Raw genomic sequence first — 72,089 nt, 5'->3', positions numbered from 1 at the left:
GTAGTATCCAGTGTTTGGAGGTTCCCAATGTCTTTGCTTATGAGTTCCATGATGATACGCTCCATAGCTTTGCAGACCAGTCTAGTTAGGCTTATAGGGCAATAGTTTCCAGGGTCCGTTGTGGCACCACCTTTATGGAGTGGGACCACTGCTGCTGTACGCCATTCTTTGGGTACATATCCTGTTGTAAGGCTGAGACTGAACAGTGATTTTAAGTGAGGGTTTGGTTCTTCTTGGAGCTCATGTAAAACGCAGCCCAGGACACCGTCTGGTCCCATTGATGCTGTGTTTTTTTGCTTTGGAGAGGGCAGCTCTCACCTGTGCATCTGTGATGTCAGGGAGGCTACACTCTGTTGGGATAGTCATTTGCTCATTTGAGGGGGGGAGAAGTTTGCACTGAACCTGTCTGCCAGGATGTTGGCAATGTCTGTGGGTTCAGTGTATTTTTTGTCATTTTGCACTAACTCAGAGCATATCTGGGAGTTCCCAGCCAGGTTTCTGACATAACTAAAGAAAGCCTTGTGATTATCTTTAGCGTCTTGTGCAATTTTTCTTTCGAAGCTAGCCTTAGATGATTTTATGAGGGATCGTAGTTTCTTGCTAGTACTGATCAGAGTTGCCTTCCCTTTCAGGGATTTTGCTCTATCATGTAGTAGCTTCCTCCTTCTGTTGTACAGCTTATTTATGGCTGGGGTCCACCAGACAGGTCTCCTGCCTTTGGAGGAGTGTGTCTTGGTTTTATTTGGGATAGCACGATACATGCATTCCTGTAGGTATCCATAGAATGCGTTTGTAAAGGATTCTGTGGTTTGGGCCGTATTTTCCACTGGCCCTGGGGCTTTGAAGGATTCCACATCGGTTTTGAGAAGTGGGAAGTTTGCTTTCGAGAAGTTTTTGACCGTGGTTTCCTTTGCTGGGGGTGGGGACGGGATATGGATGTCCATAGTGATTAATTTATGGTCAGATCTTACCAATGATGGGTATACCTCTGATATGGAACATAGAGTCCCCATGTTGGTGATGATCAGGTCCAATATGTTTTCCCCTCTTGTGGGAGTGGTGACCAGTTGTTCCATAGCATTTGAATTTATAAATTCTAGGAACCATTGGGCTAGGGTGTTGGGGCTTGAGTAGTGCTCCCAGTCTATGTTTGGGTAGTTAAAGTCACCCAATATAATGGTGTTTGGAGAGACCTTCATATTCTCCAGTGTCTTCAGGAAAGCCGAGTGGGGTTCTTGAGTTTATGAGGGTGGTCTGTAGCAGGATACAAACTGGAAGGCAGTTTTGCCCACTGTTAGTTGCACATGGATGGTCTCAGATGCTTCATGCAGTGCCACTAGCCTGGAGGTATGGGTATCTTTGATGAATATGGATACTCCCCCTCTTCTTGTGGTTCGGTCTGAGTTTTGGAGCCGAAAAGCATGGTATGAGGTATAGCCTGGTAATGCTGGGGTGCTCTCGGGAGCCTTGAACCAGGTTTCTCTTACTGCACAGATATCGATATTCTCCATACTGAGGAGAGCCTCGAGTGCGTACATCCTGAGGTTTAGACTTCTGGCATTGAGCAGCATTACCCTTAGTTTCTTTTTCCTTGTGTTGTCTAAGGAGGTGGGTTTGTCTTTTGAGCCTTGCCTAAAAAAGGCACTATGGGGGTGGCAAGAGCCTTGGCCAGTATTCGAAAACCCAGGGATGACAGGTGCAAGCCATCCCTAGTGAAGCAAAGTGGCTTGTCAAGCATGTCATCCCAGGCTGACAGACACTGGATCCCCTTTGAGTGGCACCAATACTTTAGCCAATTGTTGAAATTGATCATTTTGTCTTTATACTGTGGTATCATTCTCGGTGAGGGTAAGATGTGACTCAAGGTCAGGGTCATACCGGCCTGGGCCACATGATCAGAGAGCTCCTCTATGTCTCTTTTCATGTAATCCAGGGAGGTATGTCTCAGGTCATTCACACCAGCATGGACAATGACGGAGTCATATTTGTACTTGCTTTGGAGTGACCTGAGTGCTTGTGTTATGTGGCGGATCCTGGCACCCGACAGGCAGCTTACAGTGACCTTCACCTTATTCAGCCTGGTGAGAATGACGTCAGTGTGTCTGACAATAGAGTCACCTATTACAAGTGTATTAGGTGTGTTGTTTAGCCTTAAGGGCTGTGACTGTGTGGCACACTGTCTTTGTGAACTATGTGATACGTGGGTATTGTTGCGGGGTAGCAGTTGCTTGGATGTCTGCTTTGGAGGTCTCTGTTGCTTGGGCAGATTTTTATTTAGAGCCTCCGAGTATGTTTTTGTGTGTTTATGTGTCTGGTTTGCTGTTGCGATAGGTCTATGTGAGACTGGATTTGTGGTGTGTGTGATTACCTTCTCCTCCAGACTGACCATGCCAGTACTATGTTGAGAGAGCTCAGCCTCCAGTTTGGCTATATAGTTGCACCTCTCACATATATTTGAACTTGTTGGGAAGAGGAGAGGGTGGTCTGTGTACATAAGGCAGTTGTAACATTGCCTCAAGATTCCCATATTCACCAGCTGGACTGAAGAGTAAACCTGAAATTGACTTTTGGACATGCCAGAATAGTATAAGGAATTACTTTCTGACTTGATCAAAAAGGACCAATAGGGAGCCAAGTACTTAAAGGGAGTATAAGAGGGTATAGTGCTTTAGTTTATTAGTGCTTACTTATAAGTCACTTATCCTAGCTACTGCTGGGTTTTAGAAGGAAAATAGAGTGCTTACTTTGAGATTTGGAACAGTTCTAAGGGAAAAAGTGAAGAGCAGACTTTGTGGAGCTGGGAATAGTTTAAACCTGATTAAGCGGCGCTGCCCGATGCTGCGCTATGCGCAAAAACGCGCAAAAGAGGGTTTTAAGAGAGGGGGATCAAGGAGTTTGGAATTGACCCAAAATGGCCAATAAAACTAAAGTTTCTAGGCAGTAACCACTCCCACAGGGGCAGGCAGGCTGTTCAGTGTTTACCACTGCCACTGATGAACACAGAGACTTCCCTTTAGCCCAAGCAAGCAATGGCCTCCAAGAAACTTACAAACAGTTCAGAACAGCAAATCTGTAACTGAACTTTTTTAAATTTCAGAAAGTGGGAAAAAAGCAAGATTTTTTTGTTTTTGTTTTGTTTAAAGATAGCAGAGATACACAAGTAGCAACAAGTTAGAACAGTGCAATAAATGACCCCACACTTGAGTGTTAGGCCAGAGACAGGTAAAATGCAAGTTTTAAGAAAAAAATGATTTTAAAATAAGTGCAACGCAGGAAATGCAGTAAACAGGCTCTAGATGTGTTCTAAATACAGTTCCTAATACAGATATCAAGTTTAGCAAGCTGGAAAACGCCAAAAAGTAGGCGGCAATGCAGAAATCTTAACAAATAATCTGAAGAAAAATACTTAAAATCTCAAAAGTGGCTCCTTTCTTCTCTCAGCATTTTCTCCCCTTGGTGGGTGCTTCGCCAACAGCCAACAAGTCTGAAAAGATGCCAAAACCAGTAAGAAGTTCAAAATGGCAGTCCCTGTGATGATGCAGGTGTGCATGTCATCACCAGTGGAGGGTTAGGGCCATAGTGCATTTGCTTTCATTGCAGAATTCTATTGAGAGCACAAGTCTTGCCAATATCTACCTAGATTATGTCCTGGCAAATCTAAGAATGGTCCATCCTCTCCACCAGGGAATACATGTATCTGTGTGACACTCGGGAGACTCACAAAGGTTGCTGGGTGGAGGGGAGCATAAAGATAAAGAAAAAGAGAGATGAAAGCATACCTCTCAACCTCTTACAAGAAATCTGGACAAAGACAAACATAATGGTGGGAAAGGCCTAAAATCAGTGACAGACTTTAAACAGTGTTCTTGCTAACTTAGAAATTTGCTAGAATAACATGTTTGTGGATTAATATGCATTTTCTGAAGGATATGAAGTCTAAACTCATCTAGGCAGGTAAAAGATATGAGTGAAGGAAGTGATAAGCAATGACAACGTCAGGTAATCTTTTACACATGAAGTTTCTATGTTACAGCTAAGGCAACAAACAGCTGATGCCAAAACATGAGTCTTTAACAACCCTCACAATGCTGAGCTGTAGTGGTGACTCAGGGGTGTGTGTGTGTGTGTGTGTGTGTGTGTGTGTGTGTGTGTGTGTGTGTGTGTGTGTGTGTGTGTGTGTGTGTGTGTCTGTCTGTCACCAAAAAAGTTGGATCAAGGCAATAGAGTGAACATAATCCACAGCAACAAAGTAACAAATCCAAATAAAACACTGGACTCAGAAACACCCATAAATTTAATAACCAGACAAAGCTTTCAGGATAATTCCCTTCATCAGTGTTAAATTTATTGGCATTTCTGAGTCTGGTGTTTTATTTGGATGTGCGTATGTCTCCACACCATCTGCTTTCTTTTCCCATATTCCAAGAAAAGCATATAAAATAGGATGATAGAAAGATTAGCCTATAAAGTTGAATAATATTTTATTTGTTCATTGTATATTTGTATTTATTTTTTGTTTGCCTGTTTGTTTGCTTGTTTGTTGTTTTGTTTACAGAGATAGTCCAAATGGGGATATCCCATTTTTAGTGGAGAGCCAGACAGTAAATCTCAAGGAATACTGGCAAAGTTGTACAATTGTGCAATACTTATCCAGGTATATATATATATATATATATATATATATATATATATATATATATATATATATATACAGACATATATTTGATAATATATGTATAGTATATAATTTCTACAAAGCACAATAATGGTTCATGTCAATCAAGCTTCTTCATTAAAAGAAATTTTCTGTAACAGCCACACTATCATTGACAATAAACTAGAACATTATTTGAATTATCATACTATTTTACAGTTAATGGTACTTTCACGCTAGACAAGATGAGTGTAACTTTTTTAAAGTAATTAGCATAGTAATGATGGGAAAGAAACACAAAAAAGAATTAAGAATAAGGTAAGAAACAAAATAGGCAGAATGTGATAGGCAATGTAAAAGTACTGTGTAGCAAATGGTTATTAGATGAAGTGAGCTGTCCAGATAAGAAGCTGTTACTCTGATATGAATGTCTAACAAGAGAGTTGGGATGCTATAAAGGGTACTGTTAGGAAGCCTTCGATAAGATATCAAAGATCTTGTCTAAAAGGTGGTGAGCCGATGCGAGTAGTGAGAGGTACAAACTGAAAACTATTTTAAATAAGTCGACCTAAAAAGCAGCGGTAGGAAGAAGCAGGGCTGTAAGGACTTAGGCAGACATGATGCCATGATATACACTATATCTAGCGCAATCAGATATAGTAATGAATAATTTAAGTCTACAGTTACTGCTTCTTTAGGACTTTAGATGTTTAATTTATTTAGTAGCTCTGAGAATACTTTACACCACAGTCAGTACTTTGTACTATACTCGGTTTACTACTGTTTCTGAAAGTTGACTGAATGTTTCCATTGACTGACGACTGAATGCAATAATGGCTTCTAAAATGTATAATTATTACATAAAAGTAAATTGAAACTCTTGTTCTAAACATTTGAATGTACTGAATGATTGCTTGTTGTGTCTCCTTCTTTTTCTTCTGGACTGCAACTGAAATAAGTTATCTTATCTAGCATCTAAGGGTATCATCCATTACTCATGATGCCATACAATGAAATAAAATCAAGTAATGTTCACAATGCCCCGGGAAAGTAAAAGTGCAGTTGTGAGCAGGTAGGTGGTGAAGGCAGCAGTTTGAGAATAACAAAGATGGGAGGTTGGTAGGCTGGTATAGAGACTACAGTCCTGAAGAAGCAGTAGGCAGTAGTAGACCAGAAGTAACACAGGTAACAATGACTATACATACTGTTCAGCTCTGTAAAAGATCTCAAGAAAATAATGGATTTGACTCATTAAGTTTTGTCTGTAGACATTGAATTTTAACACCAATATCTTTGACTGTGGAAAAGCTTGTATGACAGACCAGTCAGAAGACTTCACTTGACTAAGGGATCTATGACATTTTCAGCCTTGGAGTAAACAAAACGCATATAGTGTTGGACACTGAACAGAATAAAAGGTACACTGAATTTTGCACTGAAGGCTTGATAAACATTTTGAGTAGCATTAAGCTATGGAATTATTACTGATACAACATTTTTGAAAAGAAGGGTGGCAAACGGAGTGCATATTACTAAAAAAATATTGGCAATGGGAGTGGACTGGTTACTGACCTTGGAGGTACTCTGTGGAGCTGAGCACTGACTCTTGGGATACTCTGCATAGAATTGGCTGAGGACAAAGTTTTAACATTTAACACACTGGTATCTATATATTACATAGCTGGACAATCAGTCTTTGTCCACAGATAGAGATGATTGTCCCTAAGAACAAACTGTTTAACATCGTTTAAAGCTTTAACAACTAAAGGACTAAAACAACAGCTGTTTTGTTGTTTTTCACAACTATATTTCACTATAGAGTAAGGAGAGTAAGACACTATGTACTACATTATAGAGGCAAAAGCTGTGGCAATGGTGGCTAGAAGGTTATTTTCTAGCAAGCAGACATAAGACATTTGTTAGTTCTCCCTCTCTCCTTCTGTCTTTCTCATTCTCTCTTTCCCCCTTTTTTCAGTCTCGTCTCTGTGACCCACAAGGTCCTGTCCTTTATTAGCACATTATTTCTCCTAATCCCTGCCATCCTAAGATACTAGAAGAGGGAATCACAATGATGATAATGGTTTTCTATGCTCCTAACACCCTCATTGCTGGCCAGAAACCACAGTACAATACCCACTATGCTGAACCCAATGAGGGCATGCTTCCACATAATATCCATTTCAGTTAAAGGGAATATGCACTCATTAGCAGGGATGTGATCCCAAGAGTCCCCCCTTCTTACAAGTGCTGCAATCCCAGACCTTCTCCAGATGGAAATATTATGGTGGAACACTGTCAATACATTTCCTGCTCGGTAGGTAAACCAGTGTTAACTGCTGATTCTTATCCCTCCTTATGGATCCTCCAGTGTCTACAGCAGTGATCCTTAATCATCTGGGGAGTAGTCATAGTTAAAAAACTCTATGTCGTACAATCACCATGGATGTTTAGTTCCAACAGTTTAGGTAACAGGGAAAAGGATAGCTACAGCTCTATAAAACTGGATATGGAATAATCTGGGGATAATGATTGTATGCTTCCACATTAAAGGAAAGTAACTTTCCTTGATAATGTGCCTGAAGACAATGGAAATTGGGAAATGGATGTGGCTACAAGGGGGAGAAGCTTTAGGCATATTCCAACCACTGTGGATACTTCATAAGGTTTTGTTTTTTCAACAGGAGGTAAACAGCTGAGCCAGTAAGAAGCCTGTAGGGAAAATGGAATGAGTACTGATTTGATAGTATAGTTATCATATTTGTTAAGTTTGAAGTGCTTAGCATCATGTCCTTAATGTAGGTGAAGAATTGCTTTATGATGTCATCTGGGGTCTTAATCATGAGCCACTGTGCTGTACTTATTATCATTTTACCATTTATTCCAATTAGACATCTTCATAGATTTGTAATGAAGGGAAGATTTTTAATGACAGCACTTTACCACAGACAGTCGCATGCAGACATTGTTTTCTTACTTATGACATGAGCCAAGTGAATGAATGAGTTTACAATGCCTATAGAAATTTGTTGAAGTAGCTCATGGCATGCATTTATTTTATTTTATTTTTTTATTTATTTATATCTGTTAAATGAAATAGAGCACTGAGCCAAGAGGACTTATTTGTGGCTCAGATTAGATGTGAGAAAATACAAACACACAAAGTTAGACAAAATAAGTATTACTAAAAGCTTGGGAGTACCAAATATTCTAGAGTGTAAGTTAACCTTTCTAAACAAAAAAGCCATTAACACAAGAATGTTATTTGCAAACTGTGTAGAGAAAATGGCTCAAAACTACAAGTCCATGCTAGAAAACTTACAGTCTAATATAGAATTTAGTTGTAATTGCAAGTAGGAAGATGAGGAAGACTGCAGGGAACAACAAATGAAAAGGAGAGGTTATGAATGGGAGGATGTTGGAGTAATATGAAGGAGTGTGGTTGGGAGGATGTTGGAGTGATATGAGGACATGTGGTTGGGAGGATGTTAGAGTGATATGAGGTAGTGTGGTTGAGAGGATGTTGGAATGATATAAGGGAGTGTGGTTGGGAATATGGAGTGGTATGAGGGAAAGCGGTATGGAAGATGTTGGATTGACATGAAGGAGTGTGTTTTGGAGATGTTGAGGTAATATGAGGGAGTGTGGTTGGGGGATATTGGAGTGATATCAAGGAGTGTTGCAGGTAGCATGAAGGACTGATATGAGGGAGTGTAGTTGGGAGGATGTCAGTGTGATATGAGGGAGTGTGGTTGGGAGCTTGTTGGAGTGACATGAGGGCATGTGGTTTGGAGGATGTTGACTGATATGAGGGACTGTGGTTGGGAGGATTTTGGAGTGATATTAGGGACTGTGGTTCAGAGGACATTGAGGTGATATGAGGGAGTGTGGTTCTGAAGATGGAGTGGTATGAGGGAGTGTAGACTAGAAGATGGAGTGGTATGAGGACTTGTGGTTGATAGGATGGGGAGATATGAGGGAGTGTTGTTGGGAAGATGTTGGAGTGATATGAGAGAGTGTGAGTGGAAGGAATTTGGAGTAATATGAGGGAGTGTGATTTGAAGGATGCTGGAGTGATATGAGTGATTGTGGTTGCGAGGATGTTGGAGTGATACCAGGGATGTGGTTGGGAGGACAATGGAGTGATATAAGGGAGTGTGGTTGGGAGGATTTTAGAGAGATATCAGGGACTGGAGTCAGGAGGACATTGGAGTGATATGAAGGAGAGTGGTTGGAAGGATGTTGGAGTGATATGAGTATGTGTGGTTGGCAAGATGCTGGAGTGATAAGAGGGAGTGTGGCTGGAAGGATGGAAGGATGTTGGAGTGATATGAGGGTGTGTGGTTGGGAGGATGTTGGAGTGATATGAGAGAGTGTGGTTAGGAGGATGTTCAAGTGATATGAGGGCATGTGGGTGTTAGGATGTTGGACTGATATGAGGCAGTGAGGTTGGGAAGATGCTGGAGTGTTATGAGGGGAGTGTGGTTAGGAGGATGTTGAAGCTATACTAGGGATTGTGTTCGGAAGAATGTTGGAGAGATATGAGGGAGTGTGGTTTGGAGGATGTTGGAGTTATATGAGGGAATCTAGCTGGGAGGATGTTGCAGTGATATGAAGGAGTAAGGCTGGAAGGATCTTGGAATGATATGAGGGAGTGTGGTTGGGAGGATGCTGGAGTGATATGAGGGATTGTGGTTCGGAGGATATTGGAGAGATATGAGGGAGCGTGGTTGGGAAGACATTGGAGAGATATGAGAGACTGTGGCTGGAAGGATGTTGGAGTGTTATGAGGGAGTGTGGTTGGGAGGATGTTGGACTTATATCAGGGAATGTGGTTCAGAGGACGATGGAGTGATATGAGGGACTATGGTTAGAAAGATGCTGAAATAGTATAAGAGAGTGTAGATGGGAAGATGCAGTGGTATGAGGGTGAGTAGTTGAGAGGATGGAGTGATATGACAGAGTGTGGTAGGGAGGATGTTGAAGTGTTATCAGGAAGTGTGGCTGGGAGAATGTTGGAGTGATATGAGGGAGTGTGGCTGGGAAGATGTTGGTGTGATATGAGGGAGCGTGGCTGTGAGGATGTTGGAGTGACATGAGGGAGTGTGATTGGCACGATGTAGGAGTGACGTTAGGGAGTGTGGTTGGGAAGATGGAGTGATATCAGCGAGTGTGTTTGGGAGGATGTGGAGTGATATGAGCCAGTGAATTTGGGAGGATGTTGGAGTGTTATAAGGGAGTGTGGTTGGAAGGATGTTGGAGTTATATGAGGCAGTGATTTTTGGAGGATGTCGGAGTGATATGTAGGAGTGTTGTTTGGAAGATGTTGGAGTGATATTACATATTGTGGTTGGGAGGATGTTGAAGTGATATGAAGCAGTGAGGTTGGGAGGATGTTGGAGTGATATGAAGGAGTGTGGTTTGGAGGATGTTGGAGTTATATGAGGGTGTGTGGTTGGGAGGATGCTGGAGTGATATTAGGGAATGTGTTTGGGAGGATGTTGCACTGATATGAGGCAGTGAGGTTGGGAGGATGTTGGACTGTTATGAGAGAATGTGGTTGAAGGATGGAGTGATACCAAGAACTGTGGTTGGGAACAGGGAGTGATATGAGGGAGTGTGGATGTGAGGATGTTGGAGTGATACGAGGGATTGTGTTTGTAAGATGTTGGAGTGATATGAGGGAGTGTGTTTGGGAGGATGTTAGAGTGATATGAGGGAGTGTGGTTGCGAGGATGTTGGAGTGACATGAGGGAGTGTGGCTGGGAGGATGTTGGCATGATATGAGGGAATGTGGTCGATATGATGGAATGGTATTATGGAGTGCTGTTGGGAGGATGTTGGAAGGATATCAGGGAGTCTGTTTGGGGGGACGTTGCACTGATGTTAGGGAGTGTGGTTGGGAGGATGTTCGAGTGATATGATGCAGTGAGTTTGGGGGGATGTTGGAGTGTTATGAGGGAGTGTGGTTGGGAGGATGTTAGAGTGATATGAGGGATTCTGTTTGAAAGAATGTTGGAGTGATACTGAGTTGTTGGCAGGATGGTGGACTGATATGAGGAAGTGTGGTTGGGAGGATGGAGTGATGTGAGGGAGTGTGGTTGGCATGATGCTGGAGTGACAGTTGGGAGTGTGGTTGGGAGGATGTTGGAGTGATGTGAGGGAGTGTGGTTGGCACGATGTTGGAGTGATAGTAGGGAGTGTGTTTGTGAGGATATTGGAGTGATATCAGGCAGTGAGGTTGAGAGGACATTGGAGTGACATGAGGGAGTGTGGTCTGCATCATGTAGTGAAAGTGAGCAGTATGATTGGGAGGATGTTGGAGTGATACGAGTGACTGTGGTCGGGAGGATGTTGAAGTGATATGAGAGAATGTGGTTGGGATGATGTTGGAGTGGTATTAGGGAGTGTTGTTTGGCGGATGCAAGAGTGATATGAGGGGTTGTGTTTGATGGGATGATGGAGTAATTTCAGGGAGTGTGGTTCAGACAACTTTGGAGTGATATGAGGGAGTGTGGTTGAAAGATGTTGGAATGGTATGAGGAAGTGTGGATAGGAGTATGTTGGAGTGATAAGAGAACATGTGGTTGAGAGGATGTTGGAGTGAAATGAGGGATTGGGGTTGGGAACAAGGAGTGATATGAGGAGTGTGGCTGGGATGATGTTGGAATGGTAATAGGGGATGTGGTTGGGTGGATGTTGGAGTGATATGAGGACGTGTGGTTGGGAGGCTGTTGATATCAAGGAGTGTGATTCAGAGGATGTTGGAGTTATATTTTTTTTATTTTTATTTATTTTATTTTATTTTACATTTGTTGACTGGGCTAGTCTGGCTGGATACATGTCCATTTTCAGCAGAGGCCCGAGGAGAAAAGCTTCACTATATACTAGTGACTTACAATAAACAAAAATATACAAACATATAAGCAAATAAAGAAATATTCTCATGTAGTATAGTAACAATGCAGAAGCACTTTAACAAAAACTAAACAATAGCAAGGAATCATTATCCCATAATATTTGCAAGAGTAGGACTGCTATAAAATGAAAAAGAGAGAAAATAGTAACACGTAAAGAGTCTATAAATATTTACACTATTAACAAATTAGGATAAACATTTTGTGCCAGGGCACTAGTTTTAAGCTAGAGATTTGCACAGTAGGGATCAGGATCTAGGTTTAAATAAAAGGAGAGATGACAGTGTGCAATAATATATCAAGTATAAGGAGAAAAGATTGTATAGGAAAATTAATAAGCAGGTGGGACGCTAGGTGCACTACACTGGAGGGGTAGAAGTAGTGATAGAGGCAAGTAGAAGTGAATGGAGAGGACTGCAGAGAGGGATTGTTTGCTGAGCTCAGTCAGGATTAGAGCAGGGGCATAGCCAGTGGGATTTAAAATAGTTTCTTAGTTGTTTTTTGAAAAGGTGAGATGAGCCTAAAGTGGTCAGTTCTATGGGAAGTTTATTCCAGTATGAGCCAACAGCATTAGTAAATAAGGAGTCACCTGCTTTATTATGAGATTTGAGAGTGGCTACTAGAAGTTTGCTGGCTGAGCGAAGGGGAGTAAGATTCTTGTATGGGGCAATGAGGTTATTAAGTATGGGTGTATTAGAGGGGTAATGGAGAATTTTATATATGATGACTAATTGATGTAGGAGAATTAGATTTTGAAGTTCAAGCCAGTTAAGGTTTTTGAGATTAACACAATGGTGAGTACGAAATGGGGAGCCTGTGGCAAACCTGGCAATACTATGGTAGGCTGTGGCAAGTTTCTGAAGGTTAGCTTTTGAAATGTTGATAAAAGATGGAGAGGCATACAATAGTGTAGAGATGAGATGAGTTTGGGCAAGAGACACTCTGGTGGTTGCAGTAAGAAAGGTCTTAAGTCTATAGAGGGCACCTATCTTTTTATTAACAGCCTTGATGGTTAGATCAATGTGGCAGTCAAAGTTTAGTTGATTGTCTATTGTAACGCCTAGTAGTTTAGTGGAACAATCAGGTTTAATGATAGTGCCATTGTCAGACACAATGGAAAAGGAGATAGGGGCAGATTTAAGGGTTGGGGTGAAAAGTAGTAATTTGTTTTGTTTTTTTGGGATTAGGGGGGAGACAGATATGTTGGAACCATTTTTCTGCTGCCATAAAGACTTTTTGGGTGGAAGAGTGAAGTTCTTCTGGAGATAAAGCAGAACAGATGAAAGTTGAATCATCAGCATACTGAATGCAAGTGGATGTTGGGATTGAAGTAGACAGGTTATTTATAAATATGGAGAAGAGAAGGGGACCTAAGATGGATCCTTGAGGGACACCGATAGTGACTGGGAGCTGAGAGGATATATGGCTGTCCCAGAGGACTGCTTGTTTTCTATCTTTCAAATAAGAGTCAAACCAGTGTAATGCTAAAGAGTCAAGTGAGAGAGATTTCAGAGTGTCTAGGAGAAGTTGATGGTTGACCATATCAAAGGCTTTTGAGAGGTCCAGGAATAAAGCAGAGGAGAAAAGGTTGTTATTGAGATTTTTGTTGATCATGTCTGTGAAGGAGAGAAGGGCAGTGGAAGTGCTATGGTAGGGCCTAAAACCATGTTGGGAGTCTACGAGTAGGCTATTTTGCAAAAGATGATGTAAGAGTTGATAGTGTATATAACGTTCCATAATTTTAGATAGTGGAGATAGTAGGGCTATAGGCCAGAAATTAGAAAGTTCATTAGTGTTACCTCCTTTATGCAGAGGAATGATATGGGACACTTTCCAGCAGGATGGAATAGTAGATTCAGTTATTGTTCTGTTAATTAAGATGGAGACTGGGTAAGCTAGTTCTGCTGCTGCTAGTTGCAGATATTCAGCTGGTAGTTTGTCAGCTGAAGGGGTGCATGGTTTAAGTTTTGAGAGTAACTTACGTATGTGGGTTATGGAGACTGTACTAAATTTTAGAGTGGGGGTGTTATTTTGAGGAGAGGTCTTTTGAAGGGAAGGGAGGGGAGTCATGGTGTTTGCTAGAGAGGTGACTGTTTCAGAGAAGAAGTTGTTGAATGTATTGGCTATTATATTGGGTGGGGTCTGAGCTAAGTTAGCTGGTGTAGGTGTTTTGGTATTCCCTGGATGGAGCAGTTTATTGATTCCTTACCAGAATTTTTTGGGGTTGTGATTTTGGTTTTGTTGATATTGAAGGTAATAATGTTTTTTATCAAGATAGGTGAGTTTTTTTGTAGTATTTCTAAGGTATTTGAAGTTTTGATGGTCAGTTGGATTTTTAGTGGTTCTCCATTTTGTCCATAGTTTATTCCTTAATAGCATTGTTTGTTTGTTTTTTTTAGAAAGCCAAGGGGCAGCTTTGGATCCTATTCTAATTAAGCGAGAGGGGGCATGACGCTCGAGAATTTGTAGGAAAGTGTTGTTGAAATGGGTAACTGCTTCATCAAGTGGGAGGTGTTTTATAGCTGACCAGTTACATTCTTTGAGTTCATTAAGGAAAGTAGGAAGGTTAAAGTTTTTTTTGTTACGTACAGTACGATAACTAGCCTGTTTGAGATTGTTATTTTTTTGTTTAGTGATGTAGGTGAGGAGATGGTCGCTGATATTGTCTGGAAGTATTCCAGTTTTATATGAGAGGGGATTATTGTTGATCAATATCCAGTCCAGGATGGCTTGTTTATTGGTTGATTTGTGAATTCTAGTAGAGGAGTTTATGGTTTGTTGAAAGTTAAAGAGATTGAGGTGAAAGGTGGGTTTGGGAGATATGCAGGAGTTCCAATCAATATTAAAGTCTCCTAAGATTATGGTTTCTTGAGGAAAGCTACAGGAGACCCAGCTAAGAATATTTTCAAGTGTGTTTAAGTTATTACCTGGAGGGATATAGGAACATATTATATAAATGGCTTTGCTCTTATTTACTTGGAATTTGCTACAGAGTATTTCAGCATTGGCTGGGGAGGGAGGCAGGGAGACAATTAAGGCCACCTGCAGTTGCGATTTGTAAAGTAAGGCCACTCCCCCACCCTTTTTGTTAAGACAATCTTGCCTTAAAGTGCTATAGCCAGTAGGAGTGATTTTGTTGTCTCTGATACCTGGTTTAAGCCAGGTTTCAGTGAGACAGAGGATATCAAATGCATAGAGGTCAATTAAAGCATGGAGCTGTGTGATTTTATTGTTGATGCTACAAATATTTAGGTGTGCTATAGAAAGGGAGTTGGAAGAGAAAGGTGAACTGAAGTTGTTAGCAGTTTGGTTTGAAAGGGTGTGGATGAGGGGATTATTGGGGCCAGGGTTGGGGTGGATGTCCCCGTGTAACAGTAAGAGTGTTTGTGGGACTGGAGATATTTTTGAGTTTTTGGAGGGTATTAGGTAAAACTTTCTAGTGGTTTGAAACCTGTTATGGAGAAATTTGTGAAAGAGAGGGGGAAGGTAGGGACAGGATGATAGGATATTAGTTGTTAAATAAAAAATCAGAATTCAATACACAGGAGGTTCAGATTCAAAAGTTTACTAGTGTACACCAGGAGGCAAAAAAACATACAAGTACAGAATTTTGTCTGACATGAAGCAGGAAGCACACAATTTTATATAGGTTTGACATTTAGCTATGCCCACCTTACTGACGTATGTCACAAGGCATCTACATCACTTTAGCTTACAAGCCTCTATTCTTTTAATCTGCTGATGCAGTATGTTTTAAAAAAAACTTTTCCTCTAGATACAATACGGCCTTGCTATCCAGCTGGTCAGCCATAATGTCTTTCTGTAAAGTTACTTATTCAAGGTTTCATATCAGTTCGAATACAATGGCAGCTTCAGTCTTTTAATGCATGTCTTTGTTCTGTTACACTTTCTCACACAGCTGCGTGATATCTAAGTAACACATATACAAGGCCATCTCATTCTAACAGGAAGAGCAGAAGATTATTATTTCACACATTTAATTTCCTGGCCCAGCAGATAATCACTTGTGAAAAGCATAAACATTAAAACTTGCTAAGCTAGCATTCTGCCAGGGATCAGCTTTTGCTTCAAGCCACACTGCAGTTTCAAAACTACTTCACATTTAGACATGAATTAATTTTACTACTATATGATTAATAGAATAAAATGCATTATATACTACTTTGCTTTTAAACTAGCATTTCTCATGTATTCAAATACACATTTTTCTAACATTAGTATAGGTTTGTTCAGCTAGAGGAAGGATAGAGGTTGTGTGTTTAGCTAAATTAGGAGATCTGCTAAGGGTATGATACTCGTAGGAAGTAAGAGTATAGTATAAAAGAAGAATGTTAAGGAGTAGCAGTAAATAAAATAGTTTAAGGCTTAAAGGCATATTTTAGTGAGGTGAGGTTAGCAAGGTTGGAAATTGGAGGAGTAGGATGGTGGAGAGTGGGGTGTGGCAGTTAGATAGGAGTGTGGAGAGTGGGGTGTTGCAGTAAGACAGGAGTATGGAGCTAACAAGTGTGAGTGAGGCAGGAAATGAGATAGGATGTGAGTAAATTGGAGGTGTGGCAGAGGAAGTATAAGGTTCGGGTCCCTGGGGGTGGGTGGGAATTGGGGGTAGGGAGGAGAGAGGAGTGAGCCCTCAGGGCGAACGGAGCGGGAAGAACCAGCGAGGGGACCAGTGGCAGTAAAACAATCAGAGAAGAAGAGAGAAGCACTGGGTACAGTGCAAGGTAAGAGTGAACTATAGGGTAAAGTACAGAGAGGAGTATGGTGGGTTTGGAAAAATAATTGTATGGTAGCTAAGTGAGGTAGCAGAGTTGGGTGCAGTAGATGAATATAAAGGGGTTAAGACTAGGGGGATAACAGGAAGCAAAGCTCTACTGTGAGGATAAGGGAAATAAATAGTTTTCTAGTAAACAGGGTGCCACCTAGTGGCCATGTCCAGGAATAATGAGAGACAGAGCAAGCAGAGAGCTCACCAATGTGATATGGCTAGGTAGAGGTGAGAGTTGCCTCAAGGACAGAGATGAAGAAGGAGGGTAAGAGAGGGTCACTTAACTGCTACTGGAGGGGGGGGGTAGGCTGCTGGTTAACTTGGGAGGGAAGTCAAATAACCTGGAGAATAAAGTTAAAAATACAATAGTAGGACATACTTTCTAAAAAGGACTGTTCAGGGTAGAAAGTCTTAGTGGGGAGGATGTATAAATCCTATTCAGGACTCTGTTCCTTAATTTGGATTCCATGGGGCCTCTTAAGAATGGGTAAAGTCAGGAACTCAGGTGCACACGGCTGGTAAAATATAAGGAAGAGAGAGAAGACAAAATAAGTACATTCAGCAGTCAAAGGATGTAGATAACAGACAACCAAAGATAGTACCTGAGATTCTAAATCAAGGTCAGAACAGTGATATGAGGGAGTGTGGTAAGGAAGATGCTGGAATGGTATAAGGGAGTGCAGATGGGAAGATGGAGTGGTATGAGGGTGTGTGGTTGAGAGGATGGAGTGATGACAAAGTATGGTAGAGAGGCCGTTGAAGTGATATGAGGGAGTGTGACTGAGAGGATGTTGGAGTGATATTAGGGAGTGTGGTTGAGAAGATGGACTGATATGAAGGAGTGTGGCTGGAAGGATTTTGTAGTAATATGAGGGAGTGTGATGGAGAGGATGTTGGAATAATATGAAGGAGTGTGGTTGTGAGGATGCTGGTGTGATATGAGGGATTATGGTTCAGGGAAGTTGGAGAATATCAGGGAGTGTGGTTCGGAGAATGTTGGCGTGATATGAGGAGTGTGGTTATAAAGATGTTGGAGTGGTATGAGGGAGTGTGGATGGGAGTATGTTGGAGTGATATGAGAGCATATGGTTGGGAGCATGTTGGAGTGAAATGAGGGAGTTTGGTTGGGAAGATCTTGGAGTGATATGAGTGACTGTGTTGGGAACAATGAGTGATATGAGGGAATGTGGTAGGGAGGATGTTGAAGTGATATGAGAAAGTGTGGCTGGGAGGCTGTTGGAGTGATATCAAGGAGTGTGGTTAGGAAGATGTTGAACTGATATGAAGGAGTGTGGCTGGAAGGATTTTGTAGTAATATGAGGGAGTGTGACTGGGAGGATGTTGGAATGATATGAAGGAGTGTGGCTGGGAGGATGCTGGTGTGATATGAGGGAGTGTTCTTTGAGGATGGTGGACTGATATCAGGGAGTGTGGTTGTGAGGATGTTGGACTGATATGAGGGAGTGTGGTTGGGACGATATTAGAGTGATATCAGTGAGTGTGGTTGGGAATATGGAGAGATATCAGGGAGTGTGGTTGGGATGATGTTGGAGTGATAGGAGGCAGTGAGGTTGGGAGAATGTTGGAATGTTATGAGGGAGTGTGGTTGGGAGGATGTTGAAGTGATATGAGGCAGTGAGGTTAGGTGGATGTTGGAATGACATGAGTGAGGGTGACTGGCACGATGTTGGAGTAAGAGTAGGGAGTGTGGTTGGGAGGATGTTGGAGTTTTATGAGGGAATGTAGCTGGGAGGATTTTGGAGTGATATGAGGGAGTGTGGCTGGAAGATCTTGGAGTGACATGAGGGAGTGTGATTGGCACGATGTTGGAGTGACAGCAGGGAGTGTGGTTGGGAGGATGTTAGATTGAAATCAGGGAGTGTGGTTGGGAGAACATTGGAGTGATATGAGGGAGTGTGGTTGGGACGATGGAGTGGTATTAGGGAGTGTGGTTGGGAGGATGTTGGAGTGATATGAGGCAGTGACGTTGGGAGGATTTTGGATTATGTGGGAGTGTGGTTGGGAGGATGTTGAAATGCTATGAAGGACTGTCTTTGGAAGAATGTTGGAGTGATATGAGGCAGTGTGGTTGGGAGGATGTTGGAGTGATATGAAGGAGTGTGGTTGGGAGGATATTGGAGGGATATGAAGGAGTGTGGTTAAGAGGAAGTTGAAGTGACATGAGGGAGTGTGGTTGGAGCGATGTTGGAGTGACAGTAGGGAGCCTGGTTGGGAGGATGTTTGAGTGATATATAGGAGTGTGGTTGGGAGGATGTTGGAGTGATATGAGGGAATGTGTTTGGGATGATGTTGGAGGGATAATAGAGAGTGTGGTTTGGGGGATGCTGGACTGATATGAGGGGATTGTGGTTCCGGGGATGTTGGAGTGATATCAGGGAGTGTGATTGGGAGGACTTTGGAGTGATATGAGCGCGTGTGGTTGGAGTGGTATGAGGGAGTGTACATAGAAGGATGTTGAAGTGATATGAAAGCGTGTTGTTGGGAAGATGTTAGCATGAAATGAGGGAGTTTCGTTGGGGGGATGTTGCATTGATATGTTGGACTGTAGTTGGGAATAGGGAGTGATATGTGGGAGAGTGGTTGGAAGGATGTTGGAGTTATAATAGGGCATATAGTTGGGTGAATGTTGGGAGTGATATGAGGAGTATGGTTGGAAAGATTTGGACTGATATTATGGAGTGTGGTTGGGAGGATGTTGTAGTGATATGAGGGAGTGTGGTTGGGAGGATTTTGGAATGGTATGAGGGACTGTAGATGGGAACATGAAGTGGTATGAGGCATGTGGTTGAGAGGATGGAGTGATATGAAGGAGTGTGGTTGGGTGGACATTGAAGTAATATGAGGGAGTGTGGCTGGGAGGATGTTGGAGTGATATGCGGTTGTGTGCTTGGGATGGATGTTGGAGTGATATTAGGGAGTATGGTTGGAAGGATGTTGGAGTGTTCTGAGAGAATGTGGTTGGGTGGATGTTGAAGAGATATCTGGGAGCATGGTTGGGAGGATTGTGGAGTGATATGAAGGAATGTGGTTGGGAGGATGTTGGAGTGAAATGAGGCCATGAGGTTGAGATGATGTTGCAGTGTTATAAGGGAGTGTGATTGGGAGGATGTCAGAATTATATCATTGAGTGTTTTAGTGAGGACATTGGAGTGATATTAGGGAGTGTGATTGTGAGGATGTTGAAGTGATATTAGGGAGTGTGGTTGGAAGGATGTTGGAGCAGTCTGAGGCAGTGAGGTTAGGAGGATGTTGGAGTGTTATGAGGGAGTATGGTTCGGAGGATGTTGGAGTGATATGAGGGATTGTGGTTGGGAGGATGTTGGAGTGATATGAGGAATGTGGTTGGGATGAATTTGGAGTGGTATTAGAGATCATTGGAGGATGCTGGACTGATATGAGGGGTTGTGGTTGAGGGGAAGATGGAGTAATTTCAGGGAGTGTGGTTCAGAGAATGTTGGAGTGATATGACGGAGTGTGGCTGAAAGATGTTGGAATGGTATGAAGAAGTGTGGATAGGAGTATGTTGGAGTGATATCAGAGAGTGTTGTTGGGAGAATGTTGGAGTGATAGGGAGTGTGATTCGGAGGACGTTAGAGTGATATGAGGGAGTGTGGTTGGGAAGATGCTGGAATGGTATAAGGGAGTGTAGATGGGAGGATGGAGTGGTATGAGGGTGTGTGGTTGACAGGATGGAGTAATATGACAAAGTATGGTAGGGAGGTCGTTAAAGTGATATGAGGGAGTGTGACTGGGAGGATGATGGGGTGATATCAGGGAGTGTGGTTGGGAAGATGTTGGACTGATATGAGGAAGTGTGGTTGGGAGGATGTTAGGCTGATATCAGGGAGTGTGGTTGGGAGAACATTGGAGTGATATGAGGGAGTTTGGTTGGGACAATATTGGAGTGATATGAGGCAGTGAGGCTGGAAATATGGAGTGTTACGAGGGAGTGTGGTTGGGAGGATGAAGTGATATGTGGGATTGTGTTTGGTAGAACACTGGAGTAATATGAGGTAGGGGGCTGGGAGAATGTTGAAGTGATATGATGGAGTGTGTTTGGAAGGAATGTTGGAGTGATATGAGGGAGTGTGGTTGACATGTTGTGTCTGGAAGAATGTTGGAATGATATGAGGGAATGTGGCTGGGAGGATGGAGTGATATGAGGGAGTGTGATTAGGAGGATGTTGGAGTGATATGAGAGAGTGTGGTTGGCACAATGTATGACTGACAGTATGGGGTATGGTTGGGAGGATGTTGGAGTGTTATGAGAGAGTTTGGTTCGGAGGATGTTGAAGTGATACAAGGGATTATGGTTGTAATAATGTTGGAGTGATATGAAGGAGTGTGGTTTGGAGGATGTTGGAGTTATATGACAGGGTGTGCATGGGAGGATGGAGTGATATTAGGGAATGTGGTTGGGAGGATGTTGGACTGATATGAGGCAGTGAGGTTGGGAGGATGTTGGAGTGTTATGAGGGAATGTGGTTGGGAGGATGGAGGGCTACCAAAGAGAGTGCTTGAGAGGATGTTGTAGTGATATCAGGGAGTGTGGTTGTGAGAATGTTGGAGTGATATGAGGGAGTTTGGCTGGGAACAGGGGATGATATGAGGGAATGTGATTGTGAGGATGCTGGATTGATATGAGTGATTGTGTTAGAAAGATATTGGAATGATATGAGGGAGTGTGGTTGAGAGGATGCTGGAGTGATATGAGGGAGTGTGGTTGGGAAGCTGTAAGAGAGACAGTATGGAGTGTATTTGGAGGAAGTTGGAGTGATATCTGCGAGGATTTTGGCGTGATATGAGGGTATGTGCTTGGGGGGATGTTGCAGTGATATGAGCCGTGAGTTTGGGAGGATGTTGGAGTGATATGAGGGATTTTGTTTGGAAGAATGTTGGAGTGATATGAGGGAGTGTTGTTGAGAGAATGTTGAAATGATATGAGGGAGTGTGTTTTGGAGGATACTAGAGTGATATCAGGAAGTGTGGGTGGGAGGACATTGGAGTGATATGAGGGCGTGTGGTTAGGAGCATGTTGGAGTGATATGAGGCTGTGAGGTTGGGAGGATATTGGAGTGATATGAGGGAGTGTGGTTGGGAGGATGTTGGAGTGATATGAAGAATTATGTTTGGTAGAATGTTGGAATGATATGAGAGAGTGTGGTTGGGAGGATGTTAGAGTAATATGAGGGAGTGTGTTTGGGACATTGTTGGAGTGATTTTAGGGAGTGTGATTGGGAGGATGTTGGAGTGATATGAGGCAGTTAATTTGGGAGGATGTTGGAGTGTTATGACGGAGTGTGCTTGGTAGGATGTTGGAGTGATATGAATGATTCTGTTTGAAAGAATGTTGGAGTGGTATGGGTGAGGATCTTGGACTGATATCAGGGAGTGTGATTCCAAGGAGTGATATGAGGGAGTGTGGCTGGAAAGATGCTGGAATGGTATAAGGGAGTGTAGATGGGATGATGGAGTGGTATGAGGGTGTGTGGTTGAGATGATGGAGTGATATGACAGAGTATGGTAGGCAGGACGTTGAAGTGATATGAGGGAGTGTGGCTGGGAAAATGTTAGAGTGATATCAGGGAGTGTGGTTGGGAAGATGGACAGATATAAGGGAGTGTGGCTGGAAGGATTGTGTAGTAATATGAGTGAGTGTGATTGGGAGGATTTTGGAATGATATGAAGGAGTGTGGTTGGGAAAATGCTGGTGTGACATGAAGGAGTGTTCTAGGAGGATGGTGGACTGATATCAGGAAGTGTGGCTGGGAGGACGTTGGAATGATATGAGGGAGTCTGGTTGGGAGGATGCTGGAGTGATATTAGAGATTACTGTTGGGAGGATGTTGGCATGATATGAGGCAGAGAAGGTTGGGAGAATGTTGGAATGGTATGAGGGAGTGTGGTTGGGAGGATGTCTGGGTTATATGAGGGATTTTGGTTGGAGGAATGTTGGAGTGATGTTATAAAGCAGTGTGGTTGGGAGGATGTTAGAGTGATATGAGTGGAGTGTGGTTGGGAAGATGCTGAAATGGTATAAGGGAGTGTAGATGGGTAGATGGAGTGCTATGAGGGTGTGTGGTTGAGATGATGGAGTGATATGACAGAGTGTGGTAGTGAGAACGTTGAAGTGCTATGAGGGAGTGTGGCTGGGAGGATGTTGGAGTGATATCAGGGAATGTGGTTGGGAAGATGTTGGACTGATATGAGGGAGTTTGGCTGGAAGGAATTTCTAGTAATATGAGAGAGTGTGGTTGGGAGGATGCTGGTGTGATATGAGGGAGTGTTCTTGGGAGGATGGTAGACTGATATCAGGGAGTGTGGTTGGGAGGACCTTGAAATGATATGAGGGAGTTATTCGAAGGATGTTAGAGTGATATCAGTGAGTGTGGTTGGGAGAATGTTGGAGTGATATCAGGGAGTGTAATTGGGAGAATGTTGGAGTTATATTAGAGATTATGGTTGGGAGGAAGTTGGAGTGATATGAGGCAGTGAGGTTGGCAGAATGTTGGAATGTTATGAGGGAGTGTGTTTGGGAGGATGTTGGAGTGACATGAGGGAGTGTGATTGGCATGATGCTGGAGTGACAGCAGGGAGTGTGGTTCGGAGGATGTTAGATTGATATCAGGGAGTGTATTTGGGAGGACATTGGAATGATATGAGGGAGTGTGGTTGGCACGATGTTGCAGTAGTATTATGGAGTGTGGTCGGGAGGATGTTGGAGTGATATAAAGGAGTGTGGTTGGGAGGATGTTGGAGTGATATCAGGGAATGTAATTGGGAGGATGTTAGAGTGGTATCAGGGAGTGCAGCTGGGAGGAAATTGGAGTGATAAGAGGGATTGTGGTTTGCACAATGTTGGAGTGATATTAGGGAGTGTGGAAGGGAGGATGTTGGAGTGATATGAGACTGTGAGGTTGGGAGGATGTTGGAGTGTTATGAGGGAGTGTGCTTGGCACGATGTTGGAGTGACAGTAGGGAGTGTGCTTGGAGTTTATTGGAGTAATATTAGGGAGTCTGGTTGGCATGATGTTGAAGTGACAGTATGGACTGTGTTTGGGATGATGGAGTGATATGATTGAGCGTGGTTGGGAGGATGCTGGAGTGATAATAGGGATTGTGTTTGGGAGGATGTTAGAGTGATATCATGCAGTGAGGTTGGGAGGAAGTTGGAGTGGGATGAGGGAGTGTGCTTGGCATGATTGAGTGAGAGTAGGGAGTGTGATTGGGAGGATGTTGGAGTGATATGAGGCACTGTGGTTGAGAGGATGTTGGAGTGATATGAGGGAATGTATTTGGGACAATGTTGGAGTGATATTAGGGAGTGTGGTTTGGAGGATGCTGGAGTGATATGAGGAATTGTCGTTTGGGGGATGTTGGAGTGATATCAGGCAATGTGGTTGGGAGGACTTTGGAGTGATATGAGGGATTGTGGTTGATAAGATGGAGTGGTATGAGGGAGTATGCATTGAAGGATGTTGAAGTGATATGAGAGCATGTGGTTGGGAGGATGTTGGTGTGAAATGAGGGAGTTTGGTTGGGAGGATGTTGCAGTGATATGAGGGACTGTGGTTGGGAACAGGGAGTGATTCGAGGGAGCGTGGTTGGGAGGATGTTGGAGTGATAATAGGGCATGTGGTTGGGTGGCTGTTGGAGTGATATGAGGTGTATGGTTGGGAGGATTTGGACTGATATCAGGGAGTGTGGTTTGGAGGACATTGTAGTGATATGAGATAGTGTGGTTGGGAAGATTTTGGAATGGTATGAGGGAGTGTAGATGGGAACATGGAGTGGTATGAGGCATGTGGTTGAGAGGATGGAGTGATATGATGCAGTGTGGTTTGGAGGACCTTGAAGTAATATGAGGGAGTGTAGCTGGGAGGATGTTGGAGTGATATTAGGGAGTGTGGTTGGGAGGATGTTGGAGTGATATGAAGCAGTGAGGTTGGGAGAATGTCGGAGTGTTCTGAGGGAATGTGGTTGGGAGGATGTTTGAGAGATATCAGGGACTGTGGTTGGGAGGATTTTAAGTGATATGAGGGCGTGTGGTTGGGAGGATGTTGGAGTGATATGAGGCAGTGTGATTGGGAGGATGTCAGAGTGATACGAGGGACTGTGTTTGGAAGAATGTTGGAGTGATATGAAGGAGTGTTGCTGGGAGAATATTGGACTGATATCAGGGTGTGTAGTTCAGAGGACGTTGGACTGATATGAGGGAGTGTGGCTGGAAGGAATTTTTAGTAATATGAGGGAGTGTGATTGGGAGAATCATGGAATAATATGAAGGAGTGTGGTTGGGAAAATTCTGGTGTGATATGAGGGAGTGTGGGTGGGAGGATGTTGGAGTGATATCAGAAAGTGTGGTTGGGAAGATGAAGTGATATGAGGGAGTGTGGTTGGGAGGATGTTAGTGTGATATCAGGGAGTGTTTTGGGGAGGATGTTGGAGTGATATGAGGGATTGTGGTTGTGAGGATGTAAGAGTGATATTAGTGAGTGTGATTGGAAGAATGTTGGAGTAATATGAGGCAGTGGGGTTGACAGGGTGTTGGAGTGTTATGAGGGAGTGTGGCTGGGAGTATGTTGGAGTGATACGAGGGATTGTTGGAAGAATGTTGGAGTGATATCAGGGAGTGTGGTTGGGAGGACATTGGAGTGGCATGAGGGAGTGTGGTTGGGAAGATGTTGGAGTGATATGAGGCAGTAAGGTTGGGAGGATGTCGGAGTGATACAAGGGATTGTGTTTGGAAGCAATGTTGGAGTGATATGAGGGGGTTTGGTTGGGAGGATGTTGAAGTGATATGAGGGACTATCGTTGGCATGATGTTGGAGTGACAGTAGGGAGCGTGGTTTGGAGGATGTTGGAGTGATATGAGGGAGTGTGGTTGGGAGGATGTTGTAGTGATATGAGGGAATGTAGCTGGCAGAATGTTGGAGTAATATGAGCAAGTGTGGCTTTACGGATGTTAGAATGATATGAAGGAGTATGGTTTGGAGGGTGTTGGAGTGATAGTGAGTGTGGTTGGAAGGATGTTAGACTCATATCAGGGAGTGTGGTTGGGAGGACATTGGAGTGATATGAGGGAGTATGGCTGGGAGGACATTGGAGTGATATGAGGGATTTTGTTTGGTAGAATGTTGGAGTGATATGAGGGAATGTGGTTGGAAAGATGGAGTGATATGAGGGAATGTGGTTGGGAGGATGTTAGACTGATATGAGGCGGTGTGGTTGGAAGGATGTTGTAGTGTCATGAGAGAGTGTGTATGGCACGATGTTGGAGTGACAGTAGGGAGTGTGGTTGGGAGGATGCTGGAGTGATATGAAAGAGTGTTGTTGGGATGATTTTGAAGTGATATGAGGGAAAGTAGCTGGGTGGATGTTGGAGTGATATGAGGGAGTGTGGCTGGGAGGATATTGGAGTGATATGAAGGAGTGTGGTTGGAAGGATGGACTCATATGAGGGAGTGTGGTTGGGAGGATGTGATGTTGGAGTGATATGAGGGCATGTGGTTGGGAGGATATTGGAGTGATATGATGGAGTGTGGTTAAATTAATAGGTGGAAGGGGAAGAGTCCTCCCTTGTTACAAGTGCTACAATCCCAGACCTTCCCAGGCCTTTTCCAGATGGAAACGTTATGATGAAACACTGTCAGTACCTTTCCTGTTTTTTATTTCTCCAAGTCTTTTTGGTTTCTAATACCATAATAGGAATGGAATGGATTCTTAAGTCAAAGTACGATTAAAGTTCATGAAATTAGTATTGTTTCACTCTTTGATGTTAGCCAAAAGTGCTCTTCGCAGCACCCGCAATGTGCCCAGTTATGACTCCTTCTGCAATTCTTATGGTGTTACATGAATTGGTAACATATCTAAATATGACTGTAAATTCTTTTTTATAAGACCAGTTGCTCCTACTACTATTGGAACTGTTTGGATATCTTTCTTCCACATGGCTCTCATTTCTGCCTGCAGATCAAGGTATTTTATGACTTTGTGTCTCTCTATATGCAAGACACTGTAGTCACTAGGTGTGGTGATTTCAGTGATCAATGCTACTTTTGTCTTCTTTTCTTGGACCACTATATCCAGTTTTCTAGCCTCTGTCTTTTGAACTGTTGGTATTGAGTGATCCCATGTGATGTAAACTTCATGTTCTATGATTCTTTGTGGTTCATGTTTCCAGTGTTTTTCAGCCACTTCGATACCGTAATGTTTGCACAATCTCCAGTGTAACAGTCTTGCCACATTATTATGCCTTTCAGTATATAGTCCCTTTGCCATTAGTGCGTTGCAACCAGCAACAAGGTGTGTGACTGTTTCCTATTCGGTTTTACAAAACCTACATATGTCTGTTTCTCCCACATGTTCAATGGCCTTTGTAAACCATCGTGTATGTAGTCCATTATCTTGGGCTGCCAGTATTAACCTTTCATGTCTTGATGTGAATTTACCTCTCCTTAACTATTCCTGTGTTCATTCTTGATCAACATGAGGCTCTTTCACATGTTTTCTATACATGCAACTATATTTATGTTTTTTTCCACATTTCTTGCCTTCTTATCTGGTCCTTCACCTTATATTCTTTCTTTTGTTTTTTGGCACATTCAGTTCCTGCCTGCTTTTTACCTAGTTCTGGTTTGATTTCAATTCCTGCTTGATGTCAGTATCCTTCTGCTAAATTAAGCAGAGATGTCATCTTAGATTTATTCTCCTCATGTTTCACAACTGTCACTACATTTGGATTCTGTGAGGTCAGCAGATATGTGTGGAGTCCCACGATTGCAGATCTATATATGCAATCAATTTCAAGGAGGCTCATCCCTCTTTCAGAATGGGGAATATATAATCTTGGTATACACTGATTTTTATAAATTATTTGGTGAGCATGAAGCATCCTTCTTGTTTTAATATCCAATCTATCCAATACTTTTTGGGGCCAGTCAATCACTCCAAAACTATAAGCTAGGACAGGAAGAGCAAATTGATTTATGGCTTGGATCTTGTTCCTAGATCTCAATGCTGTTTTCAGGATTAAGTCTTCTAAAGTACTGAGCTTTATTCACATTTGTTCATGTTTTATTGCTGATCCTTCATCAATTCCCAAGTATTTATACACTCCCTCTTGCTCAAATTCTTTTATATCATATTCATGTCCCAAACTGATGTTTTCTTGGTGCTGCAGTTTTTCTTTTTTAAAGGTTGCTTTTGCACATTTATCAAGATCAAATGACATTCCAATATCCTGTGAAAAAGTTTTGACAACCTGCAGCTGTGCTTTCAGTTCCTCATCTGATGAGCTATACAGTTTTAAATGATCGACAAAGAGAAGATGAGAAGTAATTAAACTTTGTTGTTTTCTAGAAGCCAAATTTTAGCCATGGCCTAAGCTGTTAAGTAAAAGCTTAATGGATTAATGGCAAGACAGAATAGTAATGGTGACAGAGGGTCACCCTGGAATATCCCCCTTTGATTTCCTGCAGAGTAGGTGAAGTGATGTTAACTGCTGAGTCTCATCCCTCCCAGATGGATCCTCCAGTATCTGCAGCAGTGATTCTTAATCATCTGGGGTATAGTCATAGTTAAAAACTCTATGTCACACAACCAGCATGGATATTCCTTTTTAAAAGTTTAGGCAATAGGGAAAAGTATAGAGAGGGCTCTAAAACTGGACATGGAATCATCTGGGGATAGTGATTATATACATGGTAAAGGAAAGTAACTTTCAGTGATAATGTGCTTGAAGACAATGGAAATGGAGTCACTGATAGATGTGGCTCCAATGGGGAGAAGTTTTAGGCATATTCCAACCACTGTGGCTACTCTGTAAGGTTACACAATAATGGATGTGACAGAGAACATTATGTATAGATATGAATGGAAAGCTAATAATCTGGGTTTAGGTTACATCGGATACAGGTGGACAGTAGTCTCTCCTTTGATAGTCTCATTACCACAGTAGTCAGGAAGTCCTTCTATGTGGCACACCTCATCATAAAAGGGTTCTCATCCGGGAAAAAAAGAGGTCATGGTTCCTCTCTACTCGACACTCATTAGACCCATTATAGAATACAATGCCCCTTTTGGAATGTACCTCACAAGACATCTGCAGCAGCTGGAAAGACCACAGAAGTACCTCACAAAGATGATTACTGGCCTCAAACAAATGCCCTACACTGACCACCTCAAAAAACTCCAGCTTTACTCCGTAGCATATCGCCTACTCTGAGGTGATCTCTGCCTAACATATAAAGCTATGTCAAACTCAGAGCTGTTGGACATGCTACACCTAAAGAAATCCCAATCCCTCCGAGCTACATGCTCTAGGGACCTAAACCTTGTCACCACAATAAACAAGACATGCTGGTGGGATAAATTCCTGTCCCAGAGACTTTCCATGCTCTGGAACAGGCTACCCATCTATGTCAAGCAAAGTTCTTCATTAGCACTCTTCAAGAAAAATCTTGATGAGTGGATGGGAAATAGGAAATACACCCCGGGGATCACTTCTGTGTCTCTGCTTGACAGTGGCACAGCAAAATAACTTTCTTGGGTGGCATAAGCCAGGGAACCTTGTTGGCTAGGCTTACGTAGGCCCTTGGGCCAATAGCCTATGAACCTATAAGTAGTGACACTGTGCTCCCCATATCAGGAGGAACTTAAAGGTTTTCCTAAAATGCTGTAGATTAACATCATCAAGTAATGAGTGTGCTTTTGGAGGAACAATATGTGTCATAAATCTATTAGTTGTTGAGGTCAGTGGTAGTGAGGGTCTAGGTATCATTTATTTCTATTTACTTTATAAACTTTGATGCAGGTAACTGCTGCAGAAAATTAGTGAGTACAGTCATTCTGAACTGAGTGTCATGCAGTAAAAGAACAACAGATAAACTGCTGCCTGAATAGAAGAGATGATTATGTATACATGGGAAAATATCAGAGGTGTGGTGCTTTTTCTTTCTCCCTGGTTTTGAAGCCTTGTGCCACAATAGGAGGTACTGCCTGCCATGCCAGGAGAAATAGGGCAATGGAGGTCTACTTTTAAATACTGTAATTCCACAATACCAAAGATCAAAATATCAAGACAAGAATCAAGAAACTGAATAACCCGACCAATGTAAGTATTCCCAGCCAAGTAAACACTTGCCCAATGTGGAGAATTATGCCCTTTCTCCACTGTAGTGCAAGCCCGGAGTTTGTATATATAGTTGGGGGTGGTGTGTGGGGTATACCTCCCCACCTAGGTGGGTTTTAGATGGATCAGTGCATTTTAATGATGTGTTGGGCAAGTGTTTACTTGCCCTGGGAATACTTATATGATTCAGGATTTTCAGGTTTCGTGATTGTCATCTTGATATTCTGGTCTTCGATATTGTGGATTTACGGTATTTAGAAGAAGACCCGGCAGTGGATGTGTAACATATGCCAGCACAGCTAGCTGAAATTTAGTAAAGAATTATATGTAATTTCTGTATCAAACTTGTTTGTACAGGTACTTGTGTTTAAAAATGTTTTTGTAAAGTTGCTTGTGTTAAAAATGTATCAACAGTGTGCCCTGCTGGAAAGAAAAGAAATGTACATGTATTATTGTAACTGAATTAAATGTATATGTTTCAACAGATGATATTCAGAGAGCAGAAGTTAATCTCAATCCAGCTGCAGCAAACTTTAAAATATATCTGAAAGTAAATTACTGTATGGGTTAAGTCATAATGATGTTATCCCACAATTTTGAATGGAGCCAGAGACACAATGTCTGTGCTAGACAATAGGTTGTAGCTCCTGTAAGAAGTGTGAAACAGATTTATGGCTTTATGACTTCCAGCAGCTGCACCACATCTGAGCAATGCTCTGTCTGTGTGTATGGTAACACATAGGTGCTAAAATCCTGCCAGCTTCTAGTAATGAGAGATAGTGCAGGAAACAGAGTCAGATGACCAGATGTATGTGATGTCATTATATAAGCCAAAAATAATATTTAAATATTAGTAGGAGATTACGCTCGCATTCTGCACTCTGTCTTGGATCTGACAACAATGAGCACTCACCCACATTATCTTGCCTTCTTCTATTCAGTAAGTAGGAAAAGTAATTATTTTAGTCAATCAGGAATAGATAGTGAGATTAGCTAAATATTGTTTTTCTGTAATTGTGTGAAACTTTCCATCAGTGTTATTTTTTCATATTTCCTGTGATGAAGCTCTGGTGTTCACTGTAAATAGATATTTAGTATTTTCATGTTCTTTTATGATTTATTATTAAATATACTTTTTATTGTGGCTGGTCTTTTTAGAAAATATTTAAGTTTTGAGAGTATTTGCACATGTTTGTTTGGTGATAACTGTGGCCACTCTTGAAAGCCTGGCTGTTCGGTCAACGTTACTGTTTGTATTAATATTAATTTCACTCAGTATACTCGGATACCCTTTTAAGAGTCTTATAGTAACTGAATGGTGGCAGTGAAACTACCTTATGGCCTGGACAGCAGGTAGCATAGCTTGTAAATCTGTGCCAGCCTTTCCCAGGTGTGTGTGCGTGTGTGTTTGTGTGTGTGTGTGTGTGTGTGTGTGTGTGTGTGTGTGTGTGTGTGTGTGTGTGTGTGTGTGTGTGTGTGTGTGTGAAAATTAAATCTCAATGAGTGTGTGTGTCAGCTACTTGGAGCAGGGACACAAAGCACTGGTTTCACTAAGAGGCTGCTGGAGGGCTTGGCTTGGATACTCGGCTGAGGACCTAGCCATACAGCTGTGCCAGTGGGGAGCCTTACTGGTGGCCTGGTGGAGACAGATAGAGACACCCAGACCTTAGGGCTGACTGTATGCCCTGTGTGCTCTTAAGGGAAATTGTGCTTGATGCAGAAAGATATGCATCTGGAAATATTGAGTGCATCCATTTGTATACCAAGTGAATGTCCCTCTTCATTGTCAGTGATGAGGATTCAGGCTCCTTGATTACTGGCCCAGAGTGGCAACATCACACCTTGAAGTTAGTATAGTTAAGTAAAAAGATTGGTGAGACAAAGCCTCCATATGAAGCATGTCTGTGTGCTGGGGGCACTACAACATATGTTTTTAATGGGTTTTTTTTTGGAAGTGAACTTTACTGTTTTGGCAGTTGATGTCTACATTTCATTAATTTTGGATATCAAGGATCTAGTTACATTGTTGTGTCATTTATCCTTTGTCAGTATTTTTCAGATTTCAGGTTTAGACAGTAATTAGAATTCTCAAAACTTTAGGTGATTTTCAAATGGCAAACACTGGAAAGCAGTACCAGTAATACTATATGCTATAGTACCAACAGCAGTGATATTGGAGGGGATGAGGAGAGAACCTGATAAAAAGTAAATGCTTTGTAGATTTATGCCAGAAATTACTTTGGTTTGAAGCTGCTCAGCATGTGCAGATAGCTAACAGACTGCAACAGTCTGCCCATATGATGAGATCCATGTATTGTAACATCACTTGGTATGATGCTGTCAGAATCTATGTTAACATCTCACCAAATTATAAATTAATTATGTGAATATTTTTCAGGGAAAATACAGACTTGTTTTTAATTTTTTGAGGTTTGTAATTTGCGGATAATTAGAAGATATCCCCTGCCTCTAGCTGCTGGTACTTGTATAGAATCTAGGGTATAGCTAAGAGTTTACAAATCAGTGGGCAGCTTTACTTGCAAATATGCAGGTCTTCTCTGATCTAAATATGGTATATAACATAGCTGAATTGCTCTGTGCATATGTTAACTATTTTTTTGTGCATATGTGTAGTGTTAAAGTAAGTCTGACTGTGTGCTATGATATTAAGGGACTAGGATTGACTCCATGCATGAACATCTGTGGTCTTGCTACAAAGTTTTTGGCAGTTAAAGTGTGCAGTAAGAGTTAGTTACACAGGAACTACACTATAGAAGTTGTTTGAAAGTGATTCCAGATTTGTTTGAATATCACAATGTAGTAAAAGAATAGAGAAACTGTGATGCTAATTTAGATGCTTCAGCATTTTAATGAATAAAGAAGAAATGTTTAATTATGTAAATATGTACCTTATGCACTAATGAGAAGGCATCAAAGATGAGTTTTTCACTAATATTTGTGTAGTAATATTTGAAGCGGTGAGTATGTCTCATGAAGATGTTTTAGTGAATGAGTATGGAGAAGTGTCATATTCAATGTCGATGTGTGCTGTTCTGCCGAAATTAAAGAGGAATCAGAGATTACTGGCATGAGATAAGTATAACTGTATCATTCAGTAAGCCTAAATCCACTTTATCACATTAACAGCACACCCCTGAAAATTGATCACATAGAGATCTGGGAACTTATATCAACAATGAATTGTCCTTTGATTACCATGTACTGCTATTGTAAGGAAGTCCTTTTTTCATTGCAAAACTTATATCTAAAGGTATTGTGTCCAGATCCAGGGGTGTTTTTTTCCCTGTACTTGGCTTTCATTACTCCAGTCATTGAGTATAGTGCCCCATTGATTATCCACCTGTCCTAGCACTTGTCACAACTGGAATGATTATAACTCTTTTTCACTAAAAATCTCAAGGACCTAAATCATAAAAATCTGTGCAGACTGTCTCAAAACCTTGTCCTTCTCAGTATACAGGTTGCTGATAGGTGATCTGTGCCTTGTGTATAGACTTATTACACTGTCTCAAGTCTAATGGTATAAACACCCACTCAAGGGATCTCAGTCTCTTTTGAAAAATAATAGAACATGTTGGAGGGATAGGTATATGTCACAGAGAATACCACTTCCATGGAACCAGCTTCCACTCCATATAAAACAAAGTACTTCTCACTCTATTCAAATGTGATTTAGATGAGTGAATATGTAACTGCAAATTCACCTCCAGTTTAGCACCCCTGTCTCTTAAAAATAGGGGAAACACGTAAATGTCCCAATATATCATTGTCGTATTACTGAGTTATTTGTATGCAAAGTTTAAAGGCTAAAAAACGCCACAAGAATGTAAGGCTTGGCTTCTTAAGATCATTACAGATAAATAGCCTAGTAAGCACCTATGAACCTATGTGCAGGAAGAGAAATGCATATGGAATGAAACAGAATAAATATCATTTGCATTACTGCAGTATGAGTGATGGTATGTCATAAGTATACATCTCAACTGTCCAGATTTTCACAAAATGTCCAGATTTTTGCGCAATATTTTTGGTCTGTTCCTCATAAAATGTGTGGTTTTCTGGCAAATCAGTGAGGATTAAAGATACTAAATAATGACAGACATTTGAGTTTCAGACTTCATACCTTTTGGAAAATGCATAGCAATACAAAGTATGTTATTCTATCAACTTTCTAAGCTTATAAGAGCAATATTTAAAAAAAAGTCCTGATTTTTGGGCTTTTGCCCCTCAATTAGTTTTGGTTTTGTGCCAAATTCCTGCACTAAGAGGTCAAGAAGTATGGCCACATGTATATGTCTGCAGGAATTGTTTTCTTATAGATTATATTGTGGTGGTTAGGTGTGAGAGGAGTTTATAAGAAACATGGAAAGGTTGGTTGGTAGGTTGATGGCTGATAGGACAGGATGTGAGGGTACCACTTAATTGTCAATTACTCTGACAGTCTAATTAGGATTTGAGGACTATGACTGAATATTCTAATCACTCTCTAATCTCTAGAAAGAAATTAATCAGATCTTATCTGCTGAAAATGAAATGCCTGTCTATATCAGTACTGCTATATGGGGAAAAATTAGGTGTTACTCCACATAGCTTAATATACATGAATTCTGGTAATATGTCATTATTACAGAGGCCTCATGAGGTGCTACTGTGTGCCTATTTGGTGCTACATGAAGTAGTGCATGAGCAGGTCATGTTTTCCAGTGGATGGCTTTGAGCCTGAACTTACAACTAAATTACATCACTTCTATGGTTATTTCGCGTAGCCACAAGTTGCAAGAAATAATAAGATTTGCAGTTTGTTGTGGGAAAAATAGAGACTGATTTATGGGGAGATGTTAAAAGTGCTTAAAGAAAGGCGTAAACAATAGATGGATGTGGGCAGATTTATCACGGAAGATGAGCTGTTGGTTTCAAGAAAGATGAGGGCAACTACTTTAAGCTACCAGAGCTAAACATTCTTTTTGAAGACAATTTTAATTAATTTAACATATTTACAATATATACACAGTGTAAAAGAAGAAATTCAACATCACATACTGTTATACAGTGCTAGAAATGCATTGAATCATCAAGGTAATCTTATACAATTAACACATGAAGAGTCTTGGTATTTCAAAAGCAACTTTTCAAGGCTATCTCAGCCACTAAAAGTCTTAATATGATTTACAGACCGAACTGCGGTGGTGGTGCTGCGGTAGTGTTGTCGCCTCACAGTTAGACGTTGCACGTTCAATTCTCAGTTAGAGCATCTTCTGTGTGTCGACATGCGTGACTAGGTGTTCCTTCGTTGAAGGTTGAGCGTTAGGCCCGGCAAGCCAGCATGTAAAAATCTACTGCCAATCATTAGCGGACCGGAGTTCCGCTGTGGCGACCCCTAAAAGCCAAAAGACAGTTTATTCTGATCACTTCTTTTTCAGTTTTACATAGTATTGTTATTAAATTTAATAATTCTTTGACTGTAGGAACTGATTTTGATTTCTAGTTTTTATAACTTTTCCGGCTACTGTTAGTAAACTACAGAATTTTTTTTTGTTTAGCTTATACAGATAAAGGAAGAGGAACATAGTATTATTGATCTAGTTAAAGAACAATTATCAGACGATAACCAATTAAAAAACATACTTATCTCTTGCCAATATACATTTATTTTTTTCACAATCCATAAACGTACATCTAATCAGCTTTTATAGCTTTACTACATTTCCAAAAAACTGAAGAAGTCATTTTACTAAACTTAGAGATTTTATAGGGAGTAGCAAACATTCTATGTATATATTTCTAAATAAAAAACTTTCTAGTATTCATTTGAAGAAGTTTGAATAACTGATTTAAGTAACAAAATATTATTCTTACCATCTATTTAGTCATTCAATTCACTACTATCTAAAAAGTTCCAGAATTTTGACGCAAAATTATTATTATCTATAATTGACTTATATAACTTAGACAAGCTTTCTTTGTAAGTCAATTTACCTCCAATGATAGCATTCATCTATTCATATAATGGAAAAATAGTGTTATGTTCATCTTCACTCATGCTATCTACAAATTAATTTAATTTGTTTCTGATGGATAATATTAACTAGTTAACAGATCCATCCAAATTATAAGCTTTCATTAAATATTCTGGTGACTTAGCTTTTCCTTTTTCAAAGCAATCAGACCATAATACTAATCCATTCCTTTTTAATACATTTATGTTAACATTATTCTGAGTTTCCTTAAATTTAGAGGTGTGCACAATGGGAAAGCACAAACATTTTCGTTTTGATATTAATGGAGTTTTAAAAACATTTCTTAACTGTTTTAAGAATGATTTCATAGATGCACATTGTAAAGATTTAAATGAATTTCCTTCTAAGGTAAATTATATTAGCCAGATGAAAACATTGTTACATATTTCTAATTTATCATATTTGATAAACTTATAAGAATTTAGTAGAATCCACTCCTAAATGGCTTTCCCTTGACTAGTGTAGGCTGAATCTATCCAGAGTATAATAGAGTTAAAATTTGCAGCAATAGAATGAGTCCGCATCTGAGAATCTAATACCAGCTTCTTCTGCTTCTTCTTCTTCTTTCGGCTTTTCCCGGTTAGGGGTCACCACAGCAGATCACCTGTCCACTCATGATTGGCAGTGAAGTTTTACAGTGTTGAGTTGCCAGCCCAGCACCCAATCTTCCACAGAAGGCACACACATGCACGCACTCATGCCTAGGGGCAATTTAGAGTGTCCAATCCACCTACATCATGTCTTTGGGATGTGGGAGGAAACCGGAGCAGCAGGAGGAAACCCATGCGACCACAGGGAGGACATGCAGACTCCACACTCCCATAGTCTTACATGATTTCTATAAGCAATTTCCAGCCTTTTATGTACCATAAGAATGAAGTTAACATTTTTTCCATTTTCTTTAAAAGTTTTTATCAGGTATTAAAGCTATTGAATACTTGAAAATAATATTTTTGTTTTTGATAGTCACTACTATTTACAGACTTCAGGTACAGCTATGGGCACTTCTTGTGCCCAGAGCTATGCCAATATGGTGTGGGCTTAGTGGGAGGATATTAACATCTTTAGTTCAGCTGTTAGATCTAAGTATATTAGTTTTTATTGCTGCTTTGTCAATGAATTGTTTATATTATGGACTCGGACAGTTCAGGACTTAAATGATTTTATTCAGCATTTGCATGGAACTACTTCATTTTTGAGGTTCTCAATGAATTTTTCATCTACTGTGATAGACTTTTTGGATGTTAAGGTCTGTGGGGAGAGTGTATTTTTTTTCTATTACCACAAGTTTGTATCGGAAAGAATGTTATAGGGTATCTGTCCTACATAGATGGAGCATGCATCTGTTGCATGTCTTTAATAATGTTAAGGGATAAACTATGAGGGCATCTAGGTTAAGTGTTAGGGATGAAGGTTTTGAGCAAGATCTAGAGCAGTTACACAAGGTTTTTAATAGGTGAGATTATGGAAAGAAGAGACTGAGCTATTCAAGCAGGTGTTTCTTTAAGAAATAAGTGAGCTAAACCATATTTTTCTGCACCCAACAGGGTCCCTGCATCTAATTTAGGATTGACTAATGCACATTTGACAGTCCCTCTTGTGTATAGTAGTGACTTGAAGGTGATTAAGGAAATCTTTATGAAACATTGGTCGATCCTAATGTTGGATGAGAACATTAGGGGAAATAGTGGGTATGCATCCAAAATTTCTTTACAAGAATAAACCATTGTTGAAACAGATCCTATGTTATCCATCTAATAGAATGGGTTCAGGCTTGATTTCTGGTAGGACTGGTGCCTTTATGTGTGGGAATTGTAGATTTTGTTATTATCTTGATAAGTCTGGCCAGTTCACACATCCTGACACAGGCATGCAATATGACTTTGAAGTTAAAGATGATTGGCACACCTCTGATATAGTGTATCTTGCTTGTGTTGTCTACACCTCATTCTATGTAGGCAATATGAATAGGAAGCTTAGGGAGCAGATTAGAGATCATTTGTATGGGGTATGTTTATGTGATAGAATTAATGCTTTAGCTAAACATGTTTTGGAAAAGGGTAATAGACATAGTTTTAAGTTTCTTGTGATTGACAGACATTGAGAATGTACATGGAGGTGATTGTGTGAATGTTACAGAGACAAAGGAACTTAAATGGATTATTACACTGAGGGTGGACAAAGGTTCTGGCTTGAATTAACATGTGCCATTGAAGTCGATCCTGAAATCACGCAAATTAAAGAAATGATTTGTGATGTTATGATTTTGTAGGTTTTTTTTATCTTGTTTTCTTTTATGTATGTATAATAAGTATTTTATTGTTTGTTTATCTTAATTAGATTATCTGTAACCATGGTTACCTGTAATGCTATTACTTTGACTGGAGCATTTGTAGTTAATATATTTTATGTTATAATTAATGATGTTGTATAGGCTATGGTCTGAAGAAGTGATTTTATCATGAAAATGCTAACCTTGTTCATTAAAGTTATTATTTTATAGTGAACATCTGTTTTATTTATATGGGGACATGGTTTGGTGTTTGAATTTTTTATTTGTTTGATTTACTTTGATTACATTACTCGTACACCGTTTACTCAGTAGAAGGACATTGTTGTTTTCTATTTTTTTTTCAAAATTTTTATTAAACTTACTCACAACTTGATAGATTTTTATTCCTAAATATTTTAGTTATTTTCCTTCTTATTTATATTTATCTTTAAACTTACTATCTAGTAATTAATTAAACATGAAAGTTTCAATTTTATTATTATTACATTTCAGCAATACTTCTTGAATCTTTTCAATTTCCTCATCTATTTCATCGATTGAAATTTTTAAATCTCCTATAGTTTGTAAAGTATCATATGCAAACATCTGTATTTTAGACTGACAATCCTTGCTAATTGAGAATCCATCAATTTTTTCATTGCTTCTTATACTATTAGCTAAGGGTTTGATAGCTAATGCGAATAGCAGAGGAGACAAGTGACACCCTTGCTTTATGCCTTGGTTAATGTGAATCCTTGAGAAATGTAAGATCCAATTTTTATATAAACTATGGAATCTTTATACAGTTTTTTTAATATTCCAAAAATTGTTCTGGAAATACAAAAGCTTCTAACATTTGAAACAAGCAGTTCCAATCTAAAGAATCAAAAGCTCTGTCAATATCTAAACTAATTAGGGCCTAGTTCTTGTCCATTCCTTTTGCTTAATCTAAAATAGTCAATACCCTTTTTTATATTATCATATGTTAATCTATTGACTATAAAGCCTGTTTGATCTTTATCAATTAATTTATATACTATATCTCTAAATTGTGTAATGAAGATGGAAGTAAATATGTTATACTCTACATTTAATAATGAAATAGCTCTGCATGAGGAAACTAACATATTATCCTTTACTTGTTTAAGTGTAGGTGAGATTACAGAAAATTTCCACGAGGGAGTAATTATTTTGTCACTCTGAATTAGCCTGTAAACATCACTCAGTAATTCTAAAATATTTAACAGAAATAGACTATACAGTTACATACTAAAACCATTTAACCCTGGAGTTTTACCATTTTTCCCTTTTTTAAGTTTCTTTAACATCTATTAGGTTAATAGGCTTATTCAGCAGAGATATTTATTGGTTATTAAGTTTATTAGTGAATTTTTTCTTTAAATACTTGTCAATTTTGCAATCATCAAGATTATTATTTTTATCTTTATTAAGATCCTCATAGAATTTTTAAAAAATATCTGTCCAGATTCAATAAAGCCTAGTCAGTGCATTCACACAGTGCAGTCCAAGGTGTAATGTGCACACAGTAACAAACTTTTTTTTTAATTCAGTAAGCAGCTCTACACAGTGTGTAAGGCCACACAGAGCTGCACAAACAAGGTAGACAACTCGGTATGCTAATTACAGCATAAGCAGCTGAATTGTATGCTAATCAACCAATCCAAGATGGAGAAGATATTCAACAAGCTATAAAGTAACCATGTAGACCCAGTGCTGTGAATTCCAAAACCTATTAGAATACAGCCACAGAAAGGAGTTTACACAGAAACAATGTTAGGGGCTGCTTTTGCTTTCATTCATGTATATGTGCAACAGGCTGAAGTCTATGCTGCTGCTGCTGCTGCTAATAGACCAAGATGGAGAAGAGTTTTCAGACCCCGTTTAACTTACCACAATCTACATGACATGGAAATTGTACAGGGTGGATAGAGACACACTATAGGAACCCTGCAACCTCTGTCACCCTCAACTCAGAGCCAGGCAAACTGAGGGGAACCCATCCCCAGTGGAGACAAAGGTATGTGTAGCGCTTAGAAGTTTAGCTAAAAGTACCTTTCAGAGACCAACAGAGGACATGCTGGGGATGTCACAGGCATCAGCATCCAGGCTCCTCCATCAATTCCTGAATGCTATGCTCCAACATGCCAGTAACCACATATGTTTTCTCCGTCCCCCTTCAGATCTGAAGAAGGCTTGAATAGCGAAAGCACTTGTCCGTTTCTCATACAGAGTTTCTTTTGTTTTTTACCAGCATTTTTATTTGTGGAATTAAAGAGTCAATTTTATTCATAGCCAGTGGCTTTGTCATGGTGCAATGCTCATCTGTTTTTTACATTTTATGTTTTGCTGTTGAGCTTTCTTTAGTGAAACTCCCTCCTTTCATTTTTTGGCCCTAAACATATGTTGAGTGGCATGGGAAGAGACATCTGGATCAGGTGGATGCAAAAAAAGAGAGAGTAACAATAGCAACATATCCTTATCTGTGCCAAAACAGATGTGCAGCATTGCACCCCCACCCCCAAAAGAACAGGCAAATGAATATTTTGCTAACAAACCATCAGTGAAATGCTAAAAGTGCTATCAAATTAACTGTCCCTGAAATGTGTACAGATATAAAACAGAAACATTCCATTTTTAGCTATTGCTAATCATGTATACCTGTGAAATGCCCTGACAAACATGCCAATGCCATCAGTTCACTTCTATGTAATGCATACAGATAACTGTAGCATTTACTAATTAATATATTATATAAATAAGAAACAGATTTTTCTTAAATGACATTTCAGCATCTGCAAGTATATAGCAGAAACATGCAAGCATACCTTCACAAGTTCAGTAGTCTTCCATGCAGATATATCCCAAAGTAATATTTTCTTCTATGTTCTCCATGTAAATAAGTCTCCTCAACTGCAAATTCCCTTTTTATGGTGTAGATTCAGGACTATTAGTACAGTGCAGATGCAAATGAGATATGAACTCATTAGGAGTGCTGAATCCCAAATGCTTGGCTCCATGTATCACATGTAAACATACTGCAGGCATTCCTTCAGTGTTTGTTACTAATGGATTGCAACTGTAAATGATTACTGGTAGGGAGAAGAAAAACACAACAGCAATGCCGACTGCCCTGCCTTCAGTGGATGTGTCAGATTAGACTTACAAAATGTATAGAAGTAATTTTATCAAGGCTGGAAATGTAAGTACGAAGCACACAATTCACAGGTTCTGTTCATTAACACTCAGCCTCCCCTTCATTTGTTGGCAACTGTATATTATTGCCATTTAATATCCTTACACATTTTTAAGGACAAGGATGTCTCAGATTACTGGTTAGATAAGACAAGAATAGGCAACAAACACAGAGAGGTAAGACAGAGCTGCATTTTTGCAAGCAATAGTAATAAATGGTTGTGTGATCACTCAGTGCACTACATCCAATATAAATATATATATATATATATATATATATATATATATATATATATATATATATATATATATGGGTCTACCTGAAAACGCCGAAATCTCAAAACGCTGACAATGAGAACACCGACACCAGAAGATCGACAACGGAGAAGACTGACAGTTGAGAATACTGACGTTGAGAACACCAACATGTAAAGGTAAATGTGCAATAGGGATAGACGTTAGGGTCAGGGTGTGGGTAAGGTAAGTGTGCGATAGCGACGGTCTGTAGGGTTAGGGGCGGGTTAAGTGAGTTAGGGGTAGGGCACAGGTTAGGTGAGTGTGCGATAGGGACGGACCTTAGGCTTAGGGTTTGGGTTAAGGTTAGTGCATAGATAGTTGTGTATGTAAGGTTCAGTGTAGGTTTGCAAGGTTTTTGGTGTGCTTGTGTTGTGTATGTGCTTTTTGGACAGGGGATTTGTTTTGTTTGTTGAGTGTCGGGATTGTGGTTTGTTGGGTATGTGACATTTCGTGTTTCTGAACTTTCAGTTTTGTAGTGTCGGTGATTTCGTTGTTGATATTTTCGTGCGTCGGTGTTGTCAGGTAGACCCATATATTACTTGATATGGTTGACAGTTCGTATGGTCGAAACTCATTTGGTCAACGGCTCATTTGGTCGACAACCAGTATTCAAGGCACTTAACAGGGATTTGCCCCCCTCCCCAAAGTTGTGCGACCCTGGAGTTGATATATATAGTTAGGGGGGTGTGGGGGGCACAGCCCCCCACAATGGGGGGGCAAAGCCCCCCACTAATATTCATTTAATAGTCATTTAGAACATGAAAATACAACAACTAAACATTATAAACGAATATGGGTGGGGGCTTCACCACACACACACCAACCATTGGGGGGGCTGTGCCACCCCACCACAACTGTATATATCAACTCCAGGGTTGCATAACTTTGGGAAGGGGAGCAAATCCCTGTTAAGTGTCTTGAATACTGGTTGTCGACCAAATGAGCCATCGACCAAATGAGTTTCAACCATATGAACTATCTACCATATCAAGTAGACCCATATATATATATATATATATATATATATATATATATATATATATATATATATATATATATATATATATGTGTGTGTGTGTGTGTGTGTACAGATAAGTGTTATGTTGTTTCTTAATACTGTGGATGATGCTGCAGTTGGTTGTATGCAGAATGATTTCAGTTCCATGCTGCAAGGCTGTTTATGTGGCAAAGAGGGATAAGACACCCTTACTGTGTGTTCTAATGTTTCATTGGAGTTAGAGAGCAAATCCAGACCTATGTAGAAATATTTCATATGTACTAACAAACATTTTATAGTGTTTATATCATAGGTTGCTTTTCTTTATTTCAACTACTTTTCCCATGTGCAAACACTTTTTCAAACTTTGTGCAAACCCGCTGCTCACTGCTGCGCTATGCAAAGTCAATATTAGCATGTATTAGTGCTGTTTGCTGTCCATTTCCTCTTTATGCTATGACACTACATGTGAAACATAACAAACTGAAGGCCCTACCTAACAATATGTCACATATCTCCAATGCAGCCATGTGTTGCCTCACCCTATGCACTGCAACCCTTGTGTCAAGGTATTTTTTCACACATATATCAACTACACTACATAAATTAATATTGAATGTTGTATGATATGCAATGTACTCCAATCTGGTAACATGCAGAACTAGAACTATCTTCACAGTTGAACATGCCTACACATCCATCAACTGACCCTGGGAACTATTGACCCATAAGTCTAACCAGCCTTATCTGCAAGGCTATGGAAAGAATTATCATGGGCCTTGTCCACAGAGACATAGATGACCTTCAACACTCTTGACCCAACCTATTTTGGTTTGGTCGAGGGTAAATCTTGCTTATTAAACCTAATGGACTTCATTGATAATGTCCCCAAAACCCCACATGAGAGAAAACAGGACACACTGCCTATTTTTATTTAGCTAAAGCTTTAACACAATCCCCCCATTTAGATATAATAGAGAAAATCACCCATCAGGGGATTAACCCATACATTACTAGATGGGTAGCCAGCTGACTCACCGACAGAATGCACACTGTCAAAGTTCAGGAGTCCACCTCCACCAATAGACCAGTTACCAGTAATCTGTGCTAGGCCTTCTACTGTTTGGAAACTATTCCTCTGAAGTCCAGGTAAAAGTAGATGGCCTGTGGCTTACCAAGTCTGCAGATGATTGTAAGCTGGGCACAGTCATATAGAGTCTCCCAACGATGTTAACATATTACAGAATGGGCTGACACAGACAAATAATTGGTGCCAGACACATGGACTGAAACTGAAAGAAAAACAAAATGCCTCATTGTCCCCTTTGGCAAAGAAGTACCCTTGGTAATTATGATATGCATAGCACCCCTCTAAGCTCAAACTCAGTGGTGTGAGACTTGGGAAAACTGGTTGATAGCAAACTTCAATCACTATGAGTCCATAGTGGTAAGACATGCATTTTACATTTCATACCTCATAAATAACAGCATTGCATCCAAGACTAGGGAGGTCATAGCTCCACTGTACTTGACCCTTTTCAAACCACTAATTGAGTGCAATGCTCCCTACTGTATGTACCTTGCCAGATAACTGCAGCAACTGGAGAAACCACAGAGGTTTCAGACCAGGAAAATCCATAACCTTCAAAACATGACATACATGGAAAGATTGAGCCCTGGTATTATATTCAGTATCATACAGGCTGCTGAGTGGTGACCTATGCCTGGCCTACAGAGCAGTCTCAGACCTTGTCCTGCTGGAAATTCTGGACATCCAGAAAGCAAATCGGACAAGAATAACTTGCTCCAGGGATCTCAACTGAGCCTGTGACATCGACAGAACATGCTGGAGAGAGAGATATATCTACTAGTCATTGTCACTCTGCTGCAATAGGCTCCCACTGCACGTGAAGGAGTGTTCATCAATAACCCTATTTAAGCACAACCTTGACAACTGGATGGGTAATCATAAATTCACCCCAGGGGTGGCACCTATGTCCCTCATGGACAGGGACAGTCGGTGCTGATCACAAAACTGCTCTGCTAGCAATGACCATTTAACTATGCTCAATAAGGGTACTTAGATTGTTACACAGCTAGGCTTGTAAAGGCCCTAAGGCCATTAGCCTAGTAAACTCCTATGAACCTATGCAGGCTTCGCAACATCTTATCTCCTACATCCAGTGCTGATGTCATCCTCTATAAGTTGTCCTGCAACCTTGTAAAATTCAGCCTTGAGCTGTGGTGCTTGTGTGAAATACTGATCTCTGTAGTCTGTGTACATAGATAGGTAGGAGGTTCTGTTCTCACTGCAGTCAAGTGTGTGTGTGTGTGTGTGTGTGTGTGTGTGTGTGTGTGTGTGTGTGTGTGTATGTGTGTGTGTCTATCCAGAAGAGCATAAGTGTGTATCCTACAGTTGCTACTCCAATCCCATGAATTTGTTTTACACTTGCACATGGATACATATCCATTTGATGCAGGCCTCCAAACATCTTTTCTCCTACATGCACTGCTGCTGTCGTCCACTATAAGTTGTCCTGCAGCCTTGTAAAAGTCAAACTTGTGCCATGGTGCTTGTGTAAAGTACTGAGCTCTGTAGTCTGTGTACTTAGGTAGGGTTTCTGTTCTCACTGGGTCAACTGGTTTGTGTGTGTGTGTGTGTGTGTGTGTGTGTGTGTGTGTGTGTGTGTGTGTGTGTGTGTGTGTGTGTTTGCATGCGTGAGTGTTTCTACACTTTCTTGACATTACAGAGAGTCTTTTACACAAGCATGCGGGACACTGTTATTACCATACTCTCCTCACCAGAAGCTGCTGATATCATCAGCTATAAAGTGTTGTCTCAGACACTTCAAGTGAAACATGAGCTGTGGCGCTTGCCTTAAATACAGAGTTCTGTAGTTTGTGTACTTAGGTAGGGGTTCTGTTCTCACTGCAGTCAACTGGGGTGTGTGTGTTTGTGCACTTGCTTGACATTACAGAGAGTCTTTTACACCAGCATGTGGGACATTGTTATTACCATATCCTCCTCACCAGAAACTGCTGATGTCATTAACTGTAAAGGTTGTCTGTGACAGTCAAAGTCAGGCTTGAGCTGTGGCAATTACATTAAATACAGAGTTTTGTAGTATGTGTTCCTAGGTGGCTAGGGGTTCTGTTCTCCCTGCACTTAACTGGTGTGTGTGTGTGTGTGTGTGTGTGTGTGTGTGTGTGTGTGTGTGTGTGTGTGTGTGTGTGTGTGTGTGTGTGTGTGTTTGTGCTGTTGCTTGACATTACAGAGACCTTTTTACCATATTCTCCTCATCAGACACTGCTGATGTCATCAGCTATATCTGATTTGGTGATGTGCACTAGTCCCACCAGGGCAGGGTCAGAGACTGGCCTGGAGGCCTGGCAGAAGTCACCTCATCCTATACAATCCAGATTACAGTGACATGGCTTTCAGTCTATCCACATACATCATGGCATGGTTTGTAGGCCCCGTGTTTTCTTGGTGAGAATCCCCTGTGGTCTCTCCAGCTGCTGCCTGTGTCTGGTGAGGTACATGCAAAAGAGAGCATTATATTCTATTAGTGCTCTGATGAGGTTTGAGTACAGTGCTGTACTATAATCCTCAGATCTGAATATGATGGCATGACTTATGATGTGCACAACATAGGCTTCCAATACCAGTGTGGACACTTGGTGGCCGAAGTTCAGATTACTATCTGCATGTGTTCCCAGTGCTTGCATCAGTGGAATTAAGCATAGCAGGACTATTGTCAATGCAGTAATTAGCAGGGAATTCCACTTTGTTGAAGGACAAAGTAAAGTCATATTTCTACATTTATTTGCAGACCATGTGGCTTTGTCACCAATCATTTGTCTGTGTTACCCCCTCCTGTAGTATGTTATCATCATAGGTGGACTCAATGATTGCACCCAGTATGCCAGAATCAGCAAATGTAGTAAACCAAAGGCAGTGCACTTTAGTATGAACTGTTGAGAAATGGATTCCAAACAGTAAAGGGCCAAGCACATATCCCTGGGGTACACCAGTGGTACAGCTTGATTCGCCAACTTTCACAGTATGTGTTCTGTCAATTGGTTACCCATCTAGTGACGTAAGGGTTAATCCCCAGGTGGGTGAGTTTCTCGATGAAACCTGTGTGGGAGATTCTGTCCAAACCCTAGATCAGATCAGAATAGCCAGTATGCACTGTCTTTCCTTCATCCAGGCCTATCGCATAGAATCAATGGGCTGTGGCAACAACACAGATTGCCTGTCGCTTGCGACAGCACATACACCTTCCTGACATGACTGCATACATACTTCAACACACCCTGTACACAGACTATGTTCCTGTAGAAGGATGTACATCAACATGCATCCATGTGAGTTGGGAGGACAGCACCTGATGCATACATGTATAAACATATCCTGACTCCCCTCATCTGAGAGGTAGACCAACATGTCATCATGGGCCTTTTTACTAAATGGACAGCAGTAATATCCTGGCTGTGTACAACAGACCTGTGTGAGTTGTTAAAGCTACATCATGTCTGTTACATCTGTTAGATGTCTTTAAAGAGGTCATCAGGGGCATGTATGATGACAACACTATCATCCATTTGAACTTGACAAGCCCAAGGCATTTGGCACAAACCTACATTGGGGTAGTCACTCAGCATTGTCAGATGTGGCCATAAACACTTATATCACCAAGTGGGGAGAGCATTGTATCATATACATGGCATCAGAATATGCTGAAATATGTGAAGTGAACTATATCTCAGTTCCAGTGATCAGGTCTGTACATCAAGGCTGTCTGCTAGGCCCTTTCCTGTCCATTATTTAAGTCACAGACATCACATATGACATATACATCCTGCGTCCAAACAGCTGTCTGAAGGACTAGAGATTGTGGACAGTCATAGACTCCAACTGTGATATTAGTATGATACAGACAGCATCAGCACACACCAAAGATTGCTGCCACAGCCATGACAACACCTGTAAAAACACAAAAAGATGGGGGGGATTTGTTACATCAGGAAAACAAAAACACAACCCAAGTATAATGTAGACATTGCACCCTATAATCAGAACAATAGGTATGTGACCTGTGTCCTGGGGTAGATGGTATGTGGAACATCCACCAGCATGTGGCCACAGTGCTGACTACTCCCTTGTATGTAACACAACTACTGAGTATGTGAAGGACATCCACATCACAGGCCATAATACTTCCATAGTTCACAGCCTTTATCACACTGATAACTGAGTGCAATGCACCCTTCTTCATGTACCTCACTATACATCTTCCAGTGATATGAAACTGAAGTGTACCACCTTTGTCACAGTGAGCTGTCACACATCTTATTGGCCATACCTAGGTATTCTTTTTGTGGCATAAACATTGCAGTCTGATGGTGCGGACATCCCATCATGTTGTTTTCCAGATACATGTGTGATACCTGTACCGGTGATGTACACAGCGCATACATAGCTGTTTGACAACATTAATGGCATGGGTAATATTTGTGACAGTGCAGATTGTGCCATATATATATATATATATATATATATATATATATATATATATATATATAAGTCTAGGACTATTGCACGAGGCTACAATAGTCGAACCCAACATCACCAAACACATTTTAACGAAAGCGCTTTTACCGAAAAAGGACTTTCGTTAAAATGTGTCAAAAAAAAAAGAAAAAAGAGTTTATGCAGGGGGGCTATGCCCCTCTGCACCCCCTACTTTAATATTCTCACTCTGAGACTGCACTACAGTGGGGAAAAGGGAGTCTTCCCTTATCTGCACTGTAGTACGGCCTCTGCAGCAGGCATACTTATGCGAAAATGCTGCTTCAGTGAACAGCATTTTCGAGTAAGTATGCTCAACCATCAGTGATTCGGGAAAAAATGCATTGGGAATTAGTACAGAACCCATATATATATATATATATATATATATATATATATATATATATATATATATATATATATACATATGTATATATATATAGATATATATAGATATATATATATATATATATATATATATATATATATATGTATGCCATGCACACCAGTCAACTAGCCTGCATTGATCATAATATCACACACATGTATAGCAGTGTCCCTCCTAACACCTCTAGCACATGTTACAGTGTCAGGACAGTGTGTGTGATTACCCTCATACAGTGCAGATACGTCATAATAGTTGTACAAGTTTGTATGTGCAGAACCATCTCTGATCACTGTAAATCACATATGTTATGACAGAGACATGGGATTACTGGTGGTATTATTCTGATATCGTTCATGATTGTCTGTGTTTCTTTTAATATTTTCTGAGCCTTTACTTGTGTCCCACGTGCTAGAAACGTCTGCTGAGATTACACATTTTCACTGAACTTTCTTTATATCCTGTGTTCATTCTTACAAGTCATCTGTGTGTCCCTATTTAATACACACACTTTTCCTGCATGTTTATTTTATGTGGCAGTCCACATACCCTTACAGATCATTTATACAACATCAGTACAGAATGCCAGGAATGGGATTTCACAATATTCTGCACTGTATACACTGTGCTGTATTATGTTCAGACCTCTCAACTGTCCAGATTTTCACAGTATGCCCAATCTGAAAATTTCTTATATCCATTAATATATCAATACATAATGCATTGTGATTATATAAAGAACAATGAATTTAAAATAATTCACTTTATTAAGTAAATCTGTAGAGGCATAAATCCTATCAGTTCTAGTTTGTGTCCCATGTGTATTAGAATAATGAATGAAGAACAATGATGTACCTTCTTATTTTTCTATTAAAGCAAATACATTATCTTTAATAATCCATCTGTTTTATGCTTTAGCTAATGCCAGAATTTTAGGTTTCTTCTGCTCACTTATATCATGTATACTAGATAGGCAGTTAAAATCCCCTGCTAAAATTAAACTACCCTTCCAATGACTTTGTAGTAAGTTTAAGTGATCTTTAGCCATTTTTGCAACTATTCCAGGGATCTAGTAAAAATTAGCTAGTGTATAGAGTTTGCTATTATATTTAATTATTACAAATGTATACATTCCTTTGGGATCTTAAATGGATTCCATGACCATAGGCAGTACAGTAGATTTTCTCCAGACTGTAGCAGTTCCCCTCCTGTTTTTGATAAAAGAAAAAGACGCAGATGATAACATTTCTTAACCTAGGTTATTTAAATGTTATATATATTTACCTATCAAGTGATTCACTTGCAAATAATATAATGTCTTCTCTATTTAATTTTAAGCATCTCATTAAGGATTTCCTTTTGTTGCTATTATTTAATCCATTTACATTAATAGATAATCAACTAAAACTATCCATACTGTGTATTTAAAAAGATTTTTTTAACTCATTATATCCAAGTGACACCTCCTGGTGCATCTGCAGTTTAACTCCTACTGATGCTTATAGGCGTCAAATATTACTTGCTCATATTGCATCAGTAATTCCAAACCATGCTATGTACATGGTTTTAAAAATATTTCATTTTAAAGCTTACTCAATAGCAAACTTAACTGCATTAATATTTGGCCTCTATCTAGTGCAGGTAAAGAAATATTAACTGTTGTTTTTATTATATTAATTTATATAGATATAATGTTCACATTTTTCTAAATATCTCAACAACCAAGTAACACAGACAGAACTCCTTAGCCTCATATAAAAGCTCTTAGGTAGATGAATAAAATGCTGCTAACAGTATGTGTGTAACTTGAGTGGCTGCTGAGATATTGTAAATTGTTTACAAACTAAATGTAATCGTTGCTGTGTTTACTGTGGGCCAGATTCAGGAAGCCTCCGTGTAAGAGTTATAACTCTTACACGGAGGCTGCAGTTAAACGGTGTGATGTCAGCATGTCATGCATATGCATGAGGTGCATGAGGCATGCTGAATCACACTAGTAACTCTTACACGGTCTGTGTAAGAGAGTAGGGGGCGTGTCTGTAGGCTAAGCCCTGCAAGCGGACACGCCCCCAGAAGACTAGAATGGGTGAAAGTAAACAGCCACGAGAGAGGCCATTGAAATGTGAATAAACACACTACACAACACATGCCCCGACAGACCATCAGTGTATAAAGTGAAGAGATGTTATAAAATTAAATTAAAACCTTTTTTTTTTTTTTAACCCCGTAAATGTCTGCTACTGTGTGCTTGTGCTGGTGTGCTACTAGCGCAATTGCAGTTAGCAGTCAGTGGAAAAGGATATAAGAACTAAATATGCAAAGTAAGCCAAGAAGTAATAGCTTAGCGGTAGAGTTGCTGGCCTAAGAGTAGGCAGGCAGGGTTTGAGCCCCCACAACAACCTTTTTTTTTTTGTAAATAAGCACTAAAACGCCCCCTGACAGTATTGTACAAATGTAAAAGTATTCCCTTTTGTAAAATGCAATGAAATGGAGCATATATTTTGAAGTAACACAAGAATAGAAATAGTCAGAAATGTACTCATAGCTAAGCTGCTGTGAGACAGACTGCCCGTAGCTGAGTAGTGTTTAACAAGCTGCAAACTGCGTGCCCGTTGCTAAGCACCGGTTTAACGGGCTGAAACTGTTTGCAACTAGCTGTGCTAAGCTGAACATGTGTGTCACTAGCCAATTAAGGTTTACCCTAGCGCACACCGTTTGCGCGACGCTCCCACAAGCTAACTGCCAGTGCCCATGCGTTACCTCCGCGCAAACAAGCGCAGACCTGCTTTTAAGTGCTTAAAAGTGCTTTTGGCATGTTTGATTGACAGGTCTCAACTCATATCTGTCAGGAAAATCAAAAATCAGTTGTCAGATTCGAACCCAGGATACCATGCACTAGAGTCAAGGTACTAAACCACTAAGCCATGACAGCAATACCTAGAAATGCAGAAATAGCATATATATGGGATAAAATCCAGAATGGAGCATGATAAAGCATTTTCAGTGAAGTAAATACAATTCCAAAACGGCCAATCAGAGAAATGTGCGGGAAAAGCGGCATATATAAGCCCCATAGGCGGGAATACACAGCAGAAACGATTGTAGAACAGACCTGCAGTCAGAATGAGTGGAGTAGGTGAGGGACGTTGCTTTCGAGCACAGCGTTGGGGCATTGAGGAGTCCAGATACAGGGTCTGGCTCCTTGTCCATCATCACGAGGCCCAACTCATGCAGGGCCAGGTCTCATGGGGAGCGTATAGGGCAGAGGCATGGGACCAGTTGGCTCGTGATCTGACCAGTGCTACTGGCATTCCACGCACTGGTGAGCAGGTCCGTCACCACCATGCGGACCTGAAGCGACGCAAGGAAGACCAGTTGACCGAATGGATCCAGGAGGCCCAGGATATGCCCAACGCCCCACTACTGAGTAAGTTACATTTTGCTTATGTATGTAAGGATTTCAACTGGCTGATACCATGGAGATGTGTAGTCCAATATTACTTCTTTCGTATTACAGCTGCAGGTGTCCGTTCTGCGAACCGTGAGATGTATGGCCATAGGCTGGTGCGGCTGCGCCACCATGCAGGTTAGTAACCCCACCCATTACTTGTAAATAAATATTGTATTGTAGCATGTATCAGAACACTGCAGTGTATTGATTAAAAGTAATATAATGTGCAAGCAGGAATTGTAAGTCTGCAGGTATGGCTGCAACAAGTTCATCAGTATGCAAGTGTAACTGGAAATATAATTGATATAATTAAACAGTGCTGTAATACAGATGTCCCACCATGAATTAAATATAGTGTAACCTGCAGTAGTCCCAAGAGTACAGCTTTAGAATCTGAGGTAGTCATATGTGAGATATATCCCTGTTGAAATGCTGAATCATGACAGAAGTGAGGCTGTTGGAAAGTGTTTGAATCACCACCAGTCTAACATGTGAACAAAGCCTAGAAGTACCAACCTGAACTGTGAAGTTGCAGGATGTGTGAGAGTGACAGAAAGGGTCATGTATGAATAAATAAAGTAGTAATAACCCCTGAATATAGTAGCCCCAGTGTGTTTCTACAGAACTAAATGCATGTGGGAAGTACATCTTAATATCCCAAACTGATTTCAGTGTGTCAGAATCTGGAATGTGTAGGCCAAAGTCTGTATGGTGATCACAGTATACAATTTGCAGATAGAATGAATGATTATCTGACAGACTAAACAGCCATAGTTGTCCCCTGTCCTGTCATCAAAGTGTAGCAGGATGATGTATCTGATCAGATTAAACATAAGTAGGATAGTGATGTATTCGTAACAGGTGTAGCATGACAGTCAAATAAAGATTATTTGAAACATCAGCCTCAACTTAATTGTGTACCTATTACAAATGTAAATCAATGTGTAACATATGAATGTGTCATCTCTGTCTATCTCCACCCAACCCTATAATTCCATATAACAACACCCACTAAATAATGGTATGTGAACATTTCATTAATCATGGACATTTGTCCGTTTCAAAAATATATGCATGCCTGTTTGTGCATGTGCCCTGTTCATACCTGCAAATTTGATGGCCTGTTGCCATTAATCAACCCTGCATGTTGTTTGACTGTGTATTTCTGTTCAAATAATGCATGTGATATTGATATGCCCCATGTTCAATGGTGTTAATATCTGGGTGTTTGTTTGATGGGAATACCAATGCATGCTGTTACAACTAATCTGAATGGAATAAAATGCCACTAACCCAAACTAACATAACTACTCACAAACCTAGAACGCTTGGGAAGGCAGGTCCCAGCGGACCCACCTCTCCCACCTCAGCTGGCGACTGCACCTGGCACTAGTGCCCAGGCCGGACCCCCCTCCGGTGGCCCTGTGCCACCTTTGGGTGGAAGCGCTGCAGGGGATGGGGCCCGTCCCCTCTGCAAGTGTGGCCGGAGGGGTTCGTCCACTCACCCTCCAAGGTGTCCGGTCTGTGGTGCGAAGGGAGATCCAAGACTCTGTTCTTGGGCCCCTACGCCAGCTCGAGGCTCGTGTGGCACAGCTAACTGCCCCGGCTGTTGCCCCGCCTACACAGCCCCCAGCACAGCCCCGTCCTGGGCTGTGAAGGAACAGTGACAACTGCCTATGGGTGGGGATATCAGTTCCACTGTTGCCATCTGTGGGCTCATGCATCTCGGATATCCCAACCTCCGTCCCCGTCAATTGTGTAACCCCCCCCACGTGTGTCATACACCGCCCCTGTATGCGTCTTGTCTGTCTTGTCTGTTAACCTACCCAACCTACCTCCCCAGCTATACCGACTTCCTTCACCTGACATACCACTCTCACCTGAAAAAAAGGGCACTCTGTACCCACAAAAAATTACGCCCCATACATAGCTGTCCATGTCGCACACATGTCTGCTTGACATTGAAACAGTTAATTACAATTGGCTCTACAACAAATATTAATGTTGTCCTGACACCTCTCTCAGGGGTGAAAGGTTTCCAATGTCTCACCAAAATACATGGAAATGCACAGCTGTTGCTGCCAAAGACATGGGCATCTATGGGCCTTACCTACATCCCTCCTGCAAATCCCACGCTTGTTTCCCTACTGTCTTACCCTCTTTGTGACCCCTTTTTCACCACTTTCCTGTCACCCCTTTTTCTTTTCTTTCAAAGAAATTAGCGCAGGTGTGCACTTGTGTCAGCGGAGCTCACCGCCAGTGCGCATGCGTGAGCTCCGCGCAAACGAGCGCAGACCTGGTTTAAAGTGCTTAAAAGTGCCTTTATGGCACTTTGATTGACAGGTCCTGTACTCAGTTTGAAAGTTTGCAAAGAAAAATAAATTCCCACTGTCAGTCTCAAACCCAGGACCTTGGTAACATTAGTCTGTATGACCTACCACTAAGCCATGCTTGCCTTACAAGAACACAGTGCTAAAATAAATATAACATGTAATAGTAAATATCAGTATAAAAGCAATATAGGAGAGGTACTATCTGAAGCATGTCAGGCAGAGTTTTAATGGCCAAATTACTGGATTCCCATACTAGGTCAGTGTTAACAGAAACAGCCCTGCTACTTGTTAGCGTGTACATACTAAAGTAAGGTAATGTACATATATGAAGGTACGTATATCTACACATACAGATATATAAATATATGTAAATACATATGAAATATAGTTGTAGGTGTCAGTATCCATACACACTCACTACAGGAAACAGTGAACATAAATGCAGCAACCTGAATCTGCAACACAGCCTGACCCCTGTGTGACCTACTTACCCTTCTAACTGCTTAAAGGTGGCCTCAGCACTTTGATTGACAGGCCCTGTACTCAGTTTGAAAGCTTGCAAATAAAAATAAATTCCCACTGTCAGTCTCAAACCCAGGACCTTGGTAACATTAGTCTGTATGACCCACCACTAAGCCATGCCTGCCTTACAACAGCACAGTGCCAAAATAAATATAACATGTAATAGTAGGAATCAGTATAAAGGCAATATAGGAGGTGTACTATCCAAAACATGTCAGGTAGAGTTTCAATGGCCAAATTACTGGATTCCCATACTAGTTCAGTGTTAACAGAAACAGCCCTGCTACTTGTTAGCTTGTACATAATAAAGTAAGGTAATGTACATATATGAAGGTATGTATAGCTACACATACATATATATAAATATATATTAATACATATGACATATAGTTGTAGGTGTCAGTATCCATACACATTCACTACAGGAAACAGTGAACATAAATGCAGCAACCAGAATCTGCAACACAGCCTGGCTCCTGTGAGACCTACTAACCCCTTTAACTGCTTAAAGGTGCCTCAAGCACTTTGATTGATAGGCCCTATACTCAAGTCAAAAGCAGAATATAAGCATACTAGTAGGCCCTACCACAAGACCATTGTAACACTAGTCTGTATGACCTACCACTAAGCCATGACTCTCATACAGGAATATAGTGCTAAATAAGTGGAACATGTAATAGTAGGAATGAAGATAAAGGCAATATAGTATGTCTACTACCCAAAGCATGTCAGGCAGACGTTTATAGTCCCAATTACTGGATTCCCATACTAGTGTAGTGTTAATAGAAACAGCCCTGCTAATTGTTAGCTTGTACCCAATAATGTCAGCTAATGTACATATATGAAAGTATGTATATGTACACAGATATATATATATTTATATAGCAATACATATGACATATAGTTGTAGGTGTCAGTATGCAGACACACTCACTACAGGGAACAGGCAAGAGAAATGCAGCAACCTGAATCTACAACACAGCATGAAGCATGGGAGATGTACTAACCTTCACACTCACAGAACACTGTCAACAGCATACCAGCATGGTCCACGCCTACAATCTGAAAGGGCAACGCCTATCTCACATACCCTTTTATAGCAGTGTCCTGAAATCACAGTGAGACATGCAATCAGTACACACCTGGCTGCATGTAATTAGCAAATGCTGTCTTACAATTGGTGCAGAGGCCATCACATGGACCTATGCAGATACCTACAAAAGCATTGAGTACCCACACTACACTCATGCAATACATTCATTGCACAAAACCTACAGAGAAAGAGTGAGAGAGACAGAGAGAGAAACAAACAAATATAACGACAGCCAGCAGCAAAAGCAGCAGCAAGCAGCAAGCAGCAAACAGAAAGCAGCAAGCAGCAAGGAGCAAACAGCAACAAGCACCACTGGCACAGCAACAGCTGCCACAAACACAGGTAATGCAAAGTAGCAGGTTAATCCTGTGTATACTGTGACACCTCCAAATGTATCATAGTTCACTATCTATAGGTATGTCCATGAGATAGGTTGTGTGTACATAGTCCTGAAATATAAACATATGTAATATTGCTGTACATGTTACCCATACTTAACACTTCCATAGCTTAGAACACAAGGCCAGTTGTGCATATGATGCAGTAGTTCCCAGGGTCAGTAGAGGTTCCTCCTCATTGGTGTGGGACCACTGTGTATGTATGGCACTGTTCAGGTACATATCCTGTAGTATGGCCAGGGATTAATATCAGTCTGTCATGTGGTGCTATGTCCTCCAGGGGTGAATGTAGCACACATCCAGAGATACCATTTCGTAACAGTGATGCTATGTGTTCCGCAATGATGAAGGTGGCTCTCACCTGGACATGTGAGAGGATAGGGAGGTGACAGTCATCTGGGATAACTAATACCACATGTGTAGGAGAATGGGGGGGGGGGTACATGCACCTAAACTGTCTGCAACAATGTAGCCAATATCTGTGCATTTGGTGAATGTGAAGCATCTTAACACTGCTGACCACAGATGCCTTGCTGTCATGTGAATCTGCCCTGTGCTGCAGTAGCCTCCTACTATTGTTATACAATATGCCTGTATCTGTACTCCACTGGACAGGATTAATAAGTGGTGTGCAGTTGTTCTGGGTTAGATATGTGTGTGCACAGTACATGCAGTATGTGGGATGTCTGTGGTAAGCATATGCAAAGGTGCTGGCGGTGTGTGTTGTGGCTTCCACTGGCCCAATGGGCTGCATGGATAGCATCACTGTCATAACTACTGAATAACTGTGTAATTAAATGCATACATAGCAAGGTAGTGTACTGTGCTTGTGGTGTTGTTTGGATTTGTAAATCCAGGCTGAGTAATGTGTGCACATCACAGGGTTGGGTTGGATGGCAACACACATCCAGTATGTAGGGATGAATACCCAGAATGTGTCAGACGTGTCGCCTGTGCAGAAGTATCCGGCCATTACCTGTGCATCCCCCACAACACACACACATGCAACATATGGCAGAAGTACTATAGCAGTACACACATGTTCATAGGTTCATACTAGACTATTTGCCCTAGGGCATTGGTAAGCCTAGTAGAATGTGTTTGTCTTTCGCCACCCACTTACAAGTTATGCTGCTATGCCCTTGTCCGATGTTAGTATACTGTGCCTCCATCTAACAGTGACATAGAAGTGATACCTGGGGTACAACTATGATCTACATCCAGTCATCCAGATTCCTATGGAAGAGAGTCAATGAGGGACTCTGCCTAACCTGTAGTGTGAGCTCATTACAGAGTGAAGGGAGCCTCGGTTAGGAATATGCCCCTCCAGCATGTCCATGTATGTCAGTGCTGAGGTCCAGCTCTCCTGAGCATGTGGCTGTATGGGACTCTGATTGCCTGAGGTGCAGCATGTTCATTACTGCTGGGTAGGACATGGCTGTATATGGCACACAGATTGCCTCTGAACAGGCAATAAGCCACTGAGTCCAGCTGGATTTACTTTACCTGGGCAGCATATGACATCTGTGTGAGCCATTGCATCCCCTTGATGAGGTACTGTTGTCCTGTACCAGTTGCTGTGGGTGTCTGGTTAGGTACATCCCAAAAGGTGCATTGTACACAATTATAGGCTTGATGATGGATGAGTAAAGAGGCACAATGACCTCCACTGCCATACATGTGAATCCCTCATGATTAGCTGGGCTATATAACATGTCTCTCAATCCACATTGGCCATGTGGTTGACAAATGACAGACCGCTACCATGTTTCTTCCCCAGGTCCCCAACTACGTCTTCTGTACTCAATGGCCTAACACCTATGTTGTACTGTGCCACCAATGTGGAGGCGTGAGAATCTGCATTGAATACTGATACTCCCCTCCTTTGTTCAAGTGTTGGGGCTGACAAGAATGGTAACAGCTATAACCTGGTAGTACTGGTGTGCTCCTGTGAAACCTGAAACAGGTTCATGTTAATGCACAGATATCGATGTCCAGAATGTCAAGTAGGGTTTTGAGTGCGTGCATCCTTAGGTCTAGACTTCTGGTGTTGAGTAGCATCACTCTTACTTCCTCATCCTTTGTGATACAAATGGATGTGGGTTTGCCTTATGAGCCTTGCTAATACAGGCACTATGGGTGTAGCAAGAGGCTCTGCCAAATTACAATAGGACAGGGGCGACAGGTGCAAGCTGTCCCTAGCAAAGCATACCACCCCAAGATGGCAGGCATTGGCACACCTGTGAATGACACCAGTATGTCAGTCAATTGTTGGAAGGGATCATCGTGCCTTGATATTGTGGCATGGTTCTAGGTGAGGGTAGGATGCTACTCAAGGTCAGGGTCAAACTGTCTTGGGCTACGTGCTCAGAGAGCTCTGTACTGTCTCATGTCATGTAGTCCAGGGAGGAATGTGTCAGGCCATTCACACCAGCATGGACATTGACTGAGTCATACCTGTACTTGCCTTGGGGTTACCTGAGTGTTTGTGTTATGTGGCAGGTCATAGTGGCCGACAGGCTGCACACCGTGACCCTCACCTCGTTAAGCCTGGAGAACGTGATGTTAGTGTGCCTGATGATAGAGGCACCTAGTACAGGTGTATGAGGTGTGTTGTTTACTGTTAATGGCTGTGAGTGTTCAGCACATTGGCTTTGTGTGATATGTGTTGCACATGTTCGTTCCGTGGTAGTGGTTGCATGGATGTCTGCTTAGGAGGTCTCTGCTGCATAGGCATAGCTGTGGTCCGAGCCTACAAGTATGTTCATGTGTGATCATGTGTTAGGTCCGCTGTTGTGGTAAGTCTATGTGAGACTGGAAGTGTAGTGTGTGGTCTCCTTGGCCACCTGACTGGTTATGGCGGTATTGAGTAGACAGAGCCTAGCCTCCAGTTTGGTATATGGTTGCATCACTCACATGAGATTGAATTTGTTGTTAGGAGGAGGGGGTTGTCTGTGTACATGCATCTGTTCCAACATTGTCTCTGGAGTACCACACTCACCAGCTGGACTGGGGAGGGAACTGACAACTGACCTCTGGACATGCTAGAATACTATTCTGAATTCTGTAATAATTAATGATTGAAAACAAGGTCCAGTGGGGTGTGAGGGTGTACTGACATTACCTACAACTGCTAACTGATATAAAAGCGTCAGTGAGCAAGTGCCAGGTAACCTAAGTGCAATGTGTCACAATTAAGTAAATGCAACAATGAGAAGCAGTCACTTGCTGTCATGTGTAACATGGAAATACGTACAGTAAGCAATGCAGATATCAGTAGTGAGTCACAGACGTGTTGACAAGCTGTGTACTATGTGGAAGTAGCATACCAGAAATAACAAGCTAACAAATAACAAGCATATAAACAAAGGTAGATCCAGGAGGCCTGGATGTAGTGGTTGCTACAGCAAACAAGGTGTAGCAATGTCAGTAAGATACAGCTCAGATATACAGGCACTATAAACCTAAAACCAGATGTCCCCAGCTATGAATGGCAGAGTACAGCCTATTGTCACACACGACTGCAGACCACAAACCTTGTTAATGTTAAATAACTGGCCTGAAGGCCAACTGCCCATACCAGAACTAATACACTTGTACACTGGGCCCTCAATCAGCAGTTCCCAACTTCAATGGATGAAAGATATGTGTCCTGCCACCACAGTGCTTGCCACCAACCTCCCTAATGTAAAACAACTGGTCTGAAGGCCAAGTGCTTAGTACAAATGACATAGAATGATAGCTACACTGTAATCAAGTTTTAACCAAGCAGTAATAAGTAGAAGTTAATACTCCCTGTATAGAATGTGTACCATGTATTGTTGAGATACTATGCTGATAACCTTTTTGTGTACCTTTCCAGCTTGACATGGCTCCAAAAAGGAACCCATCATATTCTGCTGCAGAGGATGACGTGATTCACCAGAGCCTGGTGCGTGACTATGGCATCTTGTTCTCACGCACCACCCAGAATCAGCAGGAGAGGTCTGCACTGTGGCAAAACCTCGTTAGCAGGATAAATGATGTTGGCATGCATGATAGGACATATGAGCAGGTGAGACATCACTGCAGTGATTTGATAAGAAATGTCCGCCAGCGTGCTGCAGATATCCGCAGGCAACAGGTTGCCACAGGTGGGGTGGCCACATCCCCCTCACCAGACAGGAGGGGCTACTGCTAAGTGTTGTGGATCCAGCCCCAGAACAACAACAGCAACACCCATGCATCATGATGGAGGTTGGATCCACACAGCAGCAAGACACCGAGCGTGCAGGTAAGATGCCATATTCATTTATTGTTATTACTTTTACATTTGTTGACCCAGATAGTCTAGCTGGATATATGTCTATTTTCAGTAGAGGCCTGTGGAGAAAAGCTCCACACATAATGTAATAAAGGCAGGCAGACAAGTTGTTAATACAGACAGCCAACATGATAGAATTGTACACCAGCCTGTTAACTAAATCAACATACATGTAAGGAACTCAAACAGTTTAGAGTCATACACAATGTACCGTTGGTTTAAAAGCAATCCTACCTAAAACATAACGGTTATGCAATAAGGCAAAAGCCAGATACATAATAGTTAGGGCTCAGAAGGGTAGAGAAGTAGAAGGAGTATGAAAGATACAATGATATGGAAGAGGCAGGAGTCAAGAAGGGAAGTGAGGAAAAGAAGGAAGACAGTCAAGAGGATGTGGGAGGGATGGGAGAAGTAGGTCAGAGCATAGAAGGACAACTAGGTAGAAGCTAGTTTCTATGCACAATGAGGGGTTAAAGGTAAAGAGAGGGTAGGGAGAGGGACGTTAGCCTGTACTCCAAGAAGAACAAAGCCAGTGGTTTTGGAAGTACAGTTTGAGGTGTCGTTTGAAGAGAGGTAAGGGTGAGATTAGAGTTAACCCCTGGTATGTACATATGACTGTTCTGTACACTGTTACTTCATGCACGCATAAGGTGTGCATGTGGTATGTATCTGTCATCATGATATATATACAGACATTATGTGCAGCTGATGTGTATAATGGAACTAGTGTACTACTGTACTGTATCATGTGCAAAACAAATGGCACACATGTGCCCACTGACATTACTCTCTTCACACTTCCAGGTCCCTCCCATCTAGCAACGAGGCAGGCCATACATGCTGGTGAGTCTTTTAACATTATCTGTAAAGCAATTTAGAAAACTAGGAAGAGTAGTGTAACTCTGTAGTAGACTTGCTGGTGACTGTGTTCACAATACCCGTAATACAGTTGTAGTAGATTGAGTAGTGTAACACGGTACTGATGTTTGTGTTTACTGTGGGGTGTGCATGTGTGCAAGCGTGCCTGTGCCCAAGTGTGCATGTGTGTTAGTGTCCATGAGTGCATGTGTCCATTTCTGAATGTGTGCATTAGTATTGAAATGCATCTCTGTCAAATATGTATGGAGACTGTAATCTGTGTTCCATGTTTTCCTCCTGTAGGTTCTGGTGCTGCTCTGGTGACCTGCAGCAGGGAACCTGAATCTTGTGCCCCAGGTACTGATGATGATGAAATATCTGTAATGGTGCAGGAAGGTGTGTCTGGGTCCACCATTGGTCAGCCAATTGACAGTACACAGCTTTCAACCCCGTCAATGCGCACAGTCATCCTGCCGTTACATCCTTTGTCACCATTGTCCCTAGGTGATGGACAGTCTGCAGTGGGCATAGATCAGGGTAATGTGGTACCTGTGGTACATGCATCCCCACAAGGCAGCCATGAGCAGGGGCCTCCAATGGTACCACACAGACAGTCGCCCATGGGTTCTCGTGGGGGCATCCGTGGCCGTACTGCCTCTGGCCGACGTGCCCAAGGAGGTATGTCAACCTCCACTATGTTTCGAACTGTCATGCAGGCACAGGCACGTATGGAAAGGTACACCAGACAGGGTCTGAGGGAGCTGAGAGAATGTCGCACAGCCATGACAGATGGCATGCGTGCCGTTGCAAATGCTATCCGTAACTTCACAGATGTCGTTGACAGACGTTGTGGGGGCATAGAACAGCTGCTCCACAACCAGATGTCCATGGGCCAGGGCGATGGTGTGCGTTTGCGACGTCGACGTGGCCGTATGCCAGCAACAGCACCAGCTGGCAGTGGCCGCGGACGACAACAGGCCCACTCGCGCACCTCAAGCGCCAGTACCAGCCCCAGCAATGCTGGGTCTGTGCTGTCATCAAGACGCCCCAGGAGACCACGTGCACGTGGCTCTGGACAGTCCCAACAGGGAACTGTGTCCAGTCAACACACCCCTGCTTCCGATGACAGTACCCAGTCTGGATTAGTACCGGATATGGCCCGTAGCACCCCTGCCAGGCACAGGTACCGTGTCCATGCCCACAGACACTGATCTGGATGACCTGACAGGTGCAGTCTGTGGCTGTCCACAAAACCCTGCACATGGCAGCCATTATGTGGGACTGTGTGCATGCTTACACACATGCAGAAACCTAACACCTAGGGCAAACACATACACACACACACTGCACCAACACCGGTCCACCCTGTACTGCTGCCCCTCACAAACACACATACACACACATGTCAATTGGTGTTACCAGTGGCTGGCTTGGGCATACCTAACCCACACCCTGTGCATATGATGACACTGTGCCACCTCCTGCATACTACAACATCGGTGCAGGTAAAGGTAAACACGTTGCTGATGCACAGGGTGACTACATAGATGTGTATAAGTAATAACATGTTGGTAACTGTTCACTGTTCCAGTATAATTGTGTGTATATCCCAGCAGTCCTGCTGCAGTAACTGTATGACTGTCCTCAATTGTTATATGCACCCATACTACTTACCAAAGTGTACCAGCTGCACACCATCACATGCTAACATTGACTATGGCAATGCATCTTGTGCTGTTACGTAGATTCAGCTATATGTAACTGTTCTGTCACACATGCATTTATACACACCCTGCTACCCACACACATGCACACGCTCACCTGCCATTCCCATTATTTATCACCCTACATGAGTAGCTGTTGATACATGACAGGTACACATTTGAGAAGTGCACTATGTTGTTTACTACTGGCGTCCCCTTCTCTACCTGTACTCACAGGGTGCAGGCAACCTCATCGGTTGAAAGATGTAATGTGCATCAGGTACTGTAGTACCCTGATTGCCACATCAAACATGTTTCCCATATGGAAATGCACACACAGACACATCCCACATCCACACACTTGCCACATTCAGGCTTCAGAGCACTATCTAGGTATATTTGGGTACATGTGCGTGTTACAGTAGCATGTAACACTATACTGAGTACTGGCAGTTGTCTGTTGTCATGTTGTCTGTATAGAATAAAAGAATTGTTTGATTATCCTACTCCGTTTTGTAGACATTACTTGAAGAAGTGTTGCCTTACATGTGTTATTGGTACCACCACCTTCTCTTTTGTAGTTTTGTTTGTATAGGGTGCTATCAACATCACTGCTTGTGAAGGGTAATGACCACCCTGCAGTGCATAGCCCCATGTGGCAAAAGCCACATCCCACCCCATCATTGTGCACACACACTAACCCCACCAACAATAAAACACATACTTTCCATTTGCAAGATTCAAACCCATACCTAACTGTGTTATGACAGTAGAAACAGACACATTAGCAGAGTGTGCTATTTGCAGTAGTTGGAGAAATCCCTACTAATGCTGTACTTAGAGGGTGCTGACATCATCTGTGTGTAGGAGGAGGGATGTGCACCCTGTAGTGTGTTCTCCCAGTTGTCAAAAGGAAGTTAACCCTCCCAGCATAGTGCACACACATAAACCCCACTCATACTAACACACATATATTCCTTTTGCAGGATTCAAACCCCTACCTAACTACGTTATGACACTGGAGAAAGATGCATTAGCAGAGCGCGCTATGCGAATTACTGGAGGACTTTACTACAGGTAATATAGTTATACAGTCCTGACATAATCAGTGTTTCAAAAGGGGAATCTGCATCCTGTACTGTACTGTCACAGTTGCTAATAGGGACATTTCCAACACACACATCGATGTGTTTGAGGTTTGCATATGTGGGGGATCCAGTACTCCAGTGTGATGAGTATATGGTTTGATTGCAACAATAAGGGATATACTCTGAGTGGTGAGCTGTTTGTACTCATGGTTGTGATGATCAGGTCTAGTATATCTTCCCCTCTTTTGGGAAGGTTGGTTACCTGTTCCATAGCCAAAGAATGTATGATCTATGGGAACCCTAGAGCTTGGGTATTGTGGCTTGTGTAATGTTCACAGTCTATGTTTGGGTAGCTGACGTCACCCAGTATGATGGTGTTTGCAGAGTAATCTAAACTGTCCCTGTGTCAGCATGAAGGCTGTGTGGGAGTCCTGAGTTTGAGAGGGTGCTGTAAGAGCTCCTCTGTGTCTCTTGCTATGTGGTCCAGGGAGGTACGTCTCAGGTTGTTTGCACCAGCATGGACAATGTCTGCCTCATAGCTGTACTTGCTGTGGAGTGACCTGTGTGCCTGTGTTATGTGGCACATGCTATCACCCGACAAGTAGCTAACTGTGACCCTCACCTTGCTCTGTCTGGAGGGCGGCACGTCTGTCAACAGCTCATGTCAAGCAAGTTCACACCCCTCATAAATGATGTGGAAACCTTCAAAGGCCCAAGGCCTGTTGACAATATGGACCAGACTGCAGATACCTCTATAAAGGCATTCTATGGACACATTCAGGAATGCATGGATCATGAAGCCATATATGAAAGCATGACCCAATTCTCCAAAGGCAGATGTCCTGGGTGCTGGACACCAGCCATAAACACACTATGCAATAGAAGGATGACGCCACTACATGATACAACAACCTCCCAAAATGTGAAGGCACCACTGATGAGTATTGGAAGACAACTACAGGCACCCATATGATTGTCTAAGGCCATCTTTGAGAGAGGGTTCCACAAGCCACTGAGGATAATCACAAGGCCGCCTGTAGTTATGTTAGTAACCTGGGTGGTACTACCCAGATATGCTCAGAGGTAATCCAAGATGTCACACAAAATACAAAAAATGCAGACATTGCCATCATCCTAGTGGGCAGGTTCAATGCTGCCTTCTCCCCCCACCACACCAAAAGGGCACATATGTCTCGTGGCACAGTGCTGCCCCCCCTGACATCACAGATGCTCAGGTAAGAGATGCCCTTCCCAAAGCAATAAACACTGCATCAATGGGACCAGACAGTGTCCCAGGCTGTATCCTACATGAACCATGAGAAGAGCTACACCCAGACATAACACCACTGTTCAATCCCAGCCTTAATACACGGTATGTGGCCAGAGAGTGGCATACAGCAACAGTGGTCCCTCAACATTCAGGTGGTGCCTTCACGGATCCTGGACACTACTTGACCCATATGTCTGACTAGCTTTGTCTGCAAAGCTATGGCAAGGATCATCATGAACCTCACATATCTAGATATTGTGGACCTACAGACATGTCACCATACACAGTTTGGCTTTGTCAATGGCAAATCCTGCCTCTCCAACCAGTTTGATTTCTTTGAAACAGTCACCAAGGCCACTGTCAAGGGGAAGGAGGTGTACACAGCCTACCTGAACCTTGCATAAGCCTTGGATACAATACCCCAGTTGTGCATTCTAGGGAAGCTCACCAGTGTACATATTAACTCCTATGTCACTATGGGTATTGCACAGTGGCTCAATGGCAGAACACACATGGTAGAATTGCTGGAGCCATGTCAGCCTCCAACCTGGTACAAGTGGTGTCCCACAAGTCACAGCCCTGGGAGCTGTCATCTTCATTATATATTTATCATAGGTACAGGCCAACATGGAAGTACTGTGGCTCAGCAAGTCGCAGGTGACTGCAAACTGGACACCATAATCAACTCACCAGCTAACACACGCACCCTCCAAAAGGGACTCTTGGAAACACACGACTTGTGCCACAGCCATGGCCTCAACGTGAATGACAGAAAGCGTATAGTCATCCGCTTTGTCAAACACAGAGTGACCACAACGTACCACATATGTGTTAATCCATTAAGTGCAGACGAAGGAATTATGGACCTTGGGGTACACAGGTTGATAGCATTCTACCATTTGACAACAACATGGACAAAGTGGTTAGGTAAGCATGTTATATGGGCCACATCATCATGGGATCCACATGTAGATCAGGGGTGGACATTGTGCCCTTTACTCATCCCTCATCATGCCCATAATTGACTATGATGAACCTGTCAGCATGCACCTTACCAGACACCTGCAGCAACTGGAGATACCACATATGTACCTCGACAAGGGGATCAAAGGGCTCAAACAGATGCCACATACTGACTGGTTAAAGTAACAGCAGCTCTACTCAGTGACATACTGCCTCTTCATAGGCAATCTGTGCCTGACATAGAAGGCCAGGTCATACCCTCAGTTAATGGCCATGCTGCATCTCAGAATATCCAGATCCCACCAGGATACACGCTGGAAATACTTGAACCTCAGGAGTGATATACACAGGACATGCTGGAGGGGTACATTCACAACTCAGAGGCTCCCTTCATTCCTGAATATTATCCCAATAGAGGTTAGGCAGACTGACTCAGTGACAATCTTCAAGAGTGATATTAATGACAGGATGTGACATTGTAGGGTTACCCTGGGTATCACTTATGTGTCACTGTGAGACAGAGGCACAGTATACTAACCTTGGAAAAGGGCATAGCAAGACAGATTCACAATGCATGTTGAAAGGCACACACATTCTGGCTAGGTGGATACATGCCCTGGGCAGACATCCCTGTACGAACCTATGGACCTATGTATCTTTATCACCATTGTCCCTATGTGCTGTTAATCACCAATGTAATCTCAATACTATGGTAGCATGTGCAAAGGTCAGTTGTCAGTCACCTCTATGGTACAGTTGTGGAATATGTGTGTCATGTAGTAATGTCACAGCTGCCACATGTACACAGTCAACCCTATCCCCTACCCATGGATGTACATCACATGTATGAGATGGAAACACATGGCCAAACTGTGGACTAAGCACTCTGAACCCAGTACTGGCATAACCTGTCTGGTGGCATGAAATACTACAGTGACAGCAATACCAATCTGATGTGGACCTACACGGACAGCAATACAAGCATGGAAACACAACAGGTCAGTTGTGGCCTAAGGATAGCATCCTGCATGACTGGCAGACATCTCTGCAGCTGGCACACAGGCATACATTAGGCCTGCACACAGCACGCATAACACATAGCACACAAATCCTGTGTGTCAAACAAGCACAGTCTGTACAGCTATACAACACTACTGCCGCAGTTCTGTTAGGTACTTTTATTGTCCAGTACAGTGAGACAATGCTCACCAGGCTGGAAAAGGTGTAGGTCACAGTGATATGCTCATGGGGCACTATGGTTCACCACATAACACAAACATACAAGTCAGTCAGATGCATGGACACATATGACTCAGTCATTGTCCATGCCACCACAGCTGATGTGGGATGTCCCTCACTGGGATAGATGATAGGGAACATGGAAGGGATCACTGAGCAAGTGACACAGGCTGGTAGACCCCTGACCTTGGTTGGCATCAGACCCTCACCAGGGATTCTGACAAATTACTGAATGCTAATGACTTAGTGTAGCTACAAAACCCTAGCTGAATGGTTCTTAGCATACAGTCACTGCATTGCTATGGAATACTGTCTTACCACTCCCACAACAGGTGAAAACATGCAGCTCCTGTACATCAACAACATGTAGACTATATGCCCCAGACCAGGTGTGCATCCCTCACTACTAGGCTGATAGCATCTACATCTCACACTGTATGTACACATCCCACATGCTGCACCTGCACAGAAGACCACGGTCATAATGTTACTCTGTGCAAATACCATGTATTCACATGTGGCAGGCATCACACATGGTAACTATTGAAGGTCACAGGTACATATGTGTATTTGGTACACACATACATCATGTGTGCATTGCCATAACTGGTTTAATCAATGTCTTGCATTATTGTGAGTGACAACCCACACACATGGGCATTCTGTGTGTGCAAAACACACGTGGCATGTCTGTAATCAAAAGCCATACATAATTGTGATATCATTTAGAAAGGGGTATGTGCATCCTGTGGTGTGTTTTCCCAGTTGCCAAAAGGGATGTTTTTTTCATACACACACTTACCCCCCTTCACACACACTTGCCACCTGCTGGATTCAAACCCCTACCTAACTATGTTATGACACTAGAGACAGACGCATTAGCACAGCGCGCTATTCGCATTACTGGGAGGTTTGCTTTCCCCTGTATACTTATAGGGTGCTGACATCATCAGAGTTTAGAAAGTGGAATGATCATCCTGTGGTGTGTTTTCCCAGTTGCCAAAAGGGATGTTTCTTTCATACACACTTACCCCCCTTCACACACACTTGCCACCTGCTGGATTCAAACCCCTACCTAACTAGGTTATGACACTAGAGACGGACGCATTAGCGCAGCAAGCTATTCGCATTACTGGAAGGTTTCCTTTCCCCTGATATACTTATAGGGTGCTGACATCATCAGAGTTTAGAAAGTGGAATGATCATCCTGTGGTGTGTTTTCCCAGTTGCCAAAAGGGATGTTTCTTTCATACACACTTACAAACCCCTACCTAACTATGTTATGACACTACAGACAGACTCATTAGCAGAGCGCGCTATTCGGATTACTGGGAGGTTTCCTTTCCTCTGATATACTTATAGGGTGCTGACATCATCAGAGTTTAGAAAGTGGAATGATCATCCTGTGGTGTATTTTCCCAGTTGCCAAAAGGGATGTTTCTTTCATACACACTTACCCCCCTTCACACACACTTGCCACCTGCTGGATTCAAACCCCTACCTAACTATGTTATGACACTACAGACGGACGCATTAGTAGAGCGTGCTATTCGGATTACTGGGAGGTTTCTTTTCCCCTGATATACTTATAGGGTGCTGACATCATCAGAGTTTAGAAAGTGGAATGATCATCCTGTGGTGTATTTTCCCAGTTGCCAAAAGGGATGTTTCTTTCATACACACTTACACCCCTTCACACACACTTGCCACCTGCTGGATTTAAACCCCTACTTAACTATGTTATGACACTACAGATGGACGCATTAGCAGAGTGCCCTATTCGGATTACTGGGAGGTTTCCTTTCCCCTGATATACTTATAGGGTGCTGACATCATCAGAGTTTAGAAAGTGGAATGATCATCCTGTGGTGTATTTTCCCAGTTGCCAAAAGGGATGCTTCTTTCATACGCACTTACCACCCTTCACACACACTTGCCACCTGCTGGATTCAAACACCTACCTAACTATGTTATGACACTACAGACGGACGCATTAGCAGAGCACGCTATTCGGATTACTGAGAAATTCCTTTTCTCCGATATACTTATAGGGTGCTTACATGATCAGTGTCTAGAAAGGGGAATGAGCATCCTCTGGTGTGCTTTCACAGTTGCTAGGAGTAACATTTGGACCAAGTGTGTGAGCATGCCCAGTTCAGCCTTCCCATGGCATGTTGTGTGAAAGATGTTTCATTTATCTAAGTGTGTGAGCATGCCCAGTGTGGGCTTTACATATGTTGAACTCTGCAGCCCATCACATTTGTGGATGAGTGTGACCTTCAACAAATACCTCCAGTTTATGGTTGTGTGTTCTGTGCCATGTTGTGTAGTTACTGTCCGAATGCTTTTTGTGTGAACAAAACAGGGAGTATACTGTGCCTGCAGGTTTTGCATGGGATACTTTGCACACAATTGTCAACATTCGTTCATACTGACCTAACACTGTAGCACTGTATAGTGTAGTGTTTCAGTCCTTTCACTGTGGTGGTCAGTATCCTGGGCTTTAGTCCTATCACCGCTTTACATTTCCATAGTGTGCACAACAGCCTGGTTAGGGTCCAGTTGTGCACATCTGCACAAAGGCAGTGCCTCTACAGACCCTGGTAATTACTGCAACATAAGCTTAACAAGTGTAGTCTGCAAATCTATGGAGAGGATCATAATTGAGCTCATAAACAAAGATATAGGGGACATGCAGACATTGTACCCATCCCATTTTGGCTTGGTCAGGGGCAGATCATGCCTTTTGTACTGGGTTGACATCTTCAAATTGGTCACTTAGGCCATTGTTGGGGAAAGGCAGTCCATACAGCCTACCTTGGCCTTGCAAACATTTTCAACACAATACCCCACTCAGGTATTGTGGAAAACCCTAACAACTGAAATGTAAACCCATATGTCACAAGATGGGTTGCAAACTGGCTTAAGGACGGGACCCACAGGGTTAGAGTTGCTGGCACTATGTTAGACTCCAGGCTGGTCACAGGTGGTGTCACACAGGGCTCAGTCCTTGGCCCCCATTGTTTGTCATGTACTTCCCAGAAGTACAGGCCAACATGGGAGGACTTTGGCTGACAATGTTTGCAGATGACTGCACACTGGGCACCATGGTGGACAGTGCATCACACACGGATATCCTTCAGAAGGGAATCACAGTAACTGATTGCTGGTGCCAGGGCCATGGCCTGAAGTCAAAGTGCACAACATGTGTAGACATACCCTTCAGGAAAAGCAAGGTGACCCCAAGCTACCATATAGGTGGCAATCCTCTAAGCACAGAGGAGGTTATCATGGACCTGGGGACCCAGGTTGACAGTCGCCGTTCTTCTGAGACTCACATTGCTAAAGTGGCTAGAAAGACCTTCTACATTGCCCACCTGCTCAGGATGGGATTCACATCCAGATCTAGTGGGTCATTGTTCCCCTGTACTTTTCACTTATCAGACCGGTGATCGAGTCGAATGCCCTATTCTGGGTGTATGTCACCCAACATCTGCAGCAATTGCAGACACCCTGAATGTCCCCCACCTAAAGGATCAAGGAACCCCAACAGCTGTCATATGCTGCCAGATTGAAGACACTCCCACTCTATTCACTCACATACCGTCTGCTTAGAGGTGACATGTGCCTGACATGCGAGGCCATGTCCAAACAGGGATTAATGGACATGCTCCACCTCAGAATCGGCAGATCCACCTGAACCACTAGTGCAGGTGACTTACACCTTAGCAGGGTTGTATGTTGGACATGTTGGAGGGATGAAGTTATCACCCAGAGACTGCCTATGCTGTGTAATACAATCCCGGTCCATGTGAGGCAGAGCACCTTGCTGGCTGTGTTCAAGAGGTATCTTGACCTGTGGATGGAAGGTCATATGTTTAACCCGGGGATCATCACAGTGTCACTGCTGGAGAGAGGCATGACACAATAATGGGCACAGTACTGTTTCCATATAAGGGGTGGTGTATGCCAATGAACTCTGTGCTAGGCTTATACCTGCCTTAGGGAAGATAGCCTAGTATAAACCTATGTACCTATGAACCTATCTGACCATGTTGCATTATGTTCAGATGTGAACTACTTACAACAGCCTCATCCAACATCAGTAGTGTATTCCACAACATGGGTGTACATTGGCGAACACTACCGATGTGCCCTAGGCCATTTCTAATGCTAGTCGGAGAGTGTGTTTGTCCATCAACACATTGTAAGTGAAGTTTGCCATGACATATGTTTTGTTTAGTATACTGTGCCTCTGTCTACCTGTGACATAACATTGATACCCAGGGTAAACCTCCCATCTCCCATGCACTCATTAGGATTCCTGTTGAGGGACTCAACGAGTGTCTCTGGACAACCTGTACTGGTAGTTTACTCATGTGTGGGGGTGGCTTCTGTGTTTTGGATAATGCAGTACAGCCTGTCCTATATATGTCAGTGCTGGGGTTCAGGTCCCTCATGTGCATAGCTCCCTGCCATTCAGATTGTACAAGGTGCAGCATGTGCATTGATTCCAGCTTGGACATGGCTTTCTACATCAGGCACAGCTTGCATCTGGGTGGACAGCATGGCAGTGTGTGGAGCTGC

The sequence above is a fragment of the Protopterus annectens genome, chromosome 1.part2 (assembly GCF_019279795.1).
Source record: "Protopterus annectens isolate FY-2018-M chromosome 1.part2, PAN1.0, whole genome shotgun sequence".
Taxonomy (NCBI): domain Eukaryota; kingdom Metazoa; phylum Chordata; order Ceratodontiformes; family Protopteridae; genus Protopterus; species Protopterus annectens.
This window is presented reverse-complemented; position numbering follows the sequence as displayed.